Source organism: Primulina eburnea, chromosome 3 (genome assembly GCF_022965805.1).
Source record: "Primulina eburnea isolate SZY01 chromosome 3, ASM2296580v1, whole genome shotgun sequence".
Lineage (NCBI taxonomy): Eukaryota > Viridiplantae > Streptophyta > Magnoliopsida > Lamiales > Gesneriaceae > Primulina > Primulina eburnea.
The window spans coordinates 30664441-30736529 of record NC_133103.1 but is presented as its reverse complement, the minus strand read 5'-3'; the positions used below and the strand labels follow the sequence as shown (position 1 = coordinate 30736529).

The window sequence follows — 72089 nt, the reverse complement described above, 5'->3', positions numbered from 1 at the left end:
GAATCATTTCCGATCACGGTAATCGAAATCTCGGGCCTTACATTTCTTTCCCCCTAAAATAAGATTTCTTCCCCGAAATCACAGGCAATCAATTCCAAAATCACAGGTAATCAAGTCAGATATCAAATCAGATACCAAAGGAGGAATATACAAAAGCAAAAAAAAAACTCACCTCAATAAAACAATTCTAGAATCTTTACCTCATCTCGGATTCTGTCTTCCAAATAGTCTCTTCGATATTCTAACCACTCTATTGAACTTTCAACAAGAGAATAGTCTTCATTCTGAATTAACTTTCTTCTATTGATTCTGATTTCAATCTGGAATAGTACTTCAATAAATATCATACCATAATATAACTCGAAGTAACTCTGATAAAATCAATCTCAAAATACTGGCTCTACAACATCCATATATATCAATCCACAGCTCATAACAAATCAACATCAACAGCTGTTATCAATTCTGTTTAATTCTAGTTAATTCAATATTCAATTTTCTGCCTCAAATATCATCGATCATCTTCTGAAGTTGGCATATATAATCTGTCTATTCTGAGCTTTCTTCATTTCTTCTAAATCAGCTTCACTTTTCCGTTACATCTCTTGTGGGGACCCGGACGCTAATCAAGTTCTTAATCATCATTGGGACTAATTAATCAACTTATAAAACAGGGTCTAATTTCTTTTTTTAAAATGCGGAACGTAGTGAAATCAAGCTAATATACATATCAGTATATAATAAAGTACAAGTCTTGTACCGTCTACAAATCAGTACAAACTAAGGTTCAACAACTACTATCAAGTGTTTAACCCCTATATACAATCCAAGTCCGGAGCCTCCACTCTAATCACGATCTCTCCTCATCTCCTGGACCCTGATCCTGTCCCACCTGTTGTCATGTACACATACAGACAAGACAACAGCCGGATAACTCCGGTGAGAATATAATCCAAGTATAAATCAATGAAACATGCAATCATATAAACAAATATAAAGCATGTAATCAGGTAATAGTAATATGTATCAAAATCTGAAACATAATTACAATTCTACAATTCAGACTAGACTCAATCCTAGTCTAGGGATCCCGGTTTCCAAATGTGGTGTTCCTATATCGAATTCCGTAATAGAAGGAACTCTTGATCCTATTACTCGATATGACCAAATATGGTGTTCTTATATCGAATTCCGTAATAGAAGAATTCCAATCCTATTTACTCGATATAACCAACATCCGGTGTCCTGACCTAACCGTCATGGACTGTAGCTCTATCGCTAATATCCCATCTTGAGACATCGTGCAATGTGCCCGTGGCGATCCCGCCACTGTCAGGCACTTCCGTCCCAAGATGTCTACACTATCCTGTGACATCGTGCAATGTGCCCGTGGCGATCCCACCACTATCAGGCACTTCTGTCACAAGATTTCTCGTCTGATACCTGCTATCTATAAATCAAGAGAACAAGTATATCAATCAAATCAATGAAATATTAATGCAATAAAGTAAAGTATGTGATTTAGGGAAACTCAAGTCTAAACCGACTCAAGTCGATCTCCCAATACCACATTGACTTATACCTTCCTTTTCTTCGGGTTTTGAAGCTACGATCTCAAGTCCGAATCTTCTTCACCAATTCTGAACAAGCACAATTCGAACTTCACATTATCAATATCAAACTCAACTCAAGACATGAAATTGATTAACTTCATTCTATATCAAATTCGGCGACATAACTACGCAATTTCGGTATCTCGATAACTCAAACAGCAATCAACAACTCATAATCCACAACAATACCCATCCAAAACACAATAATTCAGCACCATGTAATTTCGGCCAACATGCTGGATTTTTCAACAATTGCATACGACATCCGATAATCAATCCGTTTACGGCGTTATGATCTCTAGCTACTCAAGAATACATATCTATAATAAAATCACAATTCCTCCAACATCTAGATTTCGAAACATGTTGGAATTCAATGAAACTTACATCCTCTAGTAGCTCTTGATGAGAGGAGCGCAGAACTATGCTCGGATCGAAAATCGGATGGCCGGATCTTGCAAAATCAATTTTCTATGATAAAAACAACAAAACTTGGAGATATCATCCATGGAGTTTCGAATTTCATGCTGAAAAATGTGACAAGGATGAAGGGTTACACGTTAATAAGCTTGGCAAGACAAGTGTACAACCAAAATTTCCATATTTGCATTTTAGTCCCTCAACTTTCCACTATTTGCAATTTGGTCCCTCAATAATAACGAAAGTGCCATCAACTTTAATTCAAGTATTTTTTTCCACTTAATTACAAAAATGCCATCAATAATATTTTCTTTTCGGGGTCTCACAAAATGATAACATCTCGGGCCTTACATCTCTAATCATATCAGGTCCAATCTCAGGAACCTCAAAGATATCATTTCGATAAAGAGGGAATCTGCACTCCTTACCGTACAAAGTTTCAAATGGTACCATCTCTATACTCGTCTGGTAACTGTTGTTGTATGAAAACTCACGACATGACATAAATCCTGCCAACTAGTGCTAAAATGAAGCACTACAACTCTAAGCATATTCTCCACAATCCGGGTAATCCACTCTGACTATCCGTTAGTCGGTGAATGATATGCAGTATTCAGATATAATCTTGTACCCAACTCTTGTTGTACACCCTGCCAAACGTGCAAAGTCAACCAAAATCATAGTCTGATAAAATCAACTCTCGACACTCAGTGTAATCTAATCAATTCTCTGACAAAAGTTTTGGTAATATAATCATATTTGAACGTCTTCATGTACGAGCTAGCACTCGCAAACTGGGTCAGTCTGTCACTCCTAACTTAATCAATGCTCAATTCCGAGAGGAATGCGGTAGCTGCATCACGATATCCCTGGAAATGTAATCACATTTCCATTTAGGAATCGATAAGCTATATAACCAATCTCCTGGTTGCATTCTTTCTGTCTTCATTTGTCAGAAATTCAGACATTTTAGTACAAACTCTGCTATATCTAATCTCATCTGTTTTTATCAAAACAGTCTTTTCAAATTACCATACACTTATGCTATCAGGATGAATGCTGAATCAATTATGGTGCATTTCTGATAACATCAGTCATTTCAAATGCGAAATATCTGGCACAACCCATCGGTTATTAACATATAACACGCGGTCACAAACCTGTTATTCTGATCGATGCCCTGCTCTGACTGTCGATATCGAGTTCTGAACATTCCGATCAACTTTCTGAACTGCTTTAATTCTCAAAATCAGCTCTGATTCGGCCTATACAATATAATTTCCCCACTGTTTACTATCTGTTTCAAACACGGATTCAGAACAACAACAATATTCAATCAGATTCAAAACATCACTCATCGATACTGATCTGCTAAATTTATAAAACTGTAATTTCTGACACTGATATCAATCTCAGCCAACTAATCACGGCTTCACTGTGTTAGGATCAACAGATATATCATTTTCGGCTATAACAAGCCCTGAATACAGTCTGTCTCAGTCAAGATGCACATTTCAACCATTTCTGTATGCAATTTCCCGGTTCTCAAAATATTCAATACAATTCTCAGATATTTAACAGAACCAGTCATATTCTTCGAATATAGCAGAATATCATAGATCAACAAATCAGAGAATCATCAAAATATTCTGAACACAGAGATTATCAATGCACCAATATAGTTGATACATCCCTAACGAAAAACACTCAATCAGATGTAACTCTCAGGCCGTAAATCTTTTAACTGATCTTTCGATTCTTTCAATTCAGTCAGTATCATTCGGCACAAAGTTCTAGAAATCATAACAGTGCCTGATATCGAGTCAAGGCTGAAATCAATCTTCCTGATTAAAAGCAAACCCGGAAGCTCATCTGGGACGACTTTAACAACGCTCCTGTCACTGGCAAATCAGTCAATGATACGCTCCATCTCAGTAAATCAACCTAATACATAAGGAATCACTCTGTTCCTTTCGATAATAATCGCGCCATGAACATTAAAAATATCAAAGGTATTCTAAATCCAGAATCCTTACTGTACTGTGGGGACCCAGACGCTAATCATCTTCTTAATCATCATTGGGATTTAATTAATCAGTTCTGATAAACAGGGTCTAAAAATTTTCTTTTTAAAATATAACTGCGGAAGGTAATGGAATCTCAATAATATACATGTCTGTATAAAAACTACATTTCAGTATAAAGGTACAATACTGTACAACTTAAATCTAAGGTTCAGTTACTAAATTCAAGTAATAAACCAAGTCTGCTACAAGTCCGGAATCACCACGCTAACTCGTCTTCTCTCATCGTCATCTCGACCCTGATCCAGCCCCACCTGTTGTCATGCACACATACAAAACAAGACAACAGCCGGATAACTCCGGTGAGAATAAATCCCAGTATAAAACATGGTAAACATGCATATACACATAATAATTCATAAAACATGCTGTCATGCATAAAAGCAATAGCAATAGTAATAGAGTTCATCATCTATGAAATCTAATCTAACTGAACATGCAACTCGAATCAGATAAGCATGCATATACAATCTAAATCATAAACACATGCTATCATGACTGAAAGCAATAACAATGGGTTCCATAATCTATGAATCCCATTCATATAAGCATGCAGTTCTAGTCAAATCATGTCTAGACTCGACTCAACTATAACTCTAGGGATCCCGGTGTGAATAAGACGTCACTGGCTGTCACCTACCCAACCGATCGTGGTAACCATACGTCTTATTCCTAGACTTCGGTTCGAGCTGTATCAACGGCTGGCAATAGGAGTAATACCTGCTCCTAAGTTGAGATACACCGAACGTCTAGAAGTCTGACAATGACTGTCAAGACTTTCCTATCCTAAATGCAATGAATAACAATCTGTAAACAAAGCATAATCATATTCATAACTGAATATCACTTACATGCTTGAATACAATTCTATAATCAAAGCATAATCAGGTAAAAATATAAACAATAATCTAGTATGTGATTTTATTGGGAAACTCAAAATGATATCTCATTTGAGTTGTGGCTTCCCGAATATCACATGAATTATACCTTTGTCGTCCCGGTCTGACGATGACGAAGACCTGTATTCAAATCTGTCCATCTCGAATCTGAAATGACAATATCGAATACGCTGTATCAGTGAATAACTCAATACACAATCTGTTCTGATCAATACTCAATTCAGTATACAATCTGATCAATATCTGAACAAGATACAATCTGAGTCTTATCAATAATATCACAATCAAATCGAAATCATATCTGAATCTGATCAATCTAAATCAACTGATGTTTCGACGGCCTAACAATACAATCTAAATAACCCCGTCACTCTGAACATCACAAATATAATACTGAAACTCATAATCGGTGTCAATATAACTCAAAATCTGGATACTAACAAAATTCTGATATAGACTCTCAGTTAAATCAACTCCAAAAATCATAACAATTACAGAAACAATCTGTTCTTTAATCTGACTTCAATTCTATAATGTCTACGGTAGCAGAAACACCATATCTGAATCATATTCAATTCTAGCAACATCATATTTTCAAAACATCTCAAAACGTAACAAAACTTACGTCCAAATGAAGCCTGCGTTGCTAGGAACTCAATACCGTAATCGGATTCAAAAACAGACGGACAGATTGACAAAATCTTTAATCAAAATCAAAAGCTTCCCTCGGTTTCCCTCGGAATTCCCCAAGAAATCTTGCATGTATATATATATATATATATACACACGAACATGCAATAGGCCAAGTGGCTCGCCTTTCAAGCTACACTTTACTCGCTCGGGCGGACAAAAGTTTCCGCTCGGGCGGAACTCGGCCCTCACAAATTATTCAAGCGCGCTCGGGCGAACAAAAAGTTCCGCCCGGGCGATGGACTCTCGGCTTTCTACCAACACTCAATGGCGCTCGGGCGGACAAACATTTTCGCCCGGGCGCTATACCTTCGGCCCAAATTGTATAATTTCATATACTTGCTCAAATCTTATCTCGAACTGGCCCGGCTATAATTACATCAATTCATAATCAGTAAATCATATCAGATTACAATAATTAAATTCTCGGGCATTACATTTCTCCCCCTCTTAGATCTGAGTTCGTCCTCGAACTCACAACAATCAATTCAGATATATGAGAAGAAATGCGTACAGAGTTTAAACCAAAACTCAAATATCTGATTCCAGTCTGGAATAAGAATTCACGAAGTATAATGTCATAATACCCCTTAAACTAGTTCTGACAAAATCAATTTCATCATACTGGCTATACAACATCCGTATAAACCAATCTATAGCTTATCACCTATCAGTATCATCAGCTGTTAACAAATCTGTTTACCTCAAACAAAGACATAACAATCTTTAGCTTCAACTACCAATCGTCATCATCCGACGTTGGTTTCTTAAATCTGTCCATTCTGAACTATCTACATCTTTCTTCGAATTATCTTCAAAAGAAATCTGTAGTACTCTTCGTATACTGTCTTGTCTATACTATCTCATTATCCTTCTGATAAGCTGATAGCTATTGTCACACAGTAATACTGACTTATATCAATTAGTGCTAACATCTAGCACTCTATAACTCTACCAAAGTCTTCCAATATCTGGGATATTACATTCTGACTGTCTGTCAATCTGTAAAACAATCTCAGAGAGAGTTCATGATATACTCTATCACGAATACAATTTCAAGCAAAATCACAATCTGTAATAATCTACTTAAATTTTCTGTTCCATCTGAACCTTTCTTTGACATCGATCTATGTCATCTAGTTCTGTTTGTACGTAATCTGGTACAAACTGATAGAATAGATTGAGTAATCTGTCAATCATAATCATATTATATCACAATCTGGAAAATATTGGGAAAATCTTATTAAGAAATTCATCGAAATATACTCCCCATGACGAATCAGAAATTTACTAAGTATGTAATACATCTTCTGATTTCTATCTTTCTGTCTTTTCTGTTAGCAATTCAGACACCTCAGTACAATTTCTGCCAACATTTCAACACAATTCTGTTATAACTGACCTTATCTGTCTCTATCACAACTATCTGTTCGAATACAATACATTCTCAATCATCAGACTGAACACTGAATCCATGACTGTAAGTTTCGGACAATATCTGTTCTTTCAGATTCGAACTATTTGATATACACAAATCAGTTAATAACATAAAGTAAAGATAAAAATACCTACCTGGTATTCGGCTCTGACTATCGATATCACGCTTTGCTGTACCTCTCGGAAACAACTCTGATACAATTGAACTGTATATATTCTCAACGGTTCACAACCATCTGTATCATATACGAATTCAAAACAACAGTAATCTCAAATCAGAATGAAATATCAATATCCTATACAGATCTAGTGAGTTCAGTGAACTCATAAAACAAGGATTTCTGATAAACATCTTCATGTCATTCTGATCAACTGTTATATCTCATCTGCCAATAAAATATGCTCCTCAAAACAATATAGGATGTCTCAAATACTGATTTAGAGCAATAATAATACTCAATAGATATAAAGCAACCGTCGTATAACATAATCTGCCAAATCAGACAAAATATATCTCTGACAATTCTGACATTTCTGAACTTTCTAGTCTTTCTGATATCGGTATCTTATCAATCACTGATCGCAATCTCAACTGTAACGAAATAAATCTGTATACTAACCTCAGATATCACATATTCTGAATACAATCTGTTTCAAGCAGGATTCTTACCTGAATAATTTCTGTATACAATCACCACAGTTCTCAGAATATTCAATAGAACCTTCAAATATTCGATTCGATCAATCAAATATTGCAAATATATCAGAATCTCATAGATATAAAAAGTATAAAATCATCAGAACATCTCTGAATATATTGACACATGCCAAAGAGCAACACTAAATCAGGTGTAACTCCTGGTCGATATTCTTCTACTGATCTTTCAATTCATTCTGTACCATTCTGTACATTTAATATCATTCTGTACTGAATTCTAAAACAACAATCAGTATCTGATCTGAATTCAATTCTGAAATCTATCTTTCTGATGTAAAGCATATCTAAAATCTTATCTAGGCAAACATCTGCCAACTCGTATATCACTGGCAAATCTACCAATGTTAGGCTCGATTTCAGTAAATCTACTGAATACATAAGGATACTATCTGTTCCTTTCTGTAATAATCGAGTCATAGACAATACAGATATCAAAGGAATTCTAAATCTAGAATCCTTGTCGTGGTATCTCCCCTGATCAGTCATCTCTGATCTAACTCTTACCATTTCTGGAAAATTTCTACAGTGTGTCTGTACTTGTTCAACATATACATATCAATAATGCGTTCAAATCAGAAAACACAAGTACATCATAATCTATCTCTATTTCATTCTCATCTTACTGTAGTATACCATATATACAGAAATCTCTGGTATCAACACTTTCTCAACAAGCAAGGACATCAATACTCCAGTACATACAGACCCAACAGATACAGCATATCTCCATGCAACTTAGTCAAAGATATTCTTAACAGATGCATTAGTATATATCAATACATATGCAATAGAATCATAAAGACTAGTACCTGTTGTGAATTCTGAATCTGTGGTTTCGAGTGAACTCTGTTCCCTACGATCTTCGGGAACGCTTCTGGGGACAAACTTTAGCAAAGTGTCCCGGCTGTCCACAAATATTGCATCTACCAGTTACTCCCTGGCATTGTTCGGTGGAATGTCTCCCTCCGCAACTCCTGCAATACACTCCAGTATATCTCGGACTAGAACTACTGGAACTCGAGGAACCACTTCCTAACTTCTTGAATGGCTTCGAGCTTTTCAGCAAATGTTGCTTCCCACTCGTACTGCCGTGATCATATCGAAGAGGGGATTGCTGTGCCTGAAGTGGCTTCACACACAATCTTGTCAATTGTCTAATCAGACTCGCCTCAGCTCTCTTTGCTCTACTCAAGATATCAGCAAAATGGTAAGGACGTTGCAAATTCATAAATGCAACTACCTCTGAGTTCAACCCTCTGATGAACTGATTTACTATAGCTTCATCATTTCCAGCTAAATGAGGAGCAAAATGCAGTAGAGTAGAGAATTTAGCAATATATTGGTCAATATTCAGCGGCCCTTGGCTCAAATTCTCAAACTCTAATTTCTTGTCCTCTCGGTACGAAGCTGAGAAAAATCTTCGATAGAATTCAGTTCTGAATATTTCCCACGACATCATTGTACCTCTCTGTGCCCACATTCTTCTACTGGTAATCCACCAACTCCTGGCGGCTTCTCGTAACTGATAAGGCACCATTTGAACCCTTTGTTCATCTGTACAGTCAAGTAAATCGAACAAAATTTCTATATCATCAAACCAGTTCTGACAATCTTCAGATGTCTCGGTACCATTCAGAACCGGCGGCTGTAATAACTCAAATTCCTTCATCTTTTCTTCTAACTGAGTTTCTGATACATCTCTCTGTTCAGACGAAGTACTGCCCTTTTCTGAAATTCTTCGAGGCGGTATATCTGAATATCAAACAGATTAGTACACCATCTATACAATCTGTCTCAGCCCTCCTCTAATCATATACCTCTGATTCAGACTCGGTTCTGATCCAGGCTTATCAATTACATGCTGCAATCAACTCAGATACAAACAACATGTAATAGGGAAAGCAATAATCATGCTAGCACACACCATGCCAATCAACATTAACATAAATCTCATGCTAGCAATCACATGCAAGGTAAGAAAGACTCAATCTACCCCGCTCATTCTCTTCTATCTCAGTCTAAAAGATCTATCAGCTCTGACTATTTTAACCTAAAAGATCTATCTCTAAAAGATCTATCGCTAAAGGAACTATCAGCTCTGATACCACCTATTGTGGGGACCCGGACGCTAATTATCTTCTTAATCATCATTGGGATTTAATTAATCAGTTCTGATAAACAGGGTCTAAAAATTTTCTTTTTAAAATATAACTGCGGAAGGTAATGGAATCTCAATAATATACATGTCTGTATAAAAACTACATTTCAGTATAAAGGTACAATACTGTACAACTTAAATCTAAGGTTCAGTTACTAAATTCAAGTAATAAACCAAGTCTGCTACAAGTCCGGAATCACCACGCTAACTCGTCTTCTCTCATCGTCATCTCGACCCTGATCCAGCCCCACCTGTTGTCATGCACACATACAAAACAAGACAACAGCCGGATAACTCCGGTGAGAATAAATCCCAGTATAAAACATGGTAAACATGCATATACACATAATAATTCATGAAACATGCTGTCATGCATAAAAGCAATAGCAATAGTAATAGAGTTCATCATCTATGAAATCTAATCTAACTGAACATGCAACTCGAATCAGATAAGCATGCATATACAATCTAAATCATAAACACATGCTATCATGACTGAAAGCAATAACAATGGGTTCCATAATCTATGAATCCCATTCATATAAGCATGCAGTTCTAGTCAAATCATGTCTAGACTCGACTCAACTATAACTCTAGGGATCCCGGTGTGAATAAGACGTCACTGGCTGTCACCTACCCAACCGATCGTGGTAACCGTACGTCTTATTCCTAGACTTCGGTTCGAGCTGTATCAACGGCTGGCAATAGGAGTAATACCTGCTCCTAAGTTGAGATACACCGAACGTCTAGAAGTCTGACAATGACTGTCAAGACTTTCCTATCCTAAATGCAATGAATAACAATCTGTAAACAAAGCATAATCATATTCATAACTGAATATCACTTACATGCTTGAATACAATTCTATAATCAAAGCATAATCAGGTAACAATATAAACAATAATCTAGTATGTGATTTTATTGGGAAACTCAAAATGATATCTCATTTGAGTTGTGGCTTCCCGAATATCACATGAATTATACCTTTGTCGTCCCGGTCTGACGATGACGAAGACCTGTATTCAAATCTGTCCATCTCGAATCTGAAATGACAATATCGAATACGCTGTATCAGTGAATAACTCAATACACAATCTGTTCTGATCAATACCCAATTCAGTATACAATCTGATCAATATCTGAACAAGATACAATCTGAGTCTTATCAATAATATCACAATCAAATCGAAATCATATCTGAATCTGATCAATCTAAATCAACTGATGTTTCGACGGCCTAACAATACAATCTAAATAACCCCGTCACTCTGAACATCACAAATATAATACTGAAACTCATAATCGGTGTCAATATAACTCAAAATCTGGATACTAAAAAAATTCTGATATAGACTCTCAGTTAAATCAACTCCAAAAATCATAACAATTACAGAAACAATCTGTTCTTTAATCTGACTTCAATTCTATAATGTCTACGGTAGCAGAAACACCATATCTGAATCATATTCAATTCTAGCAACATCATATTTTCAAAACATTTCAAAACGTAACAAAACTTACGTCCAAATGAAGCCTGCGTTGCTAGGAACTCAATACCGTAATCGGATTCAAAAACAGACGGACAGATTGACAAAATCTTTAATCAAAATCAAAAGCTTCCCTCGGTTTCCCTCTGAATTCCCCAAGAAATCTTGCATGTATATATATATATATATATATATACACACGAACATGCAATAGGCCAAGTGGCTCGCCTTTCAAGCTACACGTTACTCGCTCGGGCGGACAAAAGTTTCCGCTCGGGCGGAAAACTCTCGGCCCTCACAAATTATTCAAGCGCGCTCGGGCGAACAAAAAGTTCCGCCCGGGCGAAGGACTCTCGGCTTTCTACCAACACTCAATGGCGCTCGGGCGGACAAACATTTTCGCCCGGGCGCTATACCTTCGGCCCAAATTGTATAATTTCATATACTTGCTCAAATCTTATCTCGAACTGGCCCGGCTATAATTACATCAATTCATAATCAGTAAATCATATCAGATTACAATAATTAAATTCTCGGGCATTACAGTACCATGTTCATTCTTCGGCCATTTCAGGTCCGAATCTTACCATTTCCTGGAAATAGTCTGCGATAGCTCTGTACTGGGCCAACACATCAATATCAATAATGCGGTCAGAATCAGACAACACCAGTAAAACACAAGCTAACTCAATCTTATTCTCATCTCACTGTAGTATACAATATTTCACAAATTTCATTGATATCAAAACTCTCCCCAAATGGTAAAGAGATAAAATACCACAATAGATATGAATTCAACAGATAAAGCATACATAAATGCCATTCATTCAGAACTTATATACAGGATATACTATTATTTCTCAATATATATATATATATATATATATATATCCAGAATACTCCTGAAAGATCAAGTGCATCCTGGGTCTGCTCTTCGGTGATTACAACCACTCTGGATTCATGCTGACCCTGGTTGGGACTGAGTGGAGGGTGGTTGGAAAGAGCGAACATCAGAAGATGATCTATCGATCTGAGTCACTGATCCAGATGACTCTGCTCCCTGGAATCTTCGGAAACCTCTCTGTGGACAAACTCTAGCAAAGTGTCCTTGCTGTTTGCAAATGTTGCAACTACCATGGTTCGCCGGAACGGCCGTGTTACCACCGGAACGGTAGATGACTTGTAGCGGCGTTTTGTATACCGAAAACGGCGATATAACGGTGTAAAACGAAGATGTGACGGTGGAACGGAACCGGAACGCAATTCGCGACGGTTTTGTCTTGAATCGTCGCTACTAGCGACGGTTTTACGTATTTAGCGACGGTTTTATTTAACCGTCGCCGATGTACATCGGCGACGGTTTTATTAAAACCGTCGCTAATATAGTGACGGTATTACCCTGGTCTACATCATCAATTTTCTCAACTGAATCTCGAAGAAGAATACACTAATGATTTTGTCCCTCCATGTCATTCTTCATGGTATTAGTCTCGATTATATAACATTTACAGGTACCTTTCTATATAAATGTTTGTTTTCATCATCTATATGGCATGGTGTTGGAGGTCATGGTCCAGAGTATAGATCTTCAAGTACAGTTGATATTTCTACTGTGTATCGTGGATTCGAATACTATAATCGTCGTGACGAAACATTATTACAAAATCAGTCATTCTATTCTAATGATCTTTCCTCATCTCAATCTAATCAATATCCCTATGAACAATCACGTCAATATCCAAATGTTCGAAATCAATTTAATCTACGAGATAGTGATGAAGAATATAACAATGATCTCGCTCATCCGCGTCACTCTTCATGGTATTAGCTTTGGTATGTTATAATTTTTAGTGTGTATTTCTTATTGTGCTATTATTGTAAAATAGTTTTGTATTGATATATTAAGTTGTAATAACTTCATATATTTTATTTTTTGGTATGATGTAATTTATATTTAAATTTTTTTACCAATTTTTTGAATTTATTAATTTTTTTATACAACCGTTCTGCAACCGTTCCGCGACATAACATTGGAACTGGAATGGTCGTTGTCGTTCCAAGCACCGCAACCGTTCCGGCGAACCATGGTAACTACCATACACTCCTTGGAATTGCTCTGTGAGATATCTTCCTCCACAGGTGTTGCAATAAACTCCAGTATAGCTCTGGCTCGAACTACCGGAGCTAGAAGAACTGCTGCCAGACTTCTTGAACTGTCTTCCTCTGGCTTGCAAATAGTCTTTCTTTCCACTACTACTACTACCAATCTCAAGTCCGAGAGATGGTTGCGGTGGTCTCGATACTGGAGGCACAAACGAAGCTCCTTTCTGTCTCATCAGACTGGCTTCAGCACTCTTGGCTCTACTCAGAGCATCAGAAAAATTATAGGGTCGGACTGTGTTCACCAATGTCAATATCTCAGGATTCAATCCCTTCACAAACTGATGAGTCACAGCTTCATCACTCTCAGCCACGTGAGAAGTAAAACGTAGCAAGATAGAAAATTTAGCAACAAATTCTTCAATGTTTAGCTGACGATATTTCAAATTTTCAAACGCTGCCCTCTTGTCCTCTCGGTACGAACCTGGGAAAAACCTTTTATAAAATTCAACATTAAAGATTTTCTACGTAATCACAGCACCATGCTGTTTTAGGGCTTCTTTGGTTGCGATCCACCAACTCTTTGCAACTTCCCGTAACTGGTGCGCAAATAGTTTAACTCTCCGTTCATCTGGGTAATCGAGTGAATCAAATAGCATCTCGATATCGGCGAGCCAACTCTCACAATCATTCGTCGTCTCAATACCCCTCAGAACCGGTGGTTGAAATGACTGAAACCTCATCAACTATGTTTCCATCAAAGTTTCTGACACATCCATATGATTAGTCACCGTACTACTTCGTTCTGGAATTCTTCGAGGAGGGATATCTGATGATCACAAGAGTTACCAATCAAACGAGACAAATTCGTCTCAGTCCCTTTCTGATCAGCTTACCTCTGATCAAGAATTGGTTCTGATTAATTCTAAAATAATACACATTACCGAATCAACTCAGATATTCAGGTAACATGTATCTTCAAAAACAGTAAACACATATTGCAATGTTAGCATATACAATGTAATTCGACATTATAATAAATCATATGCAAGGAAAGAAAACTCATTCTACCCCGCTCACTAGCTTCTATCTCAGTCTCAAGAACCTACAGTTCTAGACCTATTGCTCTGATACCACCTGCCGTGGGGACCCGGACGCTAATTCATGTCTTAGTCATTATGAAGAATCAAATATAACAATTAAGAAAAGTGGGACTAAATTTTTTTTTTAATTATAAATGCGGAAATGTAATGTACTCTATCTAATATACATGACAATATAAAAGTACAAATCATGTACTACATGTCTCTATCTCAACTAGGTTCAACTATCATCCAGTGCTGAATCTTATTCTGCTTCTGGGCCCGGATCTCAACGCTAACTATACACATACAAACAAGACAACAGCTGGATAACTCCGGTGAGAATTATATTCCCAGTATAAATCATGTATACATGCATTTCATATAAACAAATATAACAGCATGAAATAGATATCAATAACAAGTATCAAATAAGAAAACATGTATCAATAAAAAGCTGTAACTCAACTCAAGACTCGTCATATCAGACTCGACTCATTTCTAATCTAAGGATCCCGGTTTCTGGATATTGTCACATATAACGAATCTCAGCGATAGGAATGAATCAAATCTTAAGCGACATCGATATAAACCAAACATCCAGTGACTTGGCGAATCAGCCAAAGACTTGGCGCATCAGCCAATGACTAGGCGAATCAGCTTATAACTCAATACATACTTTGTCTATGAATCAATAGACCACACATATCAACTTCATAATTGCAGATTTCAATGCAATAAAATAAAGTATGTGATTTAGGGAAACTCAAGTCCAATCGAACTCGAGTTGTGCAATCCCGAATCAACATTGACTTATACCTTTCTTTATATCAATCTGACTCTGTCGAAGTCTCGGATTCAATGCCTGTCAATACTCAATCTGGCAATGACAATAACAAGGAATACAATATCAATACCTCCCTCAATCAATACTGGATATAATCAGAACTGAATCAAATTATGTTTCAACAACATAACTGTGCAGTCTCAATATATCCAGCAGTACAAATCAATACATATCAATTCCTGCAACTCATAGTCAATAACGATACAAATCTGATATCACATCTCGATCTAATCAGTTCTGAAAATCATAACAATTTCACAATCAATCCGATTCTCAATCTGACTTCGATTCTACGATGTCTAACATGTCAAGAACATCATATATGAATCCTATTCAATTCTGACAATATCGTCATTTCAAGACATATCAAAACGTAAAAAAACTTACGTCCAGTTTTAGCTGTCGTCGCTAGGAACTCGGTGCTGAAGTCGGATTGAAATTCTGACGGGCGGATCTTGCACCACTTCAATTTTAAGAAATGAAAAGGCATAAGGATTTTTCACAAGTTCTCAGAAGCCTTCCATCCACCGTTTCCTCTATTCTTTCTCGTTTTCAACTGAATGAATAGAGTTATATATATATATATATATATATATCATGCATGCATAGGAAACATGGCTAACTCCTTGAAGCAACACGTCTCGCGCATATGCGCGACACTACTCAGCGCATATGCGCGAGACCTTATGTCTCGGCATTCAACACTCGCGCATATGCGCGCCCCACTCGGCGCATATGAGCCAACTTCTCTGGACATCGGTAACCACCAATGCATCTCCTCGCGCATATGCGCGCCCACTTCTCGCGCATATGCGCGAGGTCTTCTGCCACTGTCGCGCATATGTGCGGCTCCTTGTCGCGCATATGCGCGAGGTGTTCTGCCCTCGCACTTACTCCGTGTTTTCTTCCGTCTTTTCGGTCTACTCCTTTCCGTCTATAATTACATCAATTATCTGCAAATCATTTCCGATCACGGTAATCAAAATCTCGGGCCTGACAATATCATTCTCCAACCTTTGAATGAAAAGTGTTCTATCGACCTCACGCTGTTTGAAGCCAATCTCTAGTAGATAATCAGTCAACCTACCATACCAAGCACATGGAGTCTGTTTTAGTCCATAAAATGCCTTCTTTTGCTTGTAAACATGGCCAAAAGTGTCGGGGATCCTAAAATCCTTTCGGTTGAGTCACATAAGTTTCTACATTCAAAATGTCATTAAAAAAGAAGGTTTCATCAAAATCCATTCCCTCTATCTGTTTATATCATTAAGCAAACAACCAAGCTTTATTTCTAAAACCATTCCCTGACATCCGTTTTGTTCTTGAAACTTCATTTTGTTCCAAACATTGACATGTTCAGCCCTTGAAGCTAAATCACACGCATCATTGTGGACAAACTGTTCATGTTCCTCATTCATCTCATGAACTCAAAATCCATCTTTTAAAGCTTCATTAATGTTCTTTGGTTCAATGTGTGACACAAATTAGGAGTGTCCTACCTGAGAGTATATCAAACTCATGCATACTAGTCCAATAATCTCTCGGTAGTCAACATTTTCCTTCATTGTTCACATCATCATTACTTTGTTTATCCTCCTCAGATTCTGTCAATCTCAACGGCCATGTTGGGGTGTGTGTTACAACATATGTATTATCCAGTGGCAGGAGCACTTCCAGCAAATCTTCTGTATCATCTTCAAATGTTTTTCCTCTGAGATAAGAAAAATCATCAAATACAACATTAATGGATTTTATAATTGTCCTTATTCTCAAATTAAACATTTGATAGGCACGACTATTTGTAGAATATCTAAGAAACAAGCACTAAGCGCTCTTGGAATAGAACTTAGTTAATTGATTTATATCATTTAAATCATAGAATATGCATAAAAAACATGAATGTAATGTCAAAAAATACGATAATGTAACCAAACTGCATGCAAATTTAGGGAAAATAGAAAATGACTAATTAAATGGTTTTAATTGTATAAATTCAATATGTTGTGCATGTTTAAAATGTACATTTCTGCATGAATGAATAAAACTGAGTTTTACAAGTTATTCGAGACGTGATCTAGGAAACGGAGACCGGGGACCATTTCAGGGAAAATATTTTTATTAAATAATTACTTTTAATTGTTTAATGTGTGGTGTATTTTAAATGGAATTTTTGAAAATTATGTGTTTTGAGGTGTTTTTATACACCGAGTCGTATTTTAAACCAATGTTCAATTTTCAATGAAAAAAGAGACTTTTTGAGAACTAGGCTATTATTTTCACAAACTTTATTAAAAAAAATATTTTAAATATTAACTGATGGGCCTATTATACTTGGTTAATGGGCCTAAGCTTATACCACGTGTTTTAATTAAAATAAAAGGCCATAAAACCCTTCCCAAACCCTATAACCACACGCCCCATTCACCTAAATAATACTAGGACTCCTTCAGCAAGTGCACACACCACAAGAAAACTTTGAAGGAGGAACTCACGATTTTTGAAGGAAAAAATTCAGCAAGGCCCACTCCGTCAACGCCCTCGCATCACAAGACGTTTTTTTGTGCGTAAAATATGCAAAGGCACGTATTAATCTTCTTTTTCTCATCTATCACACCATATTATGTGTTTGAAGTATATTTTCATGAAAAATATGTTTCCTTGTTATTATTTTCGTTTTATTTTCATTCCATTCCAAAAACGCTTGTTTTTATGATTCAAAACTCATGCAAAGGATTCTTGGAGGGGCTGCCATGGTAGGGACACAAAAATAGAATAATTGTAGAGGGTTTAAGGGCCTATACAAGGTGGTGTAAGGGCTGCACTAGCAGGGACGAAGGCTTGAACGAAAATAAAGTCCTTAACAGCTATGGTTCTTCGGCTAGGATTCCTTTATGTCCTCAGATTCTAGCTGCTGTTATGGTGTGTCTAGGAGACCTAAAGGGGCTATAGGATGGTTCAAGGGGGCTGCATGATGCTAGGTTTGAAGGGATAGGTGATCGCGTCAGGCAAGGGGGGAGCCACGCATTCCTTGGGATGAGTTTGAGGGGATGTGGGTTTTAAGCTTCTCAAGATCGGTCCAGTAGGGTACATAGGGGACCAGTAGGACCCTAGGGTTGTCAAATAGGGTCTGGTCATGGTGGATAAGGGTTATGGCCGAGGGTTGCATGGGTAGATGCCTAGTGTTTTCAAGTTAGGGCAAGGAAAATTCAGTAGCCGGTTTAGGCTTGACCAATGGTTTAATGGGCTTCAGTTTGGTTGTATATGGTTTAGTTAGGTGTTAATAAGATTTGTTTCAAGTTTGGGAAAGTTTGGTTAACTTTTGAGTCCATGCGAGTCAAAACCGGGATTTACGTCTAAGTTGGGAAAATCAATCGAGAAACTTAAGTTTACGTCTAAGAAATATTTATGGGTGTATTTTAAGGTGATATGTTAAGTTTGGAATTATTTGGATCATTGTTTTAAGGTTTAAGGATAGATTGTGAAAGTTGGCTTTATGGACAAAACGGTCATTTTACACCTGCAAAATGTTAGATGTCCTTACAGTGCCCTGAATGCTGTAATAAATGTTAAATTATTTATTTCAAATGTTTATGGAATTTTATGATGAAACATTATTGCTAAAAGACATGTTTCATGCTTCGTTTAAAAGAAAAATGATTTATATATGCATGAATTTTTATAGGTGATGGAAATATGAAAAGTTAAAGGAGGTGAATTGATTGTGACTAATACGATGATATATAAAGTCAAGGCTCAGTAGACAGGTGAGTATCGTTGATGTCCCTGCCGCCAGTACCGTATTAATACATAGATGGATCCATCGACCTACAGCTAATACGAAAGTCACAATTGAGGATCTGAATTCAACAAAAAGAGAAACGTATACGTATATGATTAAAGGAAATATGATATGATATGTTGAAAGGAAAATGTTAAAGTTTATGTTCATGAAAAGATTTTTTTTTTTTAAAAGTATTTTCACTGTTGTTTGTAAATGTATATGTATTACTTGCTATCATGGTTAAGGTTTGCTGAGTCAACTGACTCATTAGGTGTGATCGATGTAGGTGAGCATGATGTTGATATTGATGGAGGAATTGATGGCTGAAATACCTGGACTGAAGGTGCACACAACCCGATGACCATTGCTAGTTTTCCGCAAATAAAATTACCTTTGTGATTTATGATTACTTAAAAAATTTCATGACTTATGATACTTTGAGAGGTTTTGAGAGGATGTTAGAGTTAAGTTTATTTTTGAAGTAATGTTAGTTTACGTTGGTTGACGTTTACAACTTTATGCTTTGAATGACTTTATTTTGGATTTTCAAATAATAGTTGGTTGATTTTGTAAGGTTACGAAAATTTTAAGGTCCACGTGAACCACATGCATGCAATTTATTAAATTTCTTATGTACTTTAATTAAATGGTTTTATTTGCATGAATTAAATATAGTGTGCAAGAAACTTCTACCGTTTTAAAATGCGGAAATAATTTTTTTAATTTATAAAATCTCGCAATTACAAAATAACATTTAAAATAATCGTATTTATTTGTCAATAAAAGTAGCGCAGTTTAAAAATAACTAACATCATCTAAAATCAACGTAAATGTAAACGTGTAAAAATTGAAATATCACCAATGTATAAAAATGTGTAACTCCTCTCAAAAACACATAAATCAATATGCGGAATAATAATGGTCCTCGGGTCGTGTCATCGCATATCCCGCCTGCCTACTCAGTCTTCGGCACCTCCAGTCCCCTGATCAAAATTCTCACCTGCACCACACACACCTATTGAGTCTAAAGACTCAACACACATGTACAAGTAATAATGAGTACATATATGTAGCAGACAAACAGTGAAAAATAGCATAATCAACCTATATTTCATGTATGTAGTAAAATCGTATACGTAAATGTGTCCTATCAAAATATGGTAATAATCATAGCATGTATCATCGTATCAGCATATATGTGTTAAATTTATTAATTTGAATTTCGTTCATTAGCTGTGACTTTCTTATCATCATGTCAGTCGATGGATCCATCCACGTGTAACTGTGGTACCCGTCGGCGAGGATCATCAGCGACAGAATTACCCTCCCACTGAGTCCCGACCTTACATGTCATCGTTTCATTGTGTTAGTAACAACTAAATCACTTCCTTAAAAAATGTGTCATCATATTCATCACTTAAATAAAAGCACGCATATACGTAATTTTTCCTTTAAACCAAGCATGCACAGTAATTATCATAATTTCATAAAAATCATAAACGTCATGCATAAACATTTAAAATATCATAAATTTGTGCTCAGGGCACTGCCATGACCAAAATCTCACCCCGGGTGCAAAATGACCATTTTGCCCCTGGAAACCCAAAAATTACCATTTTACCCTCAACATCTAAAATTGACCCGAAACTTACCAAACTCCTTCAAATGTCCCAAAACATATTTATCAGCAACCCTAGACGTAAAGTCGAGCTAAAATATAATAGGCCCATTAAGCCCATTAGTTAACATATAACCTTAAAAACTCCCATATAGGGCCTTTTATTTTAATTAAAATTCATTATACAAGATTATTCCTATTAACCTAGTATAATAGGTCCATTAAGCCCATTAGTTAATATTTAAAATATCTTTTAGGAAATTTTGTGAAAATATTAGCCGATTTCTCTAAAAGTCCCTATTTTTCTCGAAAATCGATTACCGTTTAAAATACGTCTTGGCGTATAAAAACACCCCAAAAGTCTCCATTTTCGAAAATACCATTTAAAATATATCATACATTAAACAATTAAAAAAATTATTTAATAAATTATTTTTCCCTCATATGGTCCCCGGTCTCCATTCCTCGATCGCATCTCGAATAACCTTTAAAGCATAGTTTTATGAATTTTAGTTGAAAACCATATTTTAAATAAGTAAACATGCCTACCACATTCAATAAATGTAACTAAAAAAATTTATTTGAAATACATAAGAAATTTGATAATCTTGTATGCATGTGGTTCACGTAGACCTTCAAAAGTTTAGACTCTTCATTCTAGTATTCCAATATTCCAGGATTCCGCTGCGCCACTCTGATAAAATAAGTTTTAGGTTGTATTTATGTCTCCTCAATCCTAATTAAATTTTCCTTCAAGATCCTCGTTTGTGAATCACAACTTATAACAACCTATGGTGACTTAGTTTTATTTTACGATAACCTTGAATTTCGAATTTTCTTACAATTCACAGTATTAGAAATGGAAACCCAAACTTATCGTATCTTACTTTTCTTATATTATACCCAAGATGTTCATCAACCTATATATTTCAACATTAAAATCCCAAAAGCATCCTTGAATCGATCATTTATCTTACGACACCAAACTAACGTAACTTAACTATTTACAATTATATCCCAAATATAACATTGTTGCAAGTCTTAAATTTCAAGTAATGTTAATCCATAAAACCCAAAATATCCAATATCGATCTTCTACCTATATAATAAAACCCCTTCTAGTATCCATAACATGCTTAAACTATTTTCTTCTCAATTGTAATGTAGTTGAGGCCTAAGACGTTTGGACTTTCCTCATTGGAACGATTGTTGCATTCTGACGTATCCTTAATGCTCAATTAACCCTAGTGTATAAAGCTTAGTAAGTTATCCTATGTTTAATGTTAGACTAACTCCAATAATCAGACTTCACTAAAAATCCATAGAATTCTAGAATCCACGTATCAGGATTTTAGATTGCTTACTCGACTAAAAATCTTAATATTCATTCCTTGGTAACTTATTTTGAACACAACTAATTCTTTTTTGTTTTTATTTCACCCAAAATTTTCATATAAATACCTATTTCATAAACTTGTAATTCCAACGTACACAACTCATATAGTCTTTAGACAACATAATTTAAACACGCATATCCACTTAATTGCAAATTTCTTATTGACTTTCTCTTATCTTTATTAACTCGAGCTTATCCCACAGTATAATATAAGATTAAATTTGACTTCTAATATTTTTCTTAGACGTAAATCCGAGCCTTTAGATTTAATAACCTAATGACTAAACCATGAAGCATTTTTAACCCCGAATAAATTCAAAACTTAATATTTTCTTCCCAAATTTAGACATAAACTTTTCATCCCTATACTTAACTAATTGAACAACTTTAACTTAGATCGTCCTCAGTCTAAATTCTTACTTTACCACAACATTATTCCACAAACGCTTAGATTTTCAAATCAAATATTTATTCATTCCACTAGACCCTTGATTATCATTCCTTACAGCATTATAATCAAGATATTTAATGTTCTAAATGTCCTTTCAAGCCTAAATCATCGAAAATTCATATCATTTAAACCATTCAATTCTCAGTTATTGCTAAACTAGTCGTCAAATTCCTTAACAATTGCAAATTTAATTCTTATTTTCCTCGAAAATTCATCATTTCACCCTACATAATTTTTGAAAGTTGTGTTTCCAACCCCTAAGATTTCAAATTCTTACCATTTAGTCCCAATAGTTTCGACGATTTGTATCTTAGCCTCATGAATTTCACATTCTATCAATTTGGACCCTAAACTTTCAGAAATCATTGTTTCAACCCCTAGAATTCCAGAAATTGCGAAGACAGGCCCTATTTACCTAAGGTTTACAAAAAATCCCTTGGACTTTTATAACTTGCAAATTAGGCCCTGAATTTTCGAAAATTCCAGATTTTGCCCTATAAATTTTCGTTATTGCAAATTCAGCCCTTGGACTTTTAAATATTTTGAATTAGTCCTTGAAACCTTGGACAAGTACAATTAGGCCCTCCAAGTTTCTGAATTTTTAAATTTGGACCCTAGGTTTCTGAAAAATGCAATACATGCCCTCAAATTCTTAAAAAATTAAAAATATTTCCTCGATTCATTCTATAAGTTTCCCGTAACATAATTTCAGTAATTTTAAGCTTATTAACCCAAAATCAACTCTCATAACCAATCTCACCTTTGCATCAAAACCTAACATCCCAAATTATACTGTTGGAAACTAAATTTCAGTGATTTGACAAACTAAGCTTCGAAACGTATTTGTATAACTGATCAAAGGCAACGTAACAACGAGCAAACTGTTCTATTACCACTAGCTGAAGATTAATGCATACCAGCTATAAATTATACACGTCATTATCTGAAGCAGTATTATAACTGACTGATCAGTTGAGAACTGATCAGTTGAAACAAATCAGTTGTAAGCTTTCCAGCAAAGTATCCTTCAGCCGGTCCTTCAGCTGTACATGTCATCAGTTGAGAACGACAACCGACAAATAGTACAACAGACTGCAACTAGTAGTTGGACGCCGCATTTCAGAGATTGCAGTGTACGAATGTTAGAAGATATCGACGTGGCAATCAACGGATATAAAGATTCAAATGATATTTAATATTACCGTTGAGAGGGAAGCCTATAAATAGGTGAAGAGGGCAGCTGAGAAAATCATCACGCGAACTACTATTCTATTCAAGCTTACTGTTACTCAGCTAAAATAACAACTCGCATTCAGATATCAAAGGTCACTCTTATCAGATTTATCAGTAGCAATCAAGGATACCTTATGAGCTTATTAGCACTTTGAGATCTTTGTTAAGATTCATTCAGTTGTGTTATACTGTAAAAGTTTTGTTAACTAAGAGTTTCAGTTTGGCAGTGTTAATTCCAAACTGAAGTGGGTCAATACAATGTGTGTATTTGATCAAAGTCTTTTAGTGAAAATCCTATCTTTGTGATAGAAGGGGAGACGTAGGAGTTATTCTATTCTCCGAACATCCAGAAACATATCGCGTGTTTTTTATATTCAGTTACTTTGAGTTATTCTATTTTTCAGTCAGTTTATTTCCGCAACTGTTTTTCAGTTAAACTGATTGTTATCGACTGAGGAGTTACCGAGTGTCAGTTTGTAACTAAACCAAACATACTATTCGAAAAGAATACAAATTCAGTAAGTGTTTATTCAACCCCCCCTCCCCCCTCTAAACACTTATCACCTTACTAATCGATCATTTCAAGTGATATCAGAGTAGTTGTATCTTGTCTAAGAATATCTCTATCCAAACTATTGATCATGTCTTCCTTCAACAAGATCTCAATGTTCTCTAGAGAGGACTTTGATGATTGGAAAATCAGGATGCAGGCTCACTTAGCTGCACAAGACGATGATATGTGGTACGTCATCACTGACGGACCAATGAAGATTCTGAAAGCCAATAAAGCAGTTACAATCACATATGGGAATTGAAAAGCCCAAAGACGAGTGGAGTGCTGAGGACAAACGAAAAGCAAATATGGAGAATGTAGCAAAAGAAATACTGTACAAAACACTAGACAAAGTAACGTTCAGTAAAATAAAAATGTGAAAGACAGCCAAAGAGATTTGGGAGAAGCTGATCCAGCTTTGCGAAGGGAATGAACAGACCAAAGAGAATAAACTTTTTGTTGCTGTTCAGAGGTTTGACAATATCAAAATGAGAGCTGGTGAAACGATGCATGAATATGATGAAAGTACCAGCTGCATCATCAATGAATTAAATGATGTGTTTAGTCTTAAAGGGGAAATTGTTGAGCTCAACGTTGAAAGAAGCAGGAATCAATCAATGATTCAAAAGTTGATGCTTGAAAATTCAAAGCAAACTGATCTTATTCAGGCTTGAAACAAATCATCTGTTGCATTAACTGATATACAGAACTCACAGAAATCAGTTACTGATATAACTGGTTTAGGTTTCAGTAACCAAGATGAAATGTCTTCCAATAATACTCAACTGAAACTGAATATGGATAAAGGGAAATGCATTCACTTTGTCAAATCAGTTGCGGTACAAGAACAAATTGAGCCAAGTAAACTGGTTGAACAGCCTACTGAAAGAACGAAAAAGGCTAAAAGATATGGTATTGGTTATAGCCCAAAAGTTTCAACTGACTCACGCAGTCAGCAGTCAAAAAGATTCAGCAGGAATCTTTCAAATGTCTAATCCAATTACTATAACAACAAGCCTGTTCAAAAAAGATATCGGCAGAACAATCAGTTGAACAGAGCCAAATCACATATTGTTTCACCTGCACACTACACACCGAGCACACACAGATCGAGAAAGATCATCTGGAATACGGCAACTGGATAGTCAGTTAGACTGATCCAAGTCTAGATTCTTAAAGGACTAATCAATTTTGGACCCAAATAGAAAAGGGTACTAATGTTATATTTTGTGTGTGATTGCAGGTAACAGGTACAAGCAAGGAATCTATCTGGTACTTGGATAGTGGATGCTCACGACATATGACAGGAGATGCAAACCTCCTATCTCAACTGATCAAGTTCACTGGTCCAAACATCAGTTTGGAGATAATTTCAAAGGTAAAACTGTGGGTAAGGGTAAGCCTATCTATGGTAACTTTATCATTAATGATGTTTTATTAGTTGAGAATCTCAGGTGTAATCTGATTAGCATTAGTCAGTTATGCGATAATGGATTCTCAGTCCAGTTTGACAAACATTCTTGTTCAGTCAAAAATGCAACTGATGAGGTCATACTAACTGGCAAACGGTGTGTAAACACTTACAAAGTCAGTTGGAATGATCAACCTTATGCACCAGTATATTTTATTGCTTCAAAATCTTCTAAAAAATGGTTGTGGCATAAGAGATTAAACCACCTGAACTTCAAATCTATTGCATATCTGAGTAATCATGATCTTGTCACTGGTTTGCCCAAAATGGATTTTACCAAAGATAAAATTTGCTCAGCATGTCAGTTTGGTAAACAAGTTAAATCTTTTTTTAAGAACAAGGGCAGTAAATCTTCTTCCCGATACTTAGAGCTGTTACATATGGATCTATTTGGTCTAATATCAGTCACGAGCTTAGAGAGAATGAAATACACCTTCGTGGTTGTAGATGATTTTTCAAGATTCGTTTGGGTTATTTTTCTCAAATCAAAAGACCAAACTGCTACTTAACTGATCAAGCTTTTCAAAAGAATACTAAATGAGAAATTAGTTGGAATTGATAGAATCAGATCCGATCGAGGAACTGAACTCATCAATCAAATTCTTTCAAATTTTTTAGAAAATGCTGGAATTACGCATGAGCTCTCAGCAGCTAGAACTCCTCAGCAAAATGGTGTAGATGAGAGGAGAAATTGAACGCTTAAAGAAGCTGCTAGAACGATGCTTGTTGATTCTGGTTTTTCTCAAAGGTTTTGGGCAGAGGCAGTAAACACTGCGTGCTATACTCAGAACAGATCAATGATTTATAAGAATCATTTGAAAATACCTTATGAGATCTAGCATGGACGAAAAAGTGTGGTTTCTTACTTCAAAATATTCGGCTGCAGATGTTTTATTCTTGACAATGGCAAAAATCATTTAAAATTCTTTGATGCTAAATCTGCAGAGAGAATATTTTTGGGATATTCGTCAGTTAGCAAAGCGTATAGAGTCTTTACACTACAACAAAAAGCCAAACGACAATGGATAAAATCCGTTGTCGTAGGCCATTTAAAACTGTTGTAACTGAGGGTGTTGTTGAAAGTGTCTTCAACGACAACGGTTTTAAACCGTTGTCTTTTCTATCAACGACAACGGTTTTGCAACGGTGTTAAACCGTTGTAATTTCTAGCAACGACAACGGTTTTGCAAGGGTTTTAAACCGTTGTTTTTAACCGTTGTCGTAGCTATTTTAAAACTGTTGTTAAAGTTAGTGTTGTTAAATGGTCCACAACGGTTTTTGACTGTTGTCGTAGCTACAATTTGCGACGGTTTTTAAAATCGTCGCAAAATAAAAAGTGTTGTCGAAACTACAATTTGCGACGGTTTGGACAACTGTCGCAAAAGATTTTTGCGACGGTCCAACCGTCGCTAATTAGCGACAGCGACGGTTTACTTTTTACCGTCGCTACATTTAGCGACGGTATTCATGTGCAAAACCGTCTCTATTTAGCGACAGTTCATAGATTCCGTCGCTAATATTTTAGGTAAAATAAAAAAAAATTAAGAATTTAATAAATCCGTGTTTTCAATTGATACAATCGTGTAAGAGATAAAAAATTTAAAAGTCTTGAAGTGATAAATCGTGTAAGAGATAAAAAATTTAATCATTTTGAAGTGGTAAAAAAATCGTGTAAGAGATAAAAATTTTAAGTGTTGTAAAGTAGTAAAATCGTGTAAGAGATAAAAATTTTAAGTGTTGTGAAGTTGTAATCGTGAAGAGAAAAAAATTTAAGTGTTGTGAAGTTGTAAAATCGTGTAAGGGAGAAAAATTTTAATTGTTGTGAAGTGAAGTGGAAGAAATTGAAGCAAATTTGCATGTATTTATAGAGAGTGATGAAAAAAAATGGGGGGAAGTTTAGGCGGGAAGGAATTTTTTTGAAAATGGCCACGGTTTTAGTTAAACCGTCGCTAAATTATAAATCGGCGACGGTTAAATCTAAACTGTCGCTAAATATTGCGACGGTTTTTATTTAACGGTCGCCAACTTTAGCAACGGGTTTGGCAAATCCGTCGCTAGTTTTAAACATGCGACAGGTTTTTTAAACTGTCGCTAAATTTAGCGACGGTGTAGATTAAACCGTCGCAAAATTATAAATCGGCGACGGTTTAAGTAAAACCGTCGCTAATTTTAGCGACGATTAAAGAAAAAACCGTCGCTAAATAGTTGTCGAATGTCTCTCAAAAATACGCTTATACAAATGTCGATTACCATTTTTCTTGTAGTGAGAATCCAAAACTCTTGTCTTTAATAATTTTTTTCATTAGGTAAAATTTTTGTAATAAATTTCTTTTAAATTATAATATATATATATATATATATATATATATATATATATATAATAATAATAATTAAACCAAAAATAACAATCGAAAACAAAATATTTACCACGTTAAATCCGTGACTATGTTATGTTCAAAATCCATCTTCCAAAATATGCCAACGATAAACAAAAATTTAACAAATTTGAATTTAGTATTGCAATTGACCTTGATACATGTTCGTCATCAACGTGGCAATGTGGCAGTAGAGTCCCACAATTTCAACATTTTCCAAACAAAAAATACGTATATACTGCAATCTTTCGTCATCATCGGCCTCGATCTCCTCAAACTCATCAACATTTTTGCATCAAAACATTCCCCTGCCATTTCATCCCTGGCATATAATCCACACATAGAAAGCCCATTAAAAACCAATTTTCGTACTTACAGAGTTGGATTCCAAAATGGTGATTCCTTATCCAGCAACATTCATGGTTACTCGTACCTTGTGTTTACTATTTTCCGGTTCATCTTTATATATTACATTAAATTCCCAAATTCAAATAAATTTATTATTATCTCAATTGTTCTCCAAGCTACAAATCAATATAGATCATGTCATAGTAAGGTTATGATTTAACATGAGTAGTTTAGCCCGTCATTCAGGCTATTCTCTTGAAATATAAAAATAAAAAAGTAAATAAAAACAAAATAAATAAAAAAAAATTACAAAGTTGTATTCAAAACTTGAAGCTTTTATTTAATTCGTAAGAATGGTTGTTTACAAAGAGGAAATAGAGGGGAGCAAACTTGACCGTATTCTTCTAAAAACACAATACAGCTTATAAATAGATGGAAGAGCCGGACATCAAATCCATGATTCCAAGTAAAAATATAAACAATACAATGCTTTATAAAAGAAAATAGTAACATGGTTACAAAAGTCAAAAAGTCTATAATGATATTCCACCAACTTTATTAAAGATGAATATCCTAATCATCTTTAATAATTTTTTTTAATGAATTTATATAATTTTCAAAAATATCACTAATATGGGAAGGAATATCTTCCTTTGGGTCTTGAGCATTTTGCATCTACATTAGATGGATAAATTGGTTTTCACTTGATTCAGATACCATAGATTTATCTGATTTGGAGTCAGAACATGTAATGTTCTTATAAAGATCTTTATTCAGTTTTTCAATGTAGACTTCAATCATCTTTTTTTTAGAATAAATATCAAAATATTTCGGAGTAAGAAGCTTGAAAAGACTCATTGAATCATGCTCTTTTTCTTGTTGTTTATAAAAATCTTTCTGATATAAAGAAATTTTTTCTTCCATATGTTGAAGAATTTCGGAGCTATAGAGCTTTCCTGTATCAGGGTCTTCTCTTAATAATTTGTCCCAAAATTTTGTGAACTAACCCTCCATAAGCAAGGAAATTCTGGTTGTAACCTCCATATCCATGGAATTCCGAATTCCATAAAGAACAGACATAAAATCTTATCATCGATTCAATGTTCTGAAAATGATTTTTTAATACTTGAGGAAATTTTTAACCAAGTATTCATTGGTTTTATGAAAAATCCACTACAAGAAAAATGCTAAACGACAAAAATCTGCGACGGAATTTTCTAAAACCGTCGCCGATTTAAATTTAGCGACGGTTTATAATTCGTCGCTAAATTAAACTTTTTTCACGAAAACCGTTGTCGTTTCCAAAAAAAATGCTAATCCACAACGGTTCACGAAAACCGTTGTCCTTTCCCAAAAAAAACGCTAATCCACAACGGTTCACGAAAACCGTTGTCGTTTCTCCGAAAAAACACGCTAATCCACAACAGTTCACGAAAACCGTTGTCTTTTGTCCTCAAAAACACGCTTATAGACAACATTTTTTATAAATCGTTGTATTTGACCCTCAAAAACACGCTAAAAGACAACGGTTTTTAAAAAACCGTTGTCTTTTAGCGTGTTTTTGAGGGTCAACGACAACGGTTTTGTAAAAACCGTTGTCGTTTGCTGCTTTTTAACAACAGTTTTCACTAAAACCGTTGTTAAAAAGCAAAAGACAACGGTTTTTTTTTAAAAACCGTTGTCTTTTGAGTGTGGTTGAATGCATATTTTGTTGTAGTGTTAACAAGTGCTCATTAAATGTTGAAGAATCTATACATGTTGTTTTCGATGAAACTATTCTAACTGATAAGCCAACTGATCTCGTTGAGCTAGTTGATAGATTTACAGATATTAGTTTAGAGGATGATCATGAAGAAGAAAATCATATCAATCGTAATATCCTTCAAACACAAGAACCTGAAATTGTAGATCAATCAGTTGAACAGGAAGTAGTTCCTGAAAATCAGTTGGAAGAGCAAAGAAATTATATTCAGTTACCAACTGAAAACATTCAGTCACCTACTGAAGAAACTGCTGATACAAAATTAACTAATGCTGAACTCAGATGGAAGAAATCACATCCTCCAGAATTGGTGATAGGTAATCCATCTGACCCGATAAGAACAAGAAATCAAATGCTCAATTTATTTATTCATTCAGCTTTTGTATCTCAATTGGAACCAAAGAAAACTGATGAAACTCTTGCTGATCCAAACTGGACAAATGCAATGCAAGAAGAGCTGAATCAGTTTACCCATGACAATGTCTGGAACATAGTTCCAAGACCCGTTTCAAAAACTGTTATAGGTACAAAATGGGTGTACAGAAATAAATTGAACGAAGATGGTTCAGTTGTACACAACAAGGCGAGACTGGTATCACAAGGATATAGTCAAGAAGAAGGAATTGATTACGATGAAACATATGCACCAGTTGCAAGACTGGAAGCTATCAGAATATTTCTTGCCTATGAATCATTCAAGAACTTCAAAGTCTGCCAGATGGATGTAAATAATGCATTCCTAAATGACCAGTTGCAAGAGGAAATCTACGTTGAACAACCTCCAGGTTTTGTCAATCATCATTTTCCTGATCATGTCTATCATTTGAACAAAGCCTTGTATGGTCTTAAACAAGTTCCAAGAGCTTGGTATGAAACTCTTTCAAAATTTCTAACTGATCACGATTTTTCTGTTGGATCAGTTGATAAGACTTTGTTCAAATTTTCAAAGAATGATCACATCTTACTTGTTTAAATTTATGTTGATGACATCATATTTGGGTCAACTAACCCCAAATTATGCGAGAAATTTGCTAAGTTGATGCAGGAGAAATTTGAAATGTGCATGATGGGTGAACTGACATTCTTTCTTGGATTACAAGTGAAACAACTGGAGACAGGCACTTTCATCAGTCAAACTAAATACATGAAGGAATTGCTGAAGAAATTTGGCATGGAATCGTGTTCAGCTGCAAGTACTCCCATGAGCTCATCAGTAAAACTGGACACTGATCAAGGGGGAATATTAGTTGAGACGACAATTTACAGAGGATTAATAGGTTCTTTATTATACCTAACTTCTATTCGTCCTGATATTGTATTTGTCGTCTGTATGTGTGCTAGAATTCAGGCAAATCCTATGCAATCACATTTTTCAGCTGCCAAGCGTATTTTAAAATATCTTAAAGGCACACAAAATGTCGGGTTATGGTATTCTAAAGACTCATCTTTCAATTTAGTTGGATATTCAGATGCAGATTATGCAGGATGTATGCTTGATCGTAAAAGTAAAATTGGATCATGTCAGTTTTTAGGAGACAGACTGATCTCTTGGTTCAGCAAGAAGCAAACATCCATAGCAACTTCCACAACTGAAGCAGAATACCTTGCTGCTAGAAGCTGTTGTGCTCAACTGCTCTGGGTTCAGCAACAATTGAGAGATTATGGAGTTGATGCTAAAGAATCGCCCATATTCTGTGATAATACAAGTACTATTGCTATTACCTACAATCCATTCTTCACTCCAGGACCAAGCATATAGATGTCAGGCATCACTTCATCAGAGATCATGCCTTGAAGAAGGACATCAGACTGGAATACGTCTCAATTGAACAGCAAGCAGCTGATATCTTCACCAAACTATTGCCCGAGACTAAGTTTTCTCATTTTCGCAATATACTTGGATTAATTGATTTATCCTAATCAATTTTGCTGTTGTTATATTAACTATTAATTTGTCAGTTATATTGTCATGAATTGTTCATTCAGTTAGTCTTTCATCCATTTGAATCTCAACTGATGTCAGTTAATCATCTGTCAGTTAATTTCTCTTCAGTTATTTTGTTCAGTTAGTGATTTACTTGTCAACTAATGAGATTTAGTAATGCAAAAAAGTAAAAGACAAAGATAAACTGAAATATCCTTTTATTCACTTGAAGAAATTAGTGCGAATTACTTCGTACAATTCTTCCTGAACAAAAGCCCTCCACTTACCCATCCACTGTCTTATATCTCCAGTGAAAGTCTTGAGGAAGCTGTCGGACTCAGCTATGAGCTCTAGGATCCTCCTTTCCTTGTAGAGCATCAGATGGTAGATATTGTCTTGTTTGAAAATGTTCACCGTATGAGCTACGTGCAAGCGCTCCCGGTATTTTTCCAGTATTTCCACCAGAATGGGGGTGGTAGCCATCTCATTCTCCCAAAGAAACTGGAGTCCATGCAGCTCTTCCCTGTAACGAAGGATTTGATGAAAGACTTCATCTTCCATCTCGACTTTTCGTTTCTCCAGAGCTGCGCTCATGAACTCTTCAGCCATGTCTGGGGCCTTTGAACTACTTGCACCTGCCATTTTAGCTGCTGAATATTATTTGATGATATGTTTAAGACTAACTGAGCTACTCTTATTTATAGCCCAGGGTTAAGGAAGATGAAAGGATAAGTCATTACGGAAGACGATTAACCTTCTAAGCATAAGATTTTATTTAATTCGTCTCACTTAAAGTTCTCGTATTTGCTTTTATACATTTATTAAGGGGGAATATTGGTTTAACAAGTTAACTGAGAAGAAGCAGTTAGTGAATCTTCAACTGAAATGAGAAAGTTTTACAACTGATCGTTCAGTTGATGATTTCACTCATCTTCTCACGTAAGTTAACAAATTAACCATTGATATATTCCAAATCAAGAGACGTGACTGATTATCAAGCATTAAATACTATCTTTCAACACATGACAGGTTGAAACGTGGACCCCTTTAATCCACGTATTCTTAACACGCTTGCAGCACACGTACACACATTTTTGAATTCAAAATTTCGGGGACTGACACGTGTCCAATAATTCAAACACTCACGTACATTAGTAATTTACCCGCTCCATTTCAGTTCTTCTTCCTTACGCTTACAAAAATTCTCAGAGCAAAAGCAAAATCAAGCCTCTTTTTTTCTGCAGGAAATCATTCATGACAAATGGCAAATCAAATTCCCGCACTTATGTTGAATGCAATGGCGATCAACTTTGGATCAGTCCTAACAGTTGGAGAAGCCAATATAAAAAACGTATTTCTCAAGCTCGAATCAGCAGGACTGAGAACGTTTTTGGGGCAATCTTCTCAAGAGATTTACCCAAAGGAACTTCAAGAATTTTACTCCACTGGAAAGATCACCTCTAATGGAAACATCATTTCTACTATCAATGGTCAGTTGTTGACCATTTCTGAAGATTCTTTGGAGAGTTATTCTTGCTGCCTTCTGATGGTATGGCACATCTTGCTGAGGTGACATCATCTGACATTGAAGAGATGCAAACCCTCCTCTCCGCTGATGGACGGAAAATCAAGGTTTCCAATCCAAAGAAATAACTTTAGCATGAAGTTCAGTTGCTGGCCGATATTGTGGCCAAAGGGCTTTTGGCGAAGGCAGGATCCTCTGCTGCCCTTACGTTGGAGAAATTTCAAGCCATCTCTGTCATCATGGCTGAACAAAGACTCAACTGGAAGCGTCTTATCTTCGATATCTTAAAAAATATGCTCCAGTCCACCAAGCAGTCCAAGGGATTTGCTGTTCAACTGAGCTACTTGCTGAAAATCAAAGGGTTGGTGGCTGATGATTCAGAGAGGATATCTAAGTTCAAGGTTTTCATTGCCAAAAATGTTCAGCCACCAAAGACCAAACTGAACATCTCTCTTGATTAGTTTGTAAAGATCAAGAAGGAGATTGGGACTCAGCAGGCGGCTCCCAAATCAGTGAAAAAGGATAAGTCTCTGGCTCAACTGAAATCTACCAAGAGGAAACTGATCGTCAGTGGATCAGATTATGAGGAAACACCCTTTAAGCTGATCAACAAGAAGCAAAGAACTCAGAAGACAAAGCCAGTGGCTTCGTTGACTTCTATCCCTGCTGAAAGACTGAAGCCTCAAATGCTCAACAGCATATTCAGGTTGTTCCTTTGAAAGCAATTCCTGCTGATGAGAAGAAGAAATCAGCAAAAGCTTCAGTTCCCTTGATCCAAATCACACGACCTTCAATTCTTGCTCCTGCTCGACCCAAGGGAATAGTTATTCAGGAAAGAGTGGATGCTACTCACTCTGAACTGAACATTCTACATATTCTTACTGATGAGAAAGGAAAGGGCAAGATGATCGAAGAGCCAAGGCCCTCAAATGCCATTCAAACTCACATTGACCTCATATGGGAACAGGTAAATGCCTTTGCTGCATCGAAGATGAAAATTTTTGAAGCCTGGACGAGGTTTAGAACACATACTTTTGCCAAACAGCTGAAGAAGAAGTCAAAGCTGAACACATTTATCAAGTTGGAGGCAACTATTCTAAGAATGGTCAAGGCTGCCACAATAATTCGGGCTTTGGGGCGGAAGAATTATTTCTTTGATCAAATCAGAGCCAAAAGATGGGCCAACTGATCGAAAAATTGAAAGCCAACTATATTACCACAAGCCCAACTGCCTACAATGATCGAGTTGTGCTCACGCAGCTGGAAATGATCTTATGGCTCTGCAATCCCAGATAAAATTTTGGGAGATGGATCAGGAACTGGTTAATCATGAAGGTACTTCGGAAGACAAAGAAGATGATTCGCCTTCTCAGCCCAGAGAACCATCCCCTGAACAAGCTGTGCTACAACTGAAGAGTCAGTTCAAGATATGCCTCAATCTACTGATGCTGATCATCAAATATACTCAGAAGCTGACTTGACACTTGCTAATATTGATGAAATCATTCAGTCATTGGTAGAAGATTTTCAAGAAAATGCACCTTCAACAGAATCAGTTGATATCCCAACTGATCAAGTAGTTACTGAATCTCTTATCCCTGTCTCTGCTGAAGAAGAGGTTAAACTGATGTGCCCATTCACTCAAACGTTGAGCCAACTGAAGTAAATATTGTCGCTAAGGAAGCTCAGTTGCATGCTGAAGAACCACAGAAAGACTCAGTTGACCAACAGTCATCACCATCAGTCACTGACCCGCCAACTGAAACTACAGCAGATACGCAACTGAAACTACAGCAGATACGCAACTGAATCAGCAGGGAAGTCCATCTACTGATCCTATTCTATCTTCTTCCCCTCCAGTCCAACAAGAAGTAAATATGGAAGATGTTCCAGAGCTGACACAGGAGGCTACATAGGTTTCTGACCGAACTTTGATGATATTTGATCAATCAGCCAAGGAACAGGAACCAGGGCCGTCTGGACCCGTATCACCTCCTCCATCTCCAGATATGGATTTGGTCCTTGAAGAAATTCAGGACATACAACTCAAGATGTCCAAAATTATAAAAGAAATAAAGCAGATTCAAAACACACAGCTTTCTCATTCTCTGAAGTTGAACTCCTCCAGTGAATTTAATTAAGATAAAATGAAATCAATTCAAACAACTGTGACTTCCATCACCTTTGCTATCGACGAGCTCAAGAAGAACAGAGGCATAGCTGAAAGTCTTTCTGTTACTCAAGACTCAATCAACAAGAGAGTTGAATCCATGGAACTATCTGTTTCAAAGAAGATTGATTTGCTACAGAATACTGTATTGACTGCTGTCAAAGACATTGCAGTTGATGTTAGGATTCTTTCTCTCAAGGTCGATGTTCTTGACAAAAAGGGGGAAGTAGCTAGGTCAATACAAGAATAAGAGAGGATACAGCTGAAGAGAAGAGACATTCTTTTATCAGTTATTACTTGAAGATTATTTGTTTTCTTTGTATGAATCTGTACATTAGAAATTATTTTATCTACAAAGATTCTTTTTTCAAAAGATCAGTTTATAATATTCTGAGTTTTGTCAATCACCAAAAAGGGAAAATTGTTGGAAACTAAATTTCAGTGATTTGACAAACTAAGCTTCGAAACGTATTTGTATAACTGATCAAAGGCAACGTAACAATGAGCAAACTAATCTATCACCACTAGCTGAAGATTAATGTGTGCCAGCAATAAATTATACACGTCATCAGCTGAAGCAGTATTATAACTGACTGATCAGTTGAAACAAATCAGTTATAAGCTTTCCAGCAAAGTATCCTTAAGCCGGTCCCTCAGCTGTACATGTCATCAGTTGAGAACGACAACCGACAAATAGTACACCAGACTGCAACTAGTAGTGGGACGCCGCATTTCAGATATTGCAGTGTACGAATGTCAGAAGACATCGACGTGGCAATCAAAGGATATAAAGATTCAAATGATATTTAATATTACCGTTGAGTGGGAAGCCTATAAATAAGTGAAGAGGGCAACTGAGAAAATCATCACGCGAACTACTATTCTATTCAAGCTTGCTGTTACTCTGCTAAAATCACAACTCGCATTCAGATATCAAATCTCACTCTTATCAGATTTATCAGTAGCAATCAAGGCTACCTTACGAGCTTATTAGCGCTTTGAGATCTTTTTTAAGATTCATTCAGTTGTTTTATACTGTAAAAGTTTTGTTAACTAAGAGTTTCAGTTTGGCAGTGTTAAGTCCAAACTGAAGTGGGCCAGTACAACGTGTGTATTTGATCGAAGTCTTTTAGTGAAAATCCTATCTTTGTGATAGAAGGGGTGACGTATGAGTTATTCTATTCTCCGAACATCCAGAAACATATCGCGTGTTTTTCATATTCAGTTACTTTGAGTTATTCTATCTTTCAGTCAGTTTATTTCCGCAACTGTTTTTCAGTTAAACTAATTGTTATCGACTAACGAGATACCGAGTGTCAGTTTGTAACTAAACTGACCCTACTATTCGAAAAGAATACAAATTCAGTAAGGCTGCGTTTGGTTGCAGTATAAAATAAACTAATGATTAGTATGTAAATGATAAAGAAAATGATTGTCGTAGAAATGTAATATATGGTAGTATGTTTGGTAATATTTTGAAGTGTAGGATAATTTTGAAATTTTTGGTGAAAAGACAAAATTGTCCTTCCTCTTTTTTTTTTCTTCTACTCCGGCGGCGGCGGTCCGGCATTCCGGCTGTGGTTCGGCAACAGCGGTGAGACGGTGGCCCGGCAACGGCAATGGCGGTCCGACGAAGGTCCGGCGATGTCTGTGCAGTGGCGGTCCGGAGAATGTCCGGCAACGGCGGTGCGGCGGAAACTTGGCGATGCGGCGGTGGTCCGGAGAGGGTGGCGGCGGCGGTCTGGCAGCCGAGGTGGTTCAATAGCGGTTAAGGAAGAAGGATAAAATTGGAAAGAGAGTAGGGATAGAGGAGGGATTAATAATCCTATGGAAGATGGAGGTATTATTTAATCACACGTAATACAACCTAATCGTTTATAGGAGGGATTGAGCTGGTTAAATAAAAATCATACCAAATGCAGGATAAAGAGTGATAAAATAATCTATCCTACCTAATCCGGCCAACCAAACGCAGCCTAAGTGTTTATTCAACACCCCCCTTTCTAAACACTTATCACCTTACTAACCAATCCTTTTATATAAATTTTCATACTTCTAAAGATCATCGCAATCTTCGAATCATTATTCCTTATGTGTAATTCCAAAAAATTAACTCAACTAGTAATCACGAATCCTCAGTATTTTCTTAGAAAATCTACATGTCCAAAAAGAATTCATATTTTTCATGATTAACTTATGACCCCAAAAAAAAAAAGAACAGCGGTACTAAAACCTAAAAATCAATATAGTCCAATCATTTTCAACATTTCCTAAGGCCCGACCCATTAACCAAATTCTTAAACTTGTCCAATTCCACCACAAAACCAACATGCATGGAAATCATATAATATTTTATTTCATATCGTAATATGCATAAAAATTCTAAAGCATCTAATCTTTTTCCTTAGAAAAAATCATGCAACGATGCAGGTTCAATCATAAAAATCCTTTATCATGCAAACTTTAACATAAATGCCATTTAACTTAAAAATTGTTTAAACATGTAGCTTAAACGTATAAACCATGTAAACATTCATGTGATAACATTAAAAACATTTAAACTTACAGACTTGAGGCTTGACGACTGAGCTTTCCGGAATTGGCGGTGGCACAACCCTTTTCAGGAACGTTGCTCTGATACCAACTGAAACATCCACTATTCGTCTTTCTTAAAAAGTACTAAAAATATTTTTTTTTCAATCTATTCGGCCGAATCCATACTCATATATTTAAATATATTTTAAAATATATTTTTTGCATCATTTAAAAATAAACAAACCGACTGTTATTTAAAAATCCAAAATAAAGTGATTTCAAAACATAAAATCGTAAATCGTCAACCAAACCTAACTTTAACATTTTGACAATAAATTAACTCTGAAATCCTCTCCAAAACCTCTCAAAATCATCATAAGTCATAAAATCTTAAAAATAACTCAAATCATTTAGCATAAATCACAAACGTAAGTCGTAAGTTTAGAAAAAATAGCGCCGATCTTCGGTTTATATCCACCTTCAGTCCAGAAAGATCAACCATCAAGTACCTCATTAATATCAAACTCATGATCTCCTGCATCGATCACATCTATTGAATCTATTGACTCAGCAAACCTTAACCATGATAACAAGTACTACGTATACATTCACATACAACAATGAAAACACTTTTACTTTAAATAGCTTTTCATTAACATGCATAACATAAACATTTTTCCTTTCATCATAAACATTTTCTTTTTCATCATATACATATACGTTTTCTTTTAATTGAATTCGGATCGTTAATTGTGACTTTCCAAGTAGTTGAAGGATCCATAGTAGCTGAAGGTCGATGGATCTATCTACGTGTAACCACAGTATTGGGTGGTGGGGACATCGGCGACACTCTTACCTGTCAACTGCGAAACTTCTGCTATTCGTTTTGCTTTAAAAGTACTAAATATTTTTTAACCTTACGTAGCATTGGCCGAACCATACATATTTGTATAAAATATTTTCAACATCATTTTAAAACAACCAACTAGTATTTGAAAATCAAATGAAATAGTTTAGCATAAAATTATCCAACATTTTACTAAACCTAAAAATAACATTTGAAAAGTATAGCATATACTAAACCTCTCAAAAACCACTCAAAACATAAATAAATAGTCTTAAAAATATCTTTAACATTACTTAAAATCATAAATCATAACTAGTGTAGAAAACTAGCGTCGGTCCTCGGGTTATGTGCACCTTCAGTCCAGTCAAGTCAACAATCAAGACCTCCCATAACATTATTATCGTAATCACCTGCATCAATGACACCTAGTGAGTCTAAAGACTCAACACATCATATTTTTTATAACAAATAATACGTATGAAACCACCAGCAACAGTGAAAATATTTTTACGTAAAATTAACATTATCTTGATAATGCATAAACTTTAAAAATAAACATTTTCATAAACATGTAAAATCATAAACATTTTTATATCATCATAAAAATATACATATCATCATCAACATATACGTGTTTATATCCTTGTTCATGTTTTGTCGAATTCAGATCGTTGATTGTGACTTTTGTGTTCATATACGTGTTGGGCGATGGATCCATCTACATGTAACCACATTATTGGGCGACGGGACACCAGCGACACTCTCACCGGTCAACTGGGCCCTGGCCTTACGTATTAACATATTAACGTATTTGTATTCGTATCTGTATCCAATATAATACGATCGTCGAGCTCCCACTAGGACCATAACCCTCACGATATCTCCAATATATCATCATATTTAGTCACAATCCCTTCACGTCCTTCAACATATTAACATCACTTAAAAAAATCATGCATATATGTATCGTTTTTATTTTTTGAAACCAAACATGCAACATATCTTTTAAATGACCAATAATTAAACCATAAAAATCCATGAACATATAAAAATAAAAATTTAACATGTAGAAAAATTCATGAACATTTGAAATAATCATATCAGCATTTAAAACAGCATTCAGAGCACGACCATGACGTTTACTAATTTTCGGGTGTAAAATGACCATTTTATCTCTAGACGTAAAATTTCACGTTTTTTATTTTTTCTTAATTTCATTGTCTCTAACATCTCTCAAATAATTATTTAAGCTTACATTAATTTTCTCATATTTTTATTTAGCCTAAATCTAGGACTTTTAATGTAATATTTAAATAAGACGTATTACTGCATTTTAATCTCGAATTAAACCAAACTTTAATATAAAATTTCCAAATTACAAACTTAGACTTTTTATATTATTTTAGTCCTCGTGAACCACGACTCGACCCCCGTGAGCCATCGACCCAGCCATTGAACCAGCCTATTTTTCACCCACCTAGGACCCTAAGGAGTCGACCTAGCCAGCCCATAGCCCCCTGGCCGAGCCACCCAACCCCTGAAAGCCTGCACACCACACGCACGATGCATGCGATTCTCGGGTCGGAGTCCTAACAAGATAGGAATCCTTCCCCAACCCATGACTCGAGTCCTAGAGTGACTAGGACTCTTCCCTATACTCATGACAAACCCTAGCCGAGCCCTATCCCAAGCCAAGACCAAGCTAGACACAACTTATTGAAACTCGAGCCCTATAATCCCTCCTTGTCCAGGTTCGATTCCACCTTTCATGTTTCTAGTTCGTGCAATGTATTGGTGATGTTCTAGGACCCTATACCCGTGTAAAACAATGCCTGGATGTGACCTAGACATGGCAGCTCCTTTAGATCATAATAAACATTCTCTTGGAATCAAACAAACACAAGTTAGAACATGTATGCACATAATTACGAAAATAAAACGTTTGTGTCATGTTTTTCCTTTCAAAATAAGTTTAGATGATTAATATGGTGTGATAGATGTTGAAGGAAAGAAATATGCGTGCCTTTTCGTTTTAAATGCACGATTATTCGTTGACGATTGCGAAGAACGGTGACGACGAGACCTTGGCTAGAAATTCCTTGCAAGCTTCGAATTTTCCTTTCAAATTGTGTGTATGTGAGCCGTGTGCTTTGATGGAGTTTGTTAGGTGTGTGGCATGGGGTTCAAGGGTTAATGGGGAGGGTTTAACATATTATATAGTTTAATAAATTACTAAACCAAGCTTAGGCCTATTAATGGAGTTAATTAGGCCCAATAAGTTCATTAGTAATTAATAAAAATATTTTACTTAGGAATTTTTGTGAATTTATTAGTCGGGTTGCCCACAAGTTCGTATTTTTGTTGAAAAACCAACACCGATAAAAATTACTTCACGGCGTCTAAAATCACCTCAAAACTCCTTATTTTCAAAAATATGAAAAAAAATCGTTCATATTTTAAATAATTAAAAACAAATATTTAATAAAAATATTTTACGTTTTTCAGCTCTTGGTCTCCGTTCTTCGATTGCAACTCGAATAACCTTTAAAAATCACATTTTATGCATGTCAGTAGAATACTACTAAAACATGAAATAAACATGTCACATAAACAATTAAGCAATTAATTAGCCAGTTTTCATATTCCCTAGATTTGCATGCAGTTGAATTAGGTCATCTTAATTTTGGACCTTACAAACTGAGCCTTGAACTATCATGTCAATGGAAATACGATCATCGGGCTCCCTCTAGGACCTTCTCCCGTAAACGGGCTTCCTCTAGGGCCTTTTCCCTCACGATATCTCCAATCATAGCTTCTTATCATCCTATCATCGTATTAGTCACAATCACTTCACCTCCTCAACGTTTCATATTTTCATCACTTATAAAAATTCATGTATATATATATATAAATCATTTTTCTTTTAAACCAAGCATGCAACACGTCTTTTAGAGTTAACGTTTCATCGTAAAATTCCATAAACAATTTAACATATATTACAGCATTCAGGGCACTGCCAGGACATCTAACATTTTCAGGTGTAAAACGACCGTTTTAACCCTAGAATTGTATTTTTCCTTAGACATCGAAACGACGTCTCAAATCATTCCAAACTTAACATATAACCTTAAAACACTCCCATAAATTTTCATTAGATGTAAACTTATCCCCTCGACTAACTTCCCAAATCATTTTTAAAGCTTAGACGTACATCTAGGTTTTGACTCGTATTGACTCGAAACTTAACCAAAAGTTACCAAACTTGGACCAAAGCCAAATAACACCTAATTAAACCTTTTTGGACCACACTACCTAATTAAAACCATGGAAGACACCCCTATCCTCTACTGAATTTTCTGCACCAAGAGTCCTAGTCCTAATGGGATTCGAACCTAGTCTAGCTTCGACCCAAGCCCCTTAGCCACTTGACCACACCCTTAGCCACCCTCATAGGATCCTAACCAAATCCTAGGCAAGTTACTGGACCAATCCTAACCCGCCTAGACGTCGCAGCTCCCAACAGCCGCACCCTCCCTTGCATACGCAGCCCTATAGGCCCACGATAACCCTTTCCCTCGACTCTCTCATCATGAAACCTGTCTAAGACCCTGTATCGACCCTCCTAAGACCCCTGTACATGCCCTTATCAGCAACTAGCATCTGCATGCCCTAGGAAACCCTAGCCGAAGAGTCCAAGCCCCCAAGGAGTCTATTTTCTTCATCCATGAAGCCCTCATGTCCAGCCCTCTTTCCGACTCCTAAGTAGCTCCTAAACCCTATGAAATCCATCCTTTTTGGCGTCCCTACCATGTCAGCCCCTTTAGGTATCCTTAACATGAGTTTTTGAATCATAAAACATAAGTTATATGCATGTATGCCCATAAAAACGAAAATAAAACTTGTGCCATGTATTTTCATGCAAAGTTTAATCAAACAAACATATATGGTGTGAAATATGTTTAAAGAAAGTTAAGGCGTGCCTTTGTGTATATTTCACACGAAAAACGGCTTGGCGATGCGAGGGACGTTGGTGGAGAGACGGGGGATGTACCTTGCTGATTTTTCTTCAATATTTTCATGAGTTTCCTTCCAAAATTGTGTGTGTGCGTGTGTGGTTTGCAGCTAATAGAGACCTAGTATGTTTTGGGAGGATTGGGACATGAGTTTTGAAGGTTTGGGGTAGGGTTTAGGGCCTTTTATTTTAATTGAAACTCATAATACAAGCTTAGGCCCATTAACCTAGTATAATAGGCCCATTAAGCCCATTAGTTAATTTTTAAAATATTTTTGTTAGGAATTTTGTGAAAATATTAGCCGAGTTCTCGAAAAGTCCTTATTTTTCTCGAAAATCAATTACCGGTTTGAAATACGTCTCGGCATATAAAAATACCCCAAAAATTGCCATTTTCGAAATACGACTTAAAATATATCATACATTAAACAATTAAAATAATTATTTAATAAATATATTTTACCCTCATATGGTTCTCGGTCTTCATTCCTCGATTGCATCTCGAATAACTTTTAAAACATATATTCATGCATTCTAGTTGAAAAACATATTTTAAATATGTAAACATGCCTACTACATTTAATAAATGCAATTAAAACAATTTATTTAAAATACATAAGAAATTTGATAATCTTTCATGCATGTGGTTCACGTGGACCCTTCAAATTTTTGGTACGTTACACTTTAGGGTAGAGAAATCACCTTTCTTATCACACAATGATGAAAATAGATATTTCTTGAACTCCTTACCATAGTTGGTTCTTGTTTTGCTTACCTTCAAGTTATGCAGGTTAGTAATCTTTGCAAGTAAAATTTTAAAAGCAATGCAAGTGTCTTATTTTCCCTAAGAAAGCTTACCCATGTGAAACATGAAAAGTCGTAGACACACTCAAAAGAATACTTTTATATCCATAGCTTTCCACTTTGGAAGCATAAGATCTATATGTAGTAGCTCAAACAGTGTGTTGTGCCGAAGTGTTGCAACACAAGGTGCGACACTCGAGTATGCTTATCCTTTTGACAATCTCTCCAAACATATGGTACCCCTAAGGATAAATTAGGCATACCTTGTACATCATCATACTTACTAAGATTCTTCAATGTTTTGAAGTTTTCATGAACCAACTTTTGTTGACGTAGATTAAGTTCACTCACTTTTGTATGTTCGCAGGTAAGTTGTTCTCCTAATTGATAGCAATTATCTGCAGATCTTGTATATGTCATAACACAAGTTTTAGCCTTGTAAAAAAACTCACAAGAATTTTTATCAAACTTACATGCAAGTCATCATGACACAAATGACTAATGCTTAGTAGTTTTGAATTAAGTCCTTTGACATGAATCACATTGTGAAGTTTCGGGAGTCCTTCTACATTCATTGTTCATTTTCCAACTATCCTTTCTTTTGAACCACTTTGCATAGGTCACTCTTCCACTATTTTGTTCAAAAAAGTTTGTGATGTATTCTCTTGAACATGTCATGTGGCGTGAGCTTTTACTATCAAAGTAATAGAAACCTGCAATGTTATTTCTCAGAGAGGGATAAGTAAAATGGCAATTAATTTAGCCTTAGATACCCAATCTTTCTTCACTGAAGTTTGTTTGTCGTAGGTGTATTGAGACACTATGGGAAACATCCAATAGGCGTCCCAATACATATAGTCTTGTTTCAGCTTAAAACATTACGGTGATATTACCAGGTTAGGGACAATAACGACAAACAAATTTTTTTCTTTTTTGCTCCAGCTTCTGATTGGGAACTTTCTTCTTTTGTGGGAAAATTTTGGCCGATGGAGTGACTTATGTTTACTTGATGTGTTGCAGCTTTCTCTCAAAAATACAGTTGGTTTTGATAATTCTCCAACTTCAAACACACTATTGTTAAAATCTAGATTATCCTTGCCATACATTCCCATCATCAGTATAAAGTCAAGCTTGGTTGTACTCCAATGACGATTATAATCGGTGATTATCTCAGTTTCTTCTATCCTCAAACTTTCAAATTTAGAGGTTAACATTCATAATTTCGTACGCTTTTAGACCATTCACAATTTTTTTGAAGGATTTCTCATTCATCCTTATCAGAAACACAGTTGATTAAGAATGTAAACACCGATAATTAGATCGAGTTTGGTTTTAAACCAAGTGGAAAATACTCGAAACATTCCTTCTTTAAGAAAAAATTATCGATTTTATATCATGTGAAACTGAATAACTGAAAATTACATGGGATCAATTCTGTCTTATATCAGTTCAATTATAGACAAAACTGAACTGATATCAGCTGAATTGATCGAATCAGTTAAGAACAAAAACAAGCAATTAAACAGAAATAACACAAGATATGTTTATGGATGTTCGGAGACTTCAACTGCTCTTACGTCACCCCTTCTACCACCTCGGGTAGGATCCACTAGAAGACTATGATTTATACAACACATTGTATAAACCCACCCAGTTTAGTACTTACCCACTGCCTAACTGAACTCCTAGTCTAGACTGAAGGCATTACCTTCTAGCCAACACTTTTTTAACGTCTATGAGTCAAAGACTACATACACATGTTTTACGTCTTTGTGCAAGACAGAATTTGAGTGGTGGTGTGTGTGTGTGAGAACTGATCTCTGAAAACTACCTGAAAGTGTTCTCATACACTGAGGGAAATTTTCTTCTATAACTAAGCTGATAACACATTGAAGTGTTCTTTCTGGGTTGATTGCTTCTTAAAAGCTAATAAGCATTAAGTGTGCCCTTTCTGTATTTTATCTTTTCACTCGTCAACTCTCATCTTCTTCTTCACTGAGATTCGGCTTCTATTTATAGGCGATTGTCTGAACATACAGTGAGACTCAATGAATGAGTCCATCGCAGTTTGAATTTGTTCCCCCAAATAGATATTTGGAACATTTGGCTTTAAGCGCTGCTGCAACGTCTCTTATTGTACCTTGATCGAAAATAGCTTTTGTACCTTTGTGCATAGTTGGATTAAGCTTGTCGTATTTGCAAACTTGTTCGCTCCTAACTGATGTTTTGAACTGGTCAGTTGAACTGTTCTTGAACTGGTGAGGTGAAATCAGTTGACTCGTCAGCTGAACTAATTTCACTGATTCAGTTGAACAGGTCAATTGGGCTCTTCATCAGTTGAACACTTCATCAGCTGGCCGGGCTTCTGAAGTTCTTCTCTGAACCATCTATCAAATAGAAAATCATTTGAACTGCTCTTGATACTTCAGTTGTACTCGTTCAGTTCGATCAATCAGTTGGCACTTTCAGTTTACGTCTCGATAGTTTCAGTTTAAGCTTGGTAACTGATCAGTTCGAAGCCTGATCAGTTTCAGTTTTTGCGCGCTTAGGTAAACTCATTAGAAACAAATAAACAAGTTTTGTTAACATCAAAATCAAGATTGCGAACATGAAATATTCCAACAGGTTGTACAGCTGAGGATTTGAAAATAATTTCTGGTAAGGGATTTGAAAAAGCTTGTGCGGCATCATAGTGCCTCGATCGAGTTTGCACAAGGTGAAATGAATGTTTTTTGCTACTTAATTGGTTTATTCCATTTATTATGTAGAAAGATTCAAACTATGACTTGGTGGAGTTTGTATTTATTTTGTAGCTTATGTGGTGATGAAGTCATAGAAGATTAGATTTTTGGTATGTATAGAGCTTGAGATTGACTTTCGTATGATGTATATTTTTAGTTGTTTCTGGAATTTTTTTTTTTTGAAGTAAAATCATGTTAACTTTGTTCATGCGCAGAAGTTAATAAGTGATTCTTCAATTATTCGTCAATTGAATGCGACATATTATTTTGAGTTAATTTGAGTCTTTGAGATGATAATAAATTATTTTACATGGCTTTTATTAAAGTGAAGTTGTTGTCTTAATGTTAGTAAATTCCCAATTTGTGTTCATTTCTCCTATTTAGGTGCTTGGATGTTATTAATTATCGAAGTTAATTTTGATACTCATTTAAAATGTTTGGTGATATCTTCTATACTTTTCATTGGTGGCGGTCTTCTCATCATAGACATGTGCTTATAAAATTTGATTTGATCGAAATATTCATTTTAGGAATCAATAAATATTCTACCAATGTTATATAGTGAAATAATATCCCACGATTTAATTATTGATTGATAGAATGTTTTTTAAGATCTCCTAATATGAAAATGTAAACAAGGTTTACCTCAATTGAAAGAATTAGATGTTTATGAGTGTATTTAGTCAAAGATTCCTTATAAAGTTCTTGTTCTTCGGTTGAGTTATCTTTTGTCTCCCTCTTTCGGATCCTTTCTTCCGCCTCCTCCAATGAATAATAATCTCTAAAATACTGATCAGCCTTCAAAATATGTGTGCTAGAATTTCTATCTAGATAATAATCACAAAACATGGAAGGAAATCGAGGAAAATTTTTTTCCTTCTATATCGCGAGTGTCGCGCAGAAAATTTCACACGACGTGCTACGACGGGGAAAATCTTCGGCCCCAGCACGCCTGTCTCGCGGCTCTGGTGCATTTCTTAAAGATTTGATTCGTCTTGTTTTAACGCTTCTTGTTTCTACGGCAACAACTGAGCAGTCATTCTCAGCTTTGAAATTTCTTAAGACTCACTCTGGAATAAGATGGAAGAAGAGTTCTTAGCAGATTCTATGATTGCCTGCCTACATTGAAAGAAAGTTTGCTACAAGGACAGACACTGATTCAAAATCAATTGAGTTTTATTCGATTAAAAACCGAGGGGCACATCTTTAGTAGCTTATATCTAGTTCATGTCACTATTGTTTATCGAATCATTCAGCTCAAGGTCAAAAAGTTATCTATCTATGCACCTGTTTATATATATAGATTCGGTCAATCTTTCTCTTTAAGCTAACTTTGAGGTGAAGTTGTATACAAGTCCTAAACTTAAGAGCTCGAGTACTTACATGATTGTCTTAGATGGATTTTATCACAGCTTGGTATGTTTATACAACTATTGAATCATGATGGTTTTGGACGAGTAAAAGTTTTTGCAGACTATCATCGTGTGTCTAGAGGCTGAAATGCGAGAACCAAAAGGGAGTTCAGGTACCGGTTAAATGGTTTTAACGGATTTATGAGCAAATTAGTTTGGCAACGGTAATCACATAGCTATAATTCACTATTAATATATAATTGAACTTATTAAGGATCGTTTAAATATTTATTAACATACATCCAAACGGGTGAATCAAAGTCAAAATATTTGAATTTAACATCTAAGAACTTAATATCATTAATAGTTTATCTTACAGTGGTAATAATCGCTGAATTTTAAATTAGCAGAAAAAAGGAATCAAAGTTCTATTTTGGAATGTTCAAAAATGGAAAAGATGAAATGTATATTAAAATAAAGAGTTAGTCTTATGTGAGACCGTCTCACGGGTCATAATCCATGAGACGGGTCAACCCTACCCATATTCACAAAAAAAAATAATACTCTTAGCATAAAAAGTAATACTTTTTCATGGGTGACCCAAATAAGAGATCCGTCTCACGAATATTATCCGTGAGACCGTCTCATACAAGTTTTTGCCTAAAATAAAAAGTTCATTATGCGTTTTACGGAAATTAATTTAATTAAGTTCTTAAAGTTACGATTTAAATTGCATAAGCAATTTATCGCCTTGCTATTAAAGATTATGTTACCTTATGAAACTAAAAATAAATTATACATGGACTGGTGTTATAATTTTTCTACAAAAATTAATTTTTACAGATTTTGAGTGCATTCTTGAAGCTGAGATGTTCAAATTTTTTTGGAACCGAACTCAAGCGCAAATTCTATTGTTCGATAGATCGCGGGCCTTGATATTTTATTATTATAATATAAAATAAGTAAATAAGTTCGGATTCTTTTGGATAGTTATTTTCAAGCAATAGTCGAATAGCTCAAAAAAATATTCAAATATCTTATCTCAAGCCAAACTCGAGCACTGATTCAAACCGAACTAGAACAAAACAAATTAAATTTTCTGAACTTCGAAACAAATTGAAACTCTGATATACCTGTTTCGAGCTTTAAATTTTTTTAACATATTTGGCTCAAATTTATTTTTTTACACCTCTAGGGGATGCAATGATCTCCAAGTCTTAATTTTCGGGTAGTTGATCAACTTGCTACTATCTACCAGATAATCCCCTTTGTAAATAAAATAAATATGCATCTAGACTCCAACTCTAGAGTCGTTTACTTTGAGTTATATTTGGTAGACTTGATTTTTGGTGGTTCTCGAGTAACATAAAAGTCTTTGAGGTCAAATCAAGACAAATCCAACAAACCACCCACGCCATAAATTGTAAGCAGTCTTTCCGTTCAGATCCCGACAAACCCGACAAACCATCCTCAGCATAAATCGTGAGGCTCACACTTTTCGTTCAGTATGAATCAAACCAAATGATTGTCCTCTGGAGCCATTCAATGTAAAGCACACGCCCATTCAATTTTGAAGTAACCCCGATAAATGGAAGATGTCAACTCTCACTATTTCATAAAATATGTGCGCATGCCATAGGCGGGGAACCACTGTCTCAACGCCAACGATGTAAAATTATAGTTAAATTTTGGTCTATCCCATTACAAATACCAATCACTTTGGATTTTCTCAATAGCTTCTCATCAACTAATTAAGGAATAGAGAGGTCAAGCAATACTTCCAAATGTTGTTTTCTCACATCAATTAACTCGTAGTCTTCAGTTTCAAAATTTTTCATCATTTCATACTTTATGCATGCAACCATCTATTTCACTAATCTACCAAAAGTGAACCCAAGATAAAATACATGGGACATGATAAAACAGGGTGCAAATTATCTATAGACATAAATCAATTCTCTATCAATATACAAAACGCCTCAACTATTTACTACGCCAAATTCTTTCTTCTACACACCATTACAGCATTTGCATAGAGCAAAAGCAAATGAATGGAACTAATACCTGAATGGAAATAATACCACAGGCCTAGCGTTTCACGAACTCCTAATTTTCAGAACTTTTGCTTCTATTTTCCCCTTAAAGCATAGGGGAATTGAAAAAAAGGTATGGCACTATACACTATATTATGACCAAGAACGAATCTAGGATTAAATCTTGAGCTCCAAAGAATGGAGGAACACACTAAGTACGCAATGATAGTTGTGAAGCAACATCAAGGGTATAATAAAAGACCGAGCAGTGGCTGTTCAGCATCTGTTTTCTTCCGGAACAATATTCTATCATCGTGTCCATCCTCCCTGCCAAAAGAAAGCAAAACCATAAATACCTACCTACAGCAATGACCTTAGATTCAATCTCAACGCTGGAAACTGAAAATCAACCAATATTTTCATGTTATTTGGATAACATCAGTCATAATAAGAAAATGATTCTTGTTGAAGATCAGATAAGAGCACATCAAATATGATTTGTTCGATATAATATTCCATTAGATAAATACTAATAATTTATTTTGTAATTTAAATAGTGGATAGATTAGGAATATTTTTTTTAACCGCATTGTATATATATGTAGACCGCATTGTATATATATGTAGGCCGTGCTTATCAAGAACTCAAGTGAATAAAAGAGTTCTTTCTTCCTCCCATCTATTCTCTGATAAACTACATGATATCAAAAGACTTCGCCGATCCATTACAAAATATGGGATGGCATCCGCTTCCGACTCTACATCTACAGCGCAAACAATCAGATCTCGGGCGACGCCTCTCCTCTTCCTATAACCTGCCATAAGCTTAATGCTAGGAACTTTTTGCCATGGTCACAGTCCCTCTTCATGTATATCCGCAGTCGTAGCAAAGAGGAGTTTCTCACGGGCTCGGTGGCATGCCCCGATTCTAGCTATCCGAACTTTAAATTGTGGAAAGCCGAGAACAACCTAGTCATGTTGTGGTTGATTAATTCAATGACCACTGAGATTTTTGGGAATTTTCTTCTTTATTCCTCCGCGTCTGAAATTTGGGAAGCTGCTCGTTAAACCTACCCATGCAAAGACAATACAGCTGAGCTCTTTGCAATTGCATCGATGATTCACAATCTCCACGAAGATGAATCCACGGTGACAGTATATTCGGCCCTTACTCGCCCCACTGGCAGAAGATCGACTTGACCGAGGCACATGATTGGAAATGCTCCAAAGATGAGAAGAAGTACAAATCAATCATCGAAAACAGGAGAGTTTTCAGGTTCCTCATGGGCTTACATAATGGCCTTAATGATGTCCCAAGTAAAGTTCTGAGCACAAAGCCTATACCTATCCAACGCTTCAAACTGATCTGATAGCTCTGCTCTTGCCTTCAAAGGCTATATCATTCACCTTCCAGTCAGGGTTATGCTCCTCAAGGTATTCGAAATGGACATCTATCAACCAATGCTAAAGGGAAGATGATTCCAGGACGTCACTGGTGTGACGTTTGCAAAGAAGCCCACTCACAAAGTTGACACCTGCTGGAGGACACATGGCAAGCCAGCAGATTGGAAGCCAGCCCGAGAGCGTCGCGCACATACTGTTGCCTCTGATCAGCCTCCTTCCGCATCAGTCCCTTTCACCAAGGAACAAATGGATGTAATACGCAAGCTCTTTGTGCAACAGACATCCCCATCAGCCTCTCCTATCATTGGTATGTGCAGTACTGCAATTCCACGTGACATTCCACTTGCTTTATTATTGCAGAATGATTTATCAAGTATCTGGATTGTCGATTCGGATGCGTCAGATCATAGTCAGGTCAACTGAAATTTGTTCACATCATACAGCCACTTAACCGTTCCTCAATCAGTTCGAGTAGCAGATGGTTCTTGTACTAAAGTTCTTGGCTCTGGTTCAATTTGGTTATCCCCAGACTTCTGCTAACATAATGTATTGTTTGTCCCCGCCCTTTATTGTAATCTATTACCAGTCTGTATGTTGAATAAGGACATGCATTGCTCTACCATATTTTCAAGTGACTCGTGTGTTTTTCATTACTTGGTATCGGGAGGACGATTGGCAATAATGACGGTTGTGCGGGCCTGTATCTTCTCAAGATGAAGTCTACCTCCATCTATCCATCTTCCAAAGTCTCGGATCCTCCTACTACTTCTATTTTTCAGTGTAATAGGGATAGAGATATATTGTCATGGCACCATCGCTTGGGTCATCCAAACAATTTGTATCTCCAAAAACTATTTCCATTTTTAACAAATAATAAAAGTCTGAATTTTCCTTTTTGTGATGTTTGTCAATTGAACATACTTGACACTCGTTCATACCACAAACATATACACCATCCAAGCCTTTTGCACTAGTACATAGCGATATTTGGGGTCCTCTCGAGAGAAAAATATAATGCGTACACTTTGGTTCTTACTATTCGTTGATGATCATACTCGTTTGTCTTGGGTATTTCTCATGAAAGATAAAAGTGAGACTTCTACGATTTTTCAAAAATTCTCCACTATGATCCGTACACAATTCTCAACAAATATCCAAATCATTGGCACTGATCGGGCTAGAGATTTCTTTTAACACAGTTATTGGTGATTACCTAGCCACTCGAGGAATAATTCATCAAAGTTTCTATGTTAACACACCACAACAAAATGTTGTCGCAGAATGCAAAAATCGTCATCTCTTAGTAGTGGCTCGTTCTTTGTTATTTACTCATAATGTCTCTCATCATTTCTGGGGTGAGGCTGTCTTCAGAGAACTTGGCTCATAAATAAGATGCCTTCTAGAGTTCTTAAGTTCCAAACTCCGATCTAGTCTCTCCTTAGCATCTACCCGAATACTCACCTCCTTCACAATATTCTTTTGCGAGTTTTTTGGGTGCTCATCTTCTGTGTATATCCATTCCCACCATAAGTGCAAACTCGATCAACGTTCCCTCAAGTGTATCCTTCTTGGGTACTCGCCTAATCAAAAGGGGTACAAGTGTTATTTTTCGACTTCCAAGAAGTTCTACACGTCAATGGATGTAACCTCTAATGAGACTGAACCGTTCTTCCCACCTTCCTCGCTTCAAGGGGAGCAAGTGATCCATGAACCTCATAATCTGGAAACTCTCAACATACCAAGTGACTCACTGACACATCTTATACTTGAGCCCGGACGCACAGTCCCATCAGATACAAACACATCTTGGACATCGTATTCTACCTTCTGACCTTGTTTATTCACTAGGAAGCCTCCTCATTATCAAGCACACAATCAACATACCAAGAGTACTACCTCAATACCAGATCCTCTGGAAAACAATCAAGGTGAGCAATGATATGACTTACCAAAACATGAATGATCTTGATGATAGACCCGTTGCATTGAGAAAAAGGGTCAGATCATGCACCTAACATCCTCCTTTTATCTCCTGCTTACTGTACATTTGTCGTAAATTTAGACCAAGTACATGTTCCATCAAACATCGCTGAAGCTCTCCCACATCCAAACTAGAGGGCTGCTGTCTTTGATGAAATACATGCCCTTGAAAATAACAACACATGGCAGATCACAGAACTTCCACCTAAAAAACAAACTGTAGGTTCCAAGTGGATTTTCAGTCAAACATCAGACTGATGTGAGCATTAAAAGATTTATAGCACGATTAGTAGTAAAAGGTTTATTAAGACATATGGAATCGAATATCCAGAGACCTCCACCCTCCGCGTACTCTTATCCATTGCTGCGAATCTATTATGTAAAACTATGTAAACAATGCCTTTTTAAATGTAGATCAGGAAGAAGAAATCTACATGTTTATTCCACCATGATTCGAATCCAAGACTACCACTAATAAAGTCTGCAGGTTGAAGATCAAGAAATCACTTTATGGCTTGAAGCAATCTCCCAGAGCTTGGTTCCACGGGTTAGATAAAGTCTTAAAAGAAAGTGGATACAAAGGTTGTTGGTGGAACAGAAATTAAAAGGACATCAGATAATGGAATTAAAGTGTGACAATCCAGCTGCGATAAGTATTGCCAAAGATCCAGTTCATCATGATAGAACTAAACATGTTGAAGTCGATCGTCACTTCATTAGTGATAAAATCGAGAAGGGAACCTTGAGGATCTGCTACGTCCTTAGCCACTCACAAGTTGCATATATTCTAACTAAGGCCCTATTACGTCCAGCATTTGAAGATTTGGTGTCCAAGTTGGGCATGATCAACAAATATCACCCAATTTGAGAGAGTGTCAAAGATCCGATAAGAACCCATCAAATACGATTTGTTCGGATATATTATTCCCTTAGATAAATACTTATCATTAGTTTTGTAATTTAAATAGTGGATAGATTAGGGTGTTATCCTTTTTTACAGCATTGTATATATATAGGTTGGGCTTATAAAGAACTCAAGTGAATAAGAGGGTTCTTTCTTCCTCGCATCTATTCTCTCATAAACTACAGGTCTCAAGATTTTATTTTTGGCATATTTTTTCCAGTTTCTTTGGAAAAAAGAATATCTCAGCCATAGTAGAAAGGTGTCGAACAATTTAAGTTCTATTCATTGTTTAAAAAGGATACGATAAATATAATCAACAGGACGTTAAGAGCGTTTTTCTAAATGTAAAGGTTGTAGCAACAAATGAATTCAAGCTCTTGGAACTAGAAAATCATCTTACTGCAAGTGCGCATACACATGAAAAAGGGAACCACCAAAATCCCATTTCAGTAAACTGATTGTCCAGATTATACAAAAAAAACGAGAAGGAAGCCTCACTAAACTTGAACCTCTTACTGGTTGATTACGTTTTTGCTAAAGAACGAATTAAAAGTGAAAGTGCACACTTGATACTGATTTTTTTTAATGGTTTATGGAAAACTGAACGGAGAACTTAGCTATTGAGGCTACTGAATGGGCATCTGTCCAAACAAAGTTGAATTGAAATAAACAAATGTTTACATCCAAATGGTTAAAGCAGCGTAGAGACCTTACACTAGTTGATTGAAGCTCCACGGCAGCTGACTCTTCATTATCCTGTTTGTCGAATGGCAAGTATTTTCAACTACCGTGAAACATAAATACACTCGATAATAAAGTATTGTATTATTAAAGCACCTCGATTAACAAATCCTTCCTTGTAATCATTCCAACAACACGAGAAGCACGTGGAACAACAAGTATGTGTCTTAATCCCAGTTGACGAAATAAATTGTATACCTAAATTATTCAGCTCATGAAATTAGTAAAAGTAACTTAATGACGACATAGTTTGAAAAAAAGGTCGTCACCTTAGTTAATGAAGTATCTTCAGGAACTACATAAGGAGAAGGGTTTAAAAACGGAACGAGATCAATGTACATCTCCAAATCATCTGTAGTTAACTGAATGTCATTGATACCTATTCCCTTGCTTGAAACAGGTTTCACAAATTCAGTGGGATTGTGCCTGAAACATGAAAAACCCAGTATAACAACCTTTTTCAATGTTGCTGAATGAACAACCAAGGATGAAAATACACTCTTTCCTTTACCTAATTGGTAGAGGACCAGTTTCACAAGGTAATGGGCTATGTTGAAAGTCAACCTTTGATTGCAGTAGTACTAGCAAATGACTGCATCATACCATACGTCATAAAGTCAAACAAATTGCATAACACTAAGATCTAAGAATTTCATGTTTCTTACGTAATTTAAAACCAAGTCCAATATCCAACCTTCGCAATATGAGGCCAATAACAAGTGTTTCCCCATTTCGTGAGTGATCAATGACCTGGATGGAAAGGAAGACGAAAATACTGATCAGACATCCAACAGCTCAGAGAACAAATGAAAACAAAAAACTTCTTCATACAGGAAATCCGTTGTGATTGTTGCTCCTTAAAATAGAGAGTACATCCACAACCTTCACGATGCGAGGGAAGTAGACAACCTACAAGACATAGGAAGGATTTTCAAGAAAAGAATAATCTATCAACTAATTTCTCCTTGTGTACCAATAGCAGCAAAAAAGGGGGAATAATCCTAACCAGAAAGGGTCTAGATAATTATAATTTTAACCCAAAAGGCTAAGGAATATTAAAAAAAGTTTTCCAGATAGTTATCACACTATTATTAGGAAAACAAGGATCAAATATTAATCTTGGCCACTGCAACAGAACAAATTAAATAAATGGAATGATGCCAACCTTTTGATTCCCACATGCCTCTTTTGCGGTCATATTACGCATTTGGTATTTTGGTTTGGATTCCAGTAAAGGGATACCCCTTAATCGAGCTTGCTCTTCATACAGACCTTCGTTGAAAGCATCACCAACAGCCTGCGATGAACGGAAATCACTGAAAGTCAAAATAGAGCACAAGGGTGAACAAAGTTAGAGGCATGCTGTTATTATACATGCCTGAGCTAAATTCTTTATTCTTACATACAATCTCAGAGTTTATTCAAAAACCAATATGTGCTTATGAGCTTATCATTATTTTAGGAAAACAAGAGAAGGATTCTATTAAAAAATGTTATCGAGAAAGTTAGACATAGGGTAGGAAAAACGGAAAGTAGATGAAGTCAACAATTGTTTAAAATAGTGGATACTTCTTTCTTTCTTTTTTCACCTTCCCCCCTCTGCGGATGCGAAACAAGTCGAGATATAAATCACTAGATTTTTCTTAACTTATATATTTGCAAATATTTCAAAAACAACATACCTTAGAAATAAGAAGAACCAACATGATTAGAGGTAGAAGCTTCAGGTTGTTCGTAATCTCAACCATAATTACACAAAGTGACACCGTCATTCGCATTGAACCACCAAGAAAGGATGCAGCCCCTAACAGAGCATATCTAAATCCCAGCAGTAAAATTACAAACATTTCAGTTAAGATGTGCAAGGAAGATGTGTTGAAATGAAGATTCAAAAGAACTGCAAAAATGCACAACCCTTGAATGGCCACCAAACTATCAGCAAAAAGATCATGGTTTCAAGATACTATATTAAAGTCCATTCAAAGGTGACGACAATAAAAAAGAAACTATTAAAGGAGAACATAACTGAAAGGGGACTCACGTTCCTTCCTCAATGTTCAGTCTCTTATAGAAACTGACGACAAACATGCCAACCAACCGCCCATAAGTTGATCCAATCATTATGCCAGGAACAAATTGACCAGCTGGAACAGCAGTACCAAAAGTGACTATTGCTAAGCTATAAAACATAACCTGAAGAAGAAATTACAACAGAAGTATAATCTCATGAATAAGAGCATAGATATACAATAGAGACAGGAGTGTCTCACTGAGATAAAAATTAAGTAGTTTTTGAACCAATCAAAACTAGAATGAAGCTCACACATTTCACACAAGGTACACAGATATAAAATCACATTTTCTTTTTGAAAGTCGGGTACTTCCTCGTAAAGTTAATTGAAATAGCATAAGATACATCTTTGCATTAGGACATGGAAGTGCTCACCTTATACAACTCACGAGTAAAAACAGGTATTTTCAAATTCAAATCCACCAACTTACGAAATAATGTTGTTTCCAGGTGTACACTTACCATTGTGAATAAAATTCATTTACTCTTGAAACGAAACAATGTAAGGATAGACACATCATTTTTATGAATCTATTGAAACATCTCACATTGCACTTAAAAGTAAAATAGCAATCTGACATAGTAATGCATACCAAAAATGTCAGCAGGCTTGGGGCGCTGTATTCATGAATTGTTTTTGCACTGAACAAATTTCTGATGGCATCATCCTGCAAACTTATATATGATACATTAGGAAGGTTACATATATTCACCATAGTAAACAAAAAACATTGGGTAAACTTCCAACCTGAGTGTTGAAGAATATGGTTGCAAGGTCATTGTATTCATTGTTATTAGCACAATAAAACTGTAGCATGATAAAAGACACAATTATCAAAAAGGTGAAAAATAAATATAAAGCATGTAAATTTGGATTGACCGAAGTGTGTGGCTAAAAGATTTGAAATAACCCTCAAGATTGCAGTATCTACAAAGAAATACAGTGTTTACTCACCGGTCTTTAAGTAAGCTCTAGATCTCTACAAGACCATTCTCAATAAATAAATGTATTTCTTCCTAGATACATAGCTTGTACTCTACATGTTCAAATTCTTAAAGAAATCTTACATTGACATAATTTCCATACATCCCAGGTGGACGAGGACATTCGATACCAGCATCTCCTTCAGGACATGGGGTGCACTTCTTAAAAAGTGGCAATCCAAATGAAATAATCGAGGTTAACACAGAAACTATACAGACTTCAATAACCTGCAAGATTACCGAAACAGCGTCAAATTGGTAAATCATTGAGCTATGTATGAAAGTAAATTCATTTCAGAAATGTACTTTGGCACGATTCCCTCTCTTATGCAGGTAACTACGACGCCAGTGAGCGATGTAAAAAGTAAGCTGATTAAAAAGGGCTCCTGTATATACAAAGCAGAATAGCATACATAAATACCACATCACCAAGTAAACCTGCTCTAGAAAAATATCACATTAAGATTATTCACTTACCAAGGAGTCCCCCTATAACACCAATAACAGCCATTGGCAAGAATTCCTGAAATGAATAATCTTCTTGCCCACTAAAATCAAACTGGGTTAGAAAAAAAACCAAGGCTTACAATAACTGTCAGCATAGAAGATCTTATAGAGATGTAAGTAGACACATGGCTAAAATCCTTACTCCGAGATATCCCACATAATGAAACCTCCAGAGCCAAAATGTCCACATTTCCCAGTCTTACACCAACCCATTGCCGTACGTACAACAACAGCCACAATGGCAGATGTAAAAAAGACACGCCACATAAGCTGACTCCTCCACCTTAAAACAAAAATGAAAAAAAAAAAAAACAAATTGTCAGACAGTAACTAGACCCAGCTGTGTCGATTGAGCCACAGTTTATTAAGGATGTCACAAATTTATAACATATTTATGCCTTCTGTACAGTTATACATTTTGCTAGTCCTGATATATGCATTTTATTAATTTCTTAAAAGACAACTTAAGCATAGGCAGGGCCACACTTAAGGGATATGCCATCGGAAAATTCTACTCTTTCACCTAAATTTTTTAGTCATGTATTAGCAACTTTTGAATTTTTAGTATTAAAAACTTTAAAACTTAAGAGAACATCAAAATTCTGAAATTACAAAATTGACAATAGTTTCAAGTGAATTAAGCAAAAGTAGAGTTGATCCGTAGAGTACTTGAATAATGATCGGGAAAAACTAGAAACCAAGAATGACCAATCCATGTGATGCAAAAGCAATACTGTCTGTGTGTTGTCTGTGATGCAAAAGCAATGCTGTCTGTGTGTTGTCATTGTCTTTTCTTTCAACAGAAAAATTTCATCACACAGGTTTGATAAATCAAATCACCACTCTATTATTTGACTGATTCCCCATATATCCAATGGTGCATCCATGTTCTGAAGGTTGTGGGTCACAGGCAAAAAATTGAAATTCACAGCGAAGAATTAAAAAATCGGCTCAAATGATGCTAACAGGAGAGTAAAACATAACATAAAGAGATTATTTACCAAGAAGTTACTTCTTCCAGAGCAAACAATACACCACCAACAGGAGCTCTAAATGCTGCAGCAACGCCTGCTGCACATCCACAGGTGACCTATTTCACATTAATTATTTAAATTAAACCATATAAATGAGCAATTTTTAGAGGTGTTTTTACTTTTTGCATCATGACAACTGAGATCATCTGCTTTTGAACATATTTAGATAGAACAGAAGATGTGTAAAATACTGTACACTATCATCAACTAATCTTTGTCAAACTACAATGAATTGCTTCACAGAAACAATCAAAATTAGAATGATCACATCTCTCATAGTAACTGGTAGCGCATGAATACTGATAGGTTTCGATTTTACGAGTCTGAGTACATCGTTTTGAGTCCATTGCATTATTTTATTGTGTCACGTTTGTATTTTGTTCATTTATTTCATAGTTTGTGTAAATGGGCAACTTGTTACTTGAATCGATCGTCTGAAAACAAAACTTTTCGCGATGGGGCCTGCAAATATGACCACCCCCAGGGCGAACTGATGAAAAAATTTGGATTGAAAACAGAGCATCTCCGCTAGGGCAGCCAAAAATAATCGTCCCGGCGCGAGGCAGAAGGAAAGAAAGAAAAAACTTAGAGCTTGCCGCACTGGGGCCTGCAAAAGTAACCGCCCCATCGTGATGCGATTATAGAATGAAATTGTATGGTGTTCTTGGCCAAGAAGGAAAGAAAAGGTGGACTCTTGAGATCATATAAAAGGGTACGAAAACCTAAAGAGGGGAGAATTAGCCGACAAGTGAACAAGCCAAGAACATGAACTTTACACAACATTTTCTCCTTCTCTATTTTTTATCTGTTGGGATTAAGGGAATCCTACCCCCAAACAAATATGTGTCGATTTTTTTTAATATTGAATTTTATTCTCAAGCATACTTATGTTATTTTATTTTTAAATATCTTTGGAGCATGAACAACTTCGAAGTGTTTTTTATGAGACATAATTGAAACTGACAGAAGATATTATAGGAGATATTATAGCATGATAGGTTAACATAAATCATAGATCTACAACTTGCATAAATATATGAGGTTGGATACATATTGATCTAATAGGTTGAAAGCTTGAGGATTCCACGCATCATTAATGGGATTGAAATTGTAAAACACAAGGACACTTGGTTACTGTATTTTGTTAATTACAATAATATGTCTCGACAAAGTATATTGATAGATTAGATAATCACATCAAAAGCATGACTTATGAATTGAAATTTAATTATTAGATAAACCTAAGATGTTGTGAACCGAGATCCAAACAATTGTTTGTTTATTATTTTATTTAAATTATTCATATTGTGTTTGTTGAATTCTTTTATTTGACTTTCAATATAGTTTAATAAATTTCATCTTTTCTTTAAGTTAACTAGCTTGAAGTAAATTTGTCATACACGTATCTCTATGGACGAGACTCGTACTTATAACTCTATATTAAAACTTGACCCGTACAAATGCGGTATTATCGAGCAACTTAAGAGATTTATTGTTATAAATTATAGTGTTAGAAAAACTCGATCATGTTTTTTGCGCCGTTGAGAGGAATTAAATTGAAAAATTTTATTTTTCATTAATTTTTCAGTTAATTGTTTATCTATTTATTGTACTTCATTCATGTGTGATCTACCAGTTTCTATTATATTCTTGCGGAAACCTTTTTTTGGTAATACTTCGAGATGCTTAATCAACAAATATTCACAAGTTTTGCCCAACACGGAGAGTCATTCTACTCAGCATGAGAGATATTCAATGATAGCAAACACCTCTCGGTATCATGATTGTTCTAACTATTTTCTTAACCGAATTTTATTTTTACAGTTTGGATGCAGTGACAAGAAGATGGATGATCAATGGAGTTTTGATACAATGACAAGAAGATGGATGATCACTGGAGTTTGCATGGTTTTGTTGTGTCGAGTCCGTATTAGTTAATTTATTTCATAATTTGTGTATATGGGTAATGTTCACTTGAATTTGTTGTTTTATAAGCAAAAGTGGCAAAAAGACAAACTCAAGGTGGTGGAGTGCAAAACAGGGCAACAGGACTTGTGTTAAGAATGCGAAAAGTTACAGACCCAACACGAATTGAAGAGAATTGGCTGAAAACGGAACTTGTCGGGCCGAGGCGGCAGGCCCTAGCACGAGCTGATGAAAAATTGGTTCGAAAAAAGATCATCTCACGCTAGGGCGGCCGCAAGTAACCGCCCCTGCGCGAGACTAAAGGAAAGAAAGAAAAAAAAAAGAGCTCGTCGAGTTGGGGCCTGCAAAAGTAACTGCTTCAGCACAACTCGATTATTGAAAGAAATTTGGGCAGATTTTAGGCCCAGAAGAAAAGAAAAGGTGGACTCTTGAGACCATGTAAAAGGGAATAAAAACCTAGAAAGGGAGAAATCAGCCATCACCCTAGGAGTAGAACGCAAGAGCGTGACTTATGAATTAAAATTCAGTTTTAGAAAAGATTAAGGGGTAGGTGAATAGAGATCCTAATAATTTTTTATTTATTATTTTAATTAAAATTATTTATGTTGTGTTTGTTGAATTCTTTTATTTTCCTTTCAATTTAGTTTAATATATTTCTCGATAAAGTTAACTAAACAATTGTGTTCGAGGGAAATTTGTAATACATCACAGAACTATATGCGTACTTGTTTCGCTGTACTAAAACTTGACCGGAACACTTGCGTTATTATCAAGCAGCTTGGAGAGATTTAATTGTCATAAATTATTATGTCAGAGAAGTTAGATCAAATATCAAACTATTATAATCAAACGTAACAAATTCTCAGAAGTTGATAAGGACACAATCGTATCAAGTGTAAATCACCAGAAAAGAGAGAGGAAGCCGAGGTAGCACATGATTTGGTTTTCCCCAAAGTCCCCTCCTAATTTTTTTATTTTTTTTGCAATGGGTCAAATCTGATAGTATATATCTTTCCATAAAGCTTTTCCCCACACAATATCCAATACCTACTTCCATTCTCTCTACTTTTTGCCATACATTCAAAAGCTTCCAGAAGTTCTAAAACCAATCTTACGGTCTTCCACCCATCACATCACGAAAAATGTACAAAATCAAAAAAAATTTATCCCTACTCACAAAATTCTCATCAGTTCTTTGAAGGACGAAGTGAAACATGAATCTAGTGTTGCTTCAAGTGACTTCAAGACTTTAAATTTCATAGTTTATATAAAGTGCATTCACTGGAGCTCAGTTCAGGATAGCAGACAATGACATAATCCTAAACTGGTGGATGAGTCTAGAGTCTTTTCTCCAGTTTATATTTACATAATAATTTCTCTTCAAAATACCCCATCGCTTGATTAAAATAGGTTAACCAGTCCTTATTACTGTTATTGAAATGCTATATGTTATTTGTAATATCTGTGTATCCGGAAACATAACAAAAACACACACATAGAGAACACGAAAGAAGGGAAAAAACACTTATAACACTTAACAACATTGAAAAATAAATTATAATCGAACCATAAAATGTAAAAAAAAAAAACCATCTTCAGAAATAATGAAATAACTAATTCAATTGCAAATCAAAAAAGATTCCAGATCATCTTAAACGAGTTACTCACAAGATCACGACGATCCCGCTCACTAGTAAAAATTTGTAGCCATCTTGAACTCAGATGATATTTTGTAGATCCACCCTACATTTATCCATTAAGAATTAATCAAATCAATAAGATTCTGTCAGAATGCTAATGCAAGCGTGAGTTAATCAAATAAGATTCTGTCAGAATGCTAATGCAAGCGTGAGTTAATCAAATAAGATTCTGTCAGAATGTTAATGCAAGCATGCACAGACATGCACAGAGAGCCAATGGCTGAACCAAAATCTCCAGTATAAATTAGATCACCATAGTTTGAGAGAGTAATACTTATGCTAAATGAGCTCAACCAAATAGATATTGAGTAGTTATACACTCACTTGTCCAAGCAATGAAGCAATACAGGCACCGATATGTACAAGGGGACCTTCTTTACCAAGGGCTAAGCCACCTCCCACATGAACCTATGCTTCCGAAAATCTATTAAAAAAGTAAAGCATAAAATGCTTCTACCGATAAATCACAATCACAATCACAAATATAAACGAAGAAAAAGCACAGATATATGACATCAAACCTTTCCTACTAAGGTTCTGAAGAGAAGTATACCATGGGTGTCAATTCCTGATCAAATAAATGGATAGCATCAACTCAAAATAAAGTAATAATATATTATCCCAACTACTTAATCAACAATTAGAGATAGTTACGGTTAAACTTACCATTTAAATAACCTTTGATTTCAGGAATACCCGATCCTGCGGCAGCTGGTGCAAAATGTGTGACGATACATACAGAAGATAGCACTAAAGCCAAGTTGATCAACGTATAAACCAAGAATCCAGCAAAGTAAGACTTTTGATTTATATCGAACGTCAACGAGTACTTCCACCCAGCAAAGTTCTCAACAGAAAGGTTGATGAAAACAGCAGCTATTCCAGTTCCTAGATGCAATTAGAAAGGAAGTCAATTTCGAGAGAGCATACATGAATACTTTGCTTTTCAGGGGCCAAATCCTTGAGGATCATTTTCATAAAATCAAAACCATTGACATGGAAAATTTGTTGATTCCACACCAATTTCATGAGCATTGGTGGATTGGCAAATAAAATTAGCACATTCCCTTACCAAATAGACTTGTCTTTTGGATTTGAACTTTCTTTTTAGACTTGTTCTATTTTTGGCTCTCTAAAAAACCGGTGCAGCAAAGAAATGAGCAGGGAAAATGATGCTGTCAAGAGATGTCAACAATATGACATACATTCATGATACACATTGGATTAAGGTACATCATCGGGTATAAATAAGTAAAAGAGAGTCATCCAGTGTGAAATGTTGTGTGCGTTAGTTTCTCAAAGGATGGATTGGTTCCATAAGCTATTGAGAGGTGGCATATAAGCTGCAGATGCAATTTCACCTAAACCATGCGAGTTTGAGCTCTATTTTTTGACCCCGAACACAAAACTATGTTTCAACCCAATAAAAAATGAAACTATAGAAGGATTGCTTTCATCTGATGCAATTATCTTCTTAAAAATCCTCAGTTACGTGCTTTGCAGGACTGTAAAAATCATCACAAATAATTTGCCCAGAAAATACAAAGTGGCCATAAAAAAACAAAATTTGCAGCTCAGAAAACAAGTGGCATGCATAAGATGCGGAATTGAGAAGTCTGGTTTGAGAATTGAGAGTTCTATGATAGATTTAAAAGACTTCAAAACTCACCAATCCCAATAAGCAACGCTAAAAGCCACTTCACAACCACGCTATATCCTACATAAAGCTTCCCCCTTTTTTCCTGCAAATGAACTTTCATATTCGACCAGCGCTATTATTGAAAACATATTAAACAGATATTACAAGCATTACTTCTGTCATTCTTGTAAAGCACCCTGATTGAGATTTATAGATTTTCTTAAAGAAAACTGCCAGTTTATCTGAAGAAAGCTCTTAATTTCCCGATTCCAAGTTCACAAATAGTCTCAATCACCTATTCCTATAATATTACAGAGTCTTATAAAACTAAAACCAAAACCAGATAACTATAATTTGAATCTCTAGTTACATGATCTCTCAATCAAATTATAGTGTTCCAAACAGCATAAGTAGTACATAAAGCAAAACAAATCCCTAAATTTTATCACATCCAATCCGACTACAACAAATCTGAACACCATGACCAAACCAGAACACACCCCACCACAATTCAAATAACTTAAAGCTTAAAAAACATAACACATATACACCTGATCCTGCTTGTATGCCCAATTCTCAATCACTTCATAATCAAGACTTTCGACACCTCCTCCTTCATTCTTCCCGTCCCAACCCAATTCACTATTCGGGGCACCGACATCAGCCTCAGGGTCGGCGACCGGCAACCGCGACCACATCAACTTCGCAGTCTCCACTCCATTCTGCAAGTGATTGGACAGCATCTCACCCTGTCCGAATCTACCCCCGATTAAATAAAACTATAATCAACAAAAAAATTAGATGGGTATCTCGAAAATCCTCGGCGCAAATGCGGATCCGTGTCTCAATAAAATAAACAATTATCCAGCTGTGGATTTGAAGGTGGGATTTGGTGATTATTTTATTATTTTGATTTGACTAGTGGTGAAGAGAGGAAGAACGGTTGGGATGAATTTGTGCGTGAGTTATCTCTCTGCGTATATCCCAGGGGTTTACGTGGTTTCCGGGTGTCCGGTGAGATAAAAAATACCGAAATATCGAAATATCGAAATCATATCAAAAAATTATCGAACTTATCGAAAAAATTGGTATACCGAAAATTTCGGTACGGTATCAAATTTTCGATATCGATATTGGTATGGAATATTTCGGTATTTTGATATATATCGAAATATCGAAAATTAATTTTTTTTTATTATTTTTTTAAAAATCTAAGTTCGGTATACCGACAAATTTTCGGTGTCAGTACGGTACCGGTATAAAATTTTTTCATATCGAAAATTCGGTATAACGAATGTGCGATATACCGAATTTTCGATATCGATATCGGTATAGAAAAATTTCATACCGATATTTTCGGTACGGTATACGGTACCAGTAGTTCGATGCAGTATACCGTACCGTACCCACCCCTACCTAAGATATCCAATTTTGTCCTCGACTGTTACTCCAAATTAAACTTCAATTATACGAACTAGTCTGACTTATATTATAAAAAATTTATTTTTCCTAAGAAATTTAAAAATAATTTTTATCCATTTAATTTAATAAGAGAAGAGTGAAGTATAGAGAAATGTGAGTTAAGAAAATAAGTTCTGCACTATTTTATTTATATCTGAGAATCTTTATTTAGATGATACTAGTGAGCTCAAATTCTGTAAAGCCCAAATTGTGTAAAGTTAACCAGCAATGGAAACATATCAAAATGTATGTGATGTATGGCCCAGCGGTGAAGCAAATCAACCGACAAAAGTTTCACAAGCCATGCCTCGATCGTGAAAATTCTTATTGTAACTTCCGAAAAACCAAACCTACGTAAACCAAATGCATGCAAAATTATTTAAATTTCCTAATAGTTTTATTTATTTATTTTTAAATGTTTTCATGATATTTATTAAATGATTAAAGATATGATTATATCATATGATTTCATGAAATTGAAGGATTTTACCCGAATATTTGATAATAGGCAAGGGAAAGGAGACTGAGGACGACCAAAACTAGAATAAATATTTTTCACTGAATATTTTCAAAGCTTCTAAATATGAAAATATATTATTTAATTTTGCTAAAAATGTTGGAATTCAAATTATTTTACGAGCCGAGCTCGATTGTACCCGAGAAGCCGATTTTGGGCAAACAAAGAACTTTTAAAATATCAAATGCATTATTTATGAAAAATTATTTTATAAACTTTTATATTTTAATTAAAGAAGAGTTATTGAGCCCAATTTAATTATTTTAAGTAGGATCACTTGCTCATAAATATAAAAGCCCGGAACCAAAGCCCATTAACTTGCAATTAAAACTATAAATATGTTACCTAGGATTTCAAAACACGATAATTCACATCACCATCAGCCAAAAACACACTCTTCACACACTAGGATATTTGAAATTGAGGGGAGGAAGAAAAGCTAGGACTCTTTGTCGTCTGGTCGTCCAACTTCGGACCTTCGCCAACGATCGTTTATTCGAACGTTATAAACGTAAAGGCACGTTTTCTAAACTCTTTTAAACATCATAAAAATCATAATATTAATGATTTAATTGTTTATGCATGAAAAATATAGGTATTTGATAACTTTTATGGTAGAAAGTTTATATTCAAAAATACGATGTTTTTATATTTATATGAAAAACGTTATGATTTCCAACGAGTACGCTGCCAATACAAGATGAAATGTGGTTAAAATATGATTAAATTAAATGAAAATAATGATGGGAACCGAAGGTATAGCATAGGATAGGAACCAAGGGTTTGTGTGCTTGTTTTTGGTTAGGTGGCTCGATAATGTGCATGGGTTGTTGGGGCTCGTCCAAGGCTAGTTCAGGGGCAGTGTTGGTCTCGGTCTAGGGCCGGGTTGGGTCCTAGGGCGGCTAGGGTTCGAGGGAGTGGCTAGGGAGGAGTCTAGTGAACTAGGACTCTCCCCCCAATCATGCTCGCGGCTGGTGTGTTTCGAGAGAGAGTGCAGCGTGGCTAGGGGTTGGCCAAGCTGGTCAAGTAGGGTCCAGGGTAGAAGGGTATGGTTCGGAACATGGTCTGGTGTGGCTGGGTTCGGGGAAGGCTCGTGGAAACGTGAGAGAGAAACCTGCATACATCCTTGTATCTTCTTACAGCAGGCTTGCAGCGCCTGGTTCGTGGGTTCAAGGGCTTGGGCTGGGCTTGGTTGATTCTGGGCATGGTACAAGGTCGGTGAGGGTCAGGTGGGCTCGGTGGTGGCTCGATTATAGGATTCCTAGGTTGGCTAGGAGTCTTGGGCGTGAGTAGCATCTTGTGCGCAGCCAAGGGTCTTCTGTCCATGAGAGTTTGCATGAGTTAGGTTCAGGTTCTATGGGTCAGGGATGGTCAGGAGGGTGTCTAGTTGGGTTGGCTAGGGTCTGGCTCGAGATGGCTCGGTCGTGGCTCGGTGGAATAGGGAGATGCCTCTGTAGGTTCTAATAAGGATCATATTTCGAATTTAACAAGAAAAATTGGAACCATGGGTCCACGAGTGTGGTTCATGGCTCATAAAAGGTAGTTTAGGCAATAAAAAGTGTATATTTGAAGTTTGAGAAGAAAATATTAAGTTTTGAATTTATTTGGGAATTAAACGTCTCACGAATAGATAATTAAAGAATTAATTAGAACACCTCAAATAAAAGCCGAATAAAATTATGAAAAATTAGATTTAGGCTTAAATAATTATTAGGGATAAGCCCAGGTCATTAAATGTAAGGAAAAGTTAAAATCGAGAAATTTTACTTCTAGAGGCAAAACAATCATTTTACATTTGGGAATTACGTAAATTCTTTGTAGCGTCCGAATGATCATAATGCGTGTTAAATGATTAAAAATGATGATTTTTATGAAAATACATTATTTTATGATTTATAGTAAAGCTGTGCAATTTTTACTGTTAAAACGCTATTTTTGAAAAGCTATGATATTTTATGCTTTTAAAGGAAAAATGGAAAATATTTTGAGGGATGTGAATTGATTATAACAAATGATATATTGTGTGGACCCGGACGCTAATCATCTTCTTAATAATCGTTGGGATTTAATTATCAGTTCTGATAAACAGGGTCTAAAAAAAATTTTCTTTTTAAAATGTAAATGCGGAAGGTAATGAAATCTAAATAATATACATTTCAGTATAAAATACATTTCAGTATAAAAGTACAATACTGTACAATCTAAGTCTAAGGTTCGGTTACTAAGTTCAAGTAATAAACTAATTCTACAGTAAGTCCGGAATCACCACGCTAACTCTTCTCTCTCCTCATCCTCTTGACCCCGATCCAGTCCCACCTGTTGTCATGCACACATACAAAACAAGACAACAGCCGGATAACTCCGGTGAGAATAAATCCCAGTATAAAACATGGTAAACATGCATATACATAAAGTAAATCATGAAATATTCTATCATGAATATAATTCCAATCAATAGATTTCATACTCTATAAAATTTAATCAAGATAAGCATGCAACTCGAATCAGATAAACATGCTACTCAAATCAACTCATAAAAACATGCTATCATGACTGAAAGCAATAACAATGGGTTTCATAGTCTATGAAACCATATCCATAAACGCATGCAGTTCTAGTCAAATCATGTCTAGACTCGACTCAACTATAACTCTAGGGATCCCGGTGTGAATAAGACGTCAATGGCTGTCACCTACCCTCCCACTCGGGGTGACTGTACGTCTTACTCCTAGACTTCGGTCTGAGCTGTATCGAATAATCTACAATAGGACAATGTCTGCTCCTATGTAATGATACACCGAACGTCTAGAAGTCTGACTGTTTCTGTCAAACTTTCCTATCTCAAATGCAATGAATATCATCTATAAACAAAGCATGTTCATCTCAAAAGATTTGAATATAAAGTCTATAAACAAATCATAATCATATCAGAAGATAAACAAAAATCAAATATGTGATTTTATTGGGAAACTCAAATGAGATCTGATTTGAGTTATATCTTCCCAGATATCACATGAATTATACTTTTGTCGTCCCTATTTGACGAAGACGAAGTCTCGAAGTCGAATCTGTTCATATCAAGTCTGAAATGACAATATCAAATACACTGTATCAATGTGTAATTCAATTCACAATCTGTTCTGATCAATACTCAACTCAGTATATAATGTAGTGACCCGTTCCAGAATCACCTACTAATCAGAACTTAAGCATGCAAAATTAACATTTAAAACTAAATCAGGTAAACAGCGGAAAAACAGTAATACAACCCAATCGAATCTGTAAGTACAAAATACTTAAACAACCAGATCGAACTAAATACTAAGAACAAATACCAACAACTACAGGTCAACCTCTGCCAGCTCCCTGTCCACTCCCTCCTGGACCGTCTAACCTGAGACCTGCCCCATCGAATAGGGTGTCCAAAACAGAGAAAAACCGAGGACGTGAGCATAAAACGCTCAGTACCGAAAGCATGAGTATACAAGACTATGACATGCATGTATGCAAAATGTACTGGATACCAGGATCTGGGTATATCGAAATACTGCTCAGACAAATGACGTCAAGGTATGTAGCACTCTGCGCCGTCGCACCAGGAGGTGGCTCCCATACCAAAATAAACCTGTGGATATACCGGTGACCTGACCACCGTCGGCCAACGGGGTCCAACCATCCACAACAAACGAGGGCTGAGCACCCTCTCAACAGGCTATCTCAAAGATAATCAGGCTCAACATGATTATGCAAATGCCGCATAATAAACCATGCATCATATGACAGATAATAATGCAACATATAAACATGCAACACATAGTAAAGCATACTCAATCCTGCTATCTCGGATAGTACTTTCGTACCTCAAACCAGTAGATCCTAGCAATCAGCCCTAGAATCAAGCCTACAATCCAAGTGATACCATATCACTAAACCACATCTAAAAGCCTTAACTAGACTAATAGATACTCCCAAATCTCAAAGGGAACCCAGAACTATACCTGCGTCCGTAGTCAGCCCACTGATGCCGCTAGCCCCCAACTAGAGCACAGCTCCGCTACAAAACCAGTAGCTCCCCGCTAGTGCCCGAACCTCGGGAAAAGACTAGAAACCCATCAGAAACGACTAAAACGCTCTGGAACTCTCGGAATTGGCGAGTGAAAAGTGAAGCCTCGCGCTTCTATTTATAGACAACGATCGGACGATCCGATCCACTCCGGACGCTCCGATCCGGTACACTTCGGACGATCCGATCCACTTCGGACGATCCGAACATTGCATGTCTTCCACGTGTCCAGCCACCTGTCTTCGGACGATCCGAACCCTGATCGGACGATCCGAACTCTGACATGACATGACTCGTCTGACTCCGAACAGAGCGGACGATCCGAACCCACTTCGGACGATCCGAACCAACTTCGGACGATCCGAACCCGGTTCGGTCCTTCCGATCCCACCGAAATACAATTAATCCAATAATTAACTCAAATTAGGCATCGGGATACTACATTCTCCCCCTCTAAAAAGGATTTCGTCCGCGAAATCGAGTCTGAAGAATGATAATTCTGAACAACAATACATTCAACTTAAGAATGAATTACAACTGAAAGCACAACTGAAATTGCAATCATAACTGAAAATACTACAACTAGAACAATTCTGGATGCTCTGACCGCATGCGACTCTCTAGTTCCCAAGTAGCTTCTTCAGTACCTCGGCGCTGCCACTGCACTAAGACAAGAGGAATAGTCTTATTCC

At 36.0% G+C, this 72089-nt stretch overlaps 1 protein-coding gene and 1 long non-coding RNA gene across 2 annotated transcripts; both read right to left on the bottom strand.

Annotated features, from left to right (window-relative positions):
• Positions 1 to 20028: 20028 nt before the first annotated feature.
• On the bottom strand, positions 20029 to 71448 carry LOC140828458 (uncharacterized). The gene is made up of 3 exons (XR_012117216.1): positions 71333 to 71448; positions 71195 to 71235; positions 20029 to 20316 (listed from the first exon to the last, which is right to left on the bottom strand). It is a non-coding gene; the product is annotated as an uncharacterized lncRNA (long non-coding RNA).
• LOC140827515 (chloride channel protein CLC-d-like) lies at positions 50545 to 66353 on the bottom strand. Its single transcript, XM_073190195.1, is given in 24 exon segments — positions 50545 to 50793; positions 55464 to 55510; positions 55592 to 55693; positions 55765 to 55921; positions 56007 to 56087; positions 56190 to 56245; positions 56327 to 56404; positions 56661 to 56792; positions 57178 to 57313; positions 57537 to 57688; positions 58160 to 58234; positions 58315 to 58374; positions 58635 to 58778; positions 58857 to 58936; positions 59028 to 59098; positions 59200 to 59340; positions 60059 to 60147; positions 63686 to 63760; positions 64042 to 64119; positions 64121 to 64141; positions 64239 to 64285; positions 64384 to 64605; positions 65387 to 65459; positions 65908 to 66353. Coding segments are annotated over 24 exon segments (2394 nt in total). The 5' UTR covers positions 66100 to 66353; the 3' UTR covers positions 50545 to 50708.
• Positions 71449 to 72089: the final 641 nt, after the last annotated feature.